Source organism: Ornithodoros turicata, chromosome 6 (assembly GCF_037126465.1).
Source record: "Ornithodoros turicata isolate Travis chromosome 6, ASM3712646v1, whole genome shotgun sequence".
NCBI classification, from domain to species: Eukaryota; Metazoa; Arthropoda; class Arachnida; order Ixodida; family Argasidae; genus Ornithodoros; species Ornithodoros turicata.
In genome coordinates, this window is record NC_088206.1 from 5211797 (window position 1) to 5283885 (window position 72089).

At 44.9% G+C, this 72089-nt stretch overlaps 1 protein-coding gene across 1 annotated transcript; it reads left to right on the forward strand.

Moving 5' to 3' along the window:
- The first annotated feature begins 41856 nt into the window (after positions 1 to 41856).
- Positions 41857 to 47597, forward strand: LOC135397584 (uncharacterized). Its single transcript, XM_064629190.1, has 4 exons — positions 41857 to 42024; positions 42148 to 42397; positions 43994 to 44151; positions 45371 to 47597. The coding sequence occupies exons 1-4, from the start codon at positions 41895 to 41897 to the stop codon at positions 47401 to 47403; spliced, it is 2571 nt and encodes an 856-aa protein (XP_064485260.1). The 5' UTR covers positions 41857 to 41894; the 3' UTR covers positions 47404 to 47597.
- Positions 47598 to 72089: the final 24492 nt, after the last annotated feature.

Sequence of the window (72089 nt, forward strand, 5' to 3'; positions counted from 1 at the left end):
TAACACCGTTGCTCTGTTCCTACTGAAGCGGAGGCTTGCCGAGTTTAATAGCGCACTTTCGGGCGTGAATATTCGATCGATTAATGATCCGCAAAAGATAGTGGAGCTTCAGAACCATTATTCGACTGGTAGGACGATAAGGTGGTTGAAAGTCGTTCGATTCATCTGTCAAATTTTACTTTTTCTCTTTATAGAAGTAAACTTGGAGTAACAAAAAGTCGCACCAGAGGCAGACAGAAAGACAACAGAAAGGACCAAAGAAAATGTACGTTTCCGCTACTGATTTCTTCTTGTGTGTGTGTGTGTCTGTGTGTGTCACAGTCACATTACGGTATATCTAAGACTGAATAATCGCATGACTTAATATCTTAATTTGCAAGCGAAAAGTAGACGTTTCCAGTATCACGCGGTGATGCGCCGAAGATAAGCATGAGGATATTGATTTCTTTATCTCAGAGGCCCGGTAATCCAGATCTCTTAAAATAATCGCAAATTCCTACGGTGTTCAGGAAAACGAGCAACGCTTTTAGGGCATAGCGTTGGTCGGCCGGACAGGACCACGGACCAAATAATTTCGTCCTAGTTAGAGTCACTAAATAGGGAGCAGAGTAGAGACACTGAGCCACGCCGGCCAGCGAGACCGCCATATTGGGTCCGGCGCGGCTGCGTCGCCTAGCAACGGGACGCCAATCTCCCCCTTCTCCGCCGGAGAACAGCGCGCAGTCGAGCCAGCTCGCAACCGGGGAAAACCGGTTTCGGATGGAGAGGACCCAATATGGACGGCGCGTTCTTGGAAGGAGAAACCACGTGACACGATCGGCCCAATCGCGGACACCGAACGGCGACTCCGGCGCGGAGAGGTTTGAGTTAGAGTGAGTCGTTTGAGTCAGAGCCGACGGCTCTGGTTTATGTTAAGGACACACACACAAAAAAAAAAGAAAAAGAAAAAAAAAGACAATAAAAGGAACGAGGGAGAAGAGAACAGGTCAGACAGGGTTAACTTCTTCCGGCTCAAACAAAACTTGAAACTAGAATGAGGTATCGGAGAATTATACATAATTTATACTTCTCGAACTCGTCCAATCTACTTGAAATATTGCCTCGAAAACGTTAAGAAACGTGGTGCGAATATGGTCATCGTCATCACATGAACTATGCAGGGCTGTACATCGCAAGGACGACATATCTCAGAAAGGGAGAGGCTCGAAAAAGAAATAGAAGAAGAAGAAGAAGAAGAAAAAAAAAAAACAGAAGCTTATAAGACATCGACACAAAGGGACGATCAATTCTCTTCATAGACGGATATCCCTGGGTCCGAGGGGCATCATCATTCAGACTCACAAAGGGGAGACAACAAAGGGGGTAGTCGATGAAAAAGGGATAGCCGTGGTGATCCTTTATTCTCTCTTTGAGAGGGGAGAGAGCAGAGAATGAGAGCGAAAGGACCCGCACCTATATTGTGGGGTTCCTTCGCCTTCTTAGCATGACTTGGATAAACTGTTGCCAGCGTTCACTATAACATCGTCTTGGTTCGATATGAGAGCAGTATATACATGACGGAATTCATCGGCGCCACGAAGTAATTAAATAAATGTTGCAATTACTACTGCATGTTACTTTTCAGCTCGTTCGTCGTAAGTCGAGACTGAATATTTTTTTTTCGTTCTCTGGTTGCATTCGAAGTGGGGAAAATCTGAAAAAAATTCCGGACAAAATTTCTTTGGCAGTATCATCTCGCTGTACAGTGGCAGTTTCGGTTTCGTTTTCAGAATGCAATAACGTTACACATTTCATACATGTAAATTACGTATTTAATTCAATGCTCCAAATGCAAGAACTCGTTACATCGAGACGAGAAGGAAAGAATATGTGCCGGACACATGGATTATGTTTGATTCCTTTACAGTCGTGCCTCGTTAATATGGGCACTTTCGTCCCCGACCAAAATAACAAATAAAATAACAAATAAAATGATGTTTGATTAAAAAAAAACTCCCGAATTAGTGCCTGCTTGCAGGTATACTTGGTTGCGCACCGATTTAAGTTGAACAAAATGTCGGCAACACATAGAGCCTGCTGCTCGCCACCATTGAAGAGCCGTTTCTAGGCCCGCTTGAGCCGTAGCAGATGTGAACGTTGGCTTGGCGTTGGTCAAGTCGTTGAGGCCAGAGCTTGACAACTTGCCTTGACATCTGTACCGCCTCTGTTCTTGCGAGCTGTCGAGCGACTGCACTATGTTCAACTAAAGGCACAACTCCTTGCACGAGCGACAATCGCCTGTGGACGTGTTTGGAACAGTGATGACGTCATACAGGATTTGCCAGGCCCTTCGTGTCCACAAATAACCCTCTTTCCTCTTATAGTTCCTGTGGACGGCTGTGAAGCAGAGGGCATAGCTCCCTTTGTGCGACGGAACGTCCTATCTTTAAAAAAGTTCTCCTGTAGAATGTGGGGACAGGCTTGCCCTCCATACTGATACCATACATAATAACGAGACGAAAATACATGGATCATATATGGTTTGTACACTGCTGGACCGTCCATTAAGACCGAAAAGTGGGTAAGACCGAAAAGTGAGTTTCCATGTTAAGGCGGACTCACTTCTTAAGAATATCTATGGAGGATTTTTGTTCGCAGGGTTCTCGCAAAGCTCGCTAAATTTCTACGCTGAACAGGCACAGGCGTGTTCCCCTCTAGTTTATCTAGGGAATGACATGTTTTTTGAAGGCCTGACGCGATCTGCTGATTTTTTGGTGAATGAAAGTTTGTCAAATTTTCAATACATGGGAGTCTGTGGGAGACGCAACAAAATCGCTTCTCTCGGCCCGCCCGCTCCCGATAGTGGGCCAAAATGATTTCATTCCCTACCGTAACAGTTTAGGAGATGATTGGAATCAACAAATTCGACAAGTTTGCTGCAGTTTTCCAGATCTCTGCGAATGAAAATAATGGCTTTGTTGTTTGTTAGCTCGCGCCGATTACATTACTTCCTTAAAGCAGGGTTCGGAAAAACCCGGGTTTTTTTAAAAAAGCCCGCCCCAGTGGGTTTTTTCGGGTTTTTCGGGTGCTGGGATTTTTTTTTCGGACTGCTGCATATGACACGCAACAGCCGTTCTCCACCTATTTTTCATGTTTCTGGGAGAAATAATTGTTTGCCGCTGTAGAATTTACGGTAAAGTAACCTCCGAAGCAGTCGTCCCCTCGACAACGATTAGAAAAAAAATACCATCAATGTAGGTTATGGAACGACTGCACGCGATAAAGCGCACGCTTGCATAGCAACGAAGAGGCAAATCCCGGAGACAGCGAGTTTCACCATATCACCTCACCACCTTCACCACCTTCACCACCTCATATTTCTCGATACGCGAAGGGAGATGAAACGTTTTCCTTCTTTTCTTTTTTTCCCTTCGTTTCTGTATTTCACCCGTGTGTGGGCTTTATTGGGTTTTTCAGCCCGGGTGGACCCAAAAAAACCCGGGTGGGTTTTTTTAAACTGGGTCCATTCGGCGAACCCTGCCTTAAAACACGAGCGGAAAGCAGAGTGAAAAAAAAAAAAATTGCTACAGTGCAGCCAACTCTCTCCGGAAGTGAGCGTTAACTAGATCACACGAGTCCGCCTTAACGAGACGAAAGTGCATTGAAAAAGTTTGGTCCTCACAAAAATCGCCCATAATTCGAGTTGTCCGTACTAACGGGGTCCATATTAACGAGGCAGGACTGTATTGGAAATACCATCTCTCCGCTCATCAGCCTCGGGGACGAGAAGAGCTTTCGCCACTCGAATCCACTCCCTTAAGCCTGTTTCCATAATTGGTTCGGCAAATACGCAATCCGACCTCAGATAATCTATGGTACACAGTGCATGGGGGCGGGTGGACGTGTCCATGTTCCTTCCGAGGGCCCTTAGTGCGACCCTATTGTAATCCGTTGGAAGAGCTCCACGTATCATTACTCTCTACAAAACGCTAAAAAAAAAAAAAAAGCAGTGCATTTTAACCCCCAGTTGATTTTAACTTTATTTCAGTGTAGGTATCATCAGATGAATGAAGAACTTGCGTCAAGGGGAAGGTTTTGACACAGTAAAGTGCGTTCGAGGAATGGGGTCGCAAGAGGTCGAAGGGAAATCAGCAGGTAACATCTCCTTACGGGCGAAGTCTCATTACGGCCGAAAATCCTTTAATCCCCAAGTGTGTCATTACGGCCAAGATCTCGTTACGGCCGAAGGTATAGTCTCATTTCGGCCGAAGATGTGACTGTAGGATGACTCCAAAAATGTCACAACAATGCAAATATTCATCTAGCTCTCCCCAAGTAGCTAACTCCACGTGGTAGCCTGCTTCACAGCGACATCACAACACTACCTTGTGTGTGTACACAATACACAATATGCTGTCATTGTGCTGTGGTATGATAACATACTGTTTGTCTCACAATATGTGTATATACATATATATGATAAGGGACCCTAAGGACACACTGCATGGCTTATACCCTGCTGAATGCTGGTATATCCATACCTGGCTGCAACATTGCATATCGATGCAGGTTAGTATACACATTTTGACTTTTGACCGTGATGAGACATCTTCGGCCGTAATGAGACTACCTTCGGCCGTATTGAGACTTTGGCCGTAATGAGACAGTCGGGGATTAAAGGATTATCGGCCGAAATGAGACATTCGGCCGTAATGAGACATCGGCCGTAATGAGACTTCGGCCGTAATGAGATACAATCAATCAGCATGGGAGTTGTGGAAGCGGCTAATTCATCTATCGATTTAATGTGACATATTATTACTTTTTAGTTATAGGTCAATGCTGATATCCTGGAATGCAAATCCAATCCTTATGGTGGGAATCACACTTTTTCGGAGCAGAATTCACCGGTGGGAGGGTGATGTTTTGAGAATGTGTGGTCAGCCTGTTCAGGGGAAAGGGGAGGAGTGGAAGAGGGATGGGAAAGGTGATGGTGGTATAGGAGACGGAGGGGTGTGAAGTCTCTCTTGCTCTGGGATTCGGGTAGTCCCGGAAAACTACACATCGCAAGAAACATCCCGCAGAGGTCTTCATTGGGATGCTCCCAGTGCCACGGTGACCGCCAACATGATTGGTGACGTCACCCAGAATTCCTCGCAAGATGAGTACAATTTGTCCTTTTTTTTATTCACTCGAATCATATCAAATGTTTCTGCTTCCCAGGTAATAATTGTCCATGCACCTTTAACCCAAGAAAAATGTCTATCTCGAACAGGACATTCACTTCTTTTTTTAGCACCGCGATGCAAACTGTGACTTTGAGCGATATACAGACGTCGACAGCAGAAAAGACTGGGATACAGAGTGTTTAGTAAGCGTCCCGGGCCGACTTCAGGCGAACAGTGGCGCCATCTGTAGAGATGCAAAATTTCCGGAAATTTTGAGTCGCTCGAAAAAAAAAAAAAAACCCGTTCCTTCTTCGTTTTTTTCCCGAAAAATTGGAGAAAATGGAAACAAACGTGGTTACAGCGTGGAGTCGTAGCATTGCCCGCCAAACAACAGCATATAATGAGCTAGAAGCTTTAGTAGTGTCCATCTTCTAGGCATAAATGCAGAGCAGAGCATCCCATGAGACTGCTGTCCACTCAGCGATAGGTAATTTGAACAACCTGTCCACTCTGACCAGAACTCCGACATTATGTGAACGCGATGGCGATCGCTTGAAGCGGTTAGACGGAGCTCTAAGTTGGTGGTTATTGGCGGACTAGAGGCATCTAAGGCACTGTTGGCGGGGTTGCAACGCATCAAAGGCACGAGACTTTCTATTTTTGATTTTTTCTCCTGAAAATTTTGGGCAATTTTTCCGGAGACGAAGAAAAAAACCAAAAGGAACTGTTTTCCCCCACAAAATTTCTGTTTTTTTTTAGGCCCATCAAAAACACAGTCAAGCCAGCAAGACCTTCGTGTGGAACTGAATAGATGCCCGCATTCGGGCATTTATTTTCGGGGCGGAATATAGCTGCCGAAAGAATCCAATTTTTTACTAAAGCATATAAATGCCGATAAACGCTCCCCGAATTAGCTTGAAAGAAAATGCCGAAAACCACAAACCCTAACTTATACGATACGGAGATTTTTGTCACACCAGGAAACCGGCAAAAAGACGAGTACACGGAAGAATATATCGCATTTTTTTTGGCTTCTCATCAGCAGCGCGAAGTCTGTTTCACGTAGTCTCTTACATAAATTGGAGCTCAACGGGGTGCTCCCTCGAGACTGTGCATCTGTCATGCTTCCTGCCCTGGAGGGATATCCCGTCTCCTCCCGCTGTACTGAAAATACGAAAAGACAGGGCTTGCCCTCACAATCACGTTTTTTTTTATTGTATTCTAAGTGCGCTATTTTCTGAAACACTAGAGCATGTTGAACGTGTAAGAACATCTCGGGTGCTCGCGAAACTATTTGTAAATAAAAGCAGGATAATTTACTGGAAAGTAACTAATTCCCAGGCGTACCTGGACCGGTAATCAAGAGGAGCGGGTTCCATTTCTGCCGCTCTTTGGCTTTTTCGAAGGCTGTCGTACAGAGTTGTACGTAACGCGTTACTAGTAATTGCGTTACTAGTAATCAATTACTTTTTTCAGTAATTTTTTAACGTAATCAATTAATTTTGTGAGTAAGTAATCTTCCAAGTAATCTGATTACAATTTTCGGTAATCAATTACTGAGTAATCGATTACTTTTTTTAACCTTCTGTCAACAATGGCGTCAACAATGTTGTGTACATATAGATGTAATTGTGTACATAAATCTGAAATATATGCGTGTATGTGTTTTGTATGTTGCTTTCAACGTATTTGTGAATTTCACTTATCATGTATGTTGGTGTCTCATATTAGAATTTGCAACAAGAGCTGCATGGTTGCATTCGCTGCAGGCTTGTTGGCTTTAGTATGGCCCACAATATAAAAGTAACGGGAAAAGTAACGCGTTACATTTTTAATCAGTAACGTATTACATTTTTTATGAAGTAATTTGTAACAGTAAAGAATTACTTTTCGCTCAGTAGTAACAGTAATTGTAATCAATTCCTTCTTTCGAGTAACGTGTACAACTCTGCTGAGTGTCATATTTCAATCTTTCATGTCTAACGTGTGTCTTTGTGCTCGTGTTTCGCATACAAATACAAACATCCCGCACATCCTCAGGTCTTCGACCTAGCGAATCATGTACTATGTCATTAAAAGTGAACGTCAAAGGTAATTTCGTAGCTAATTATTTTAAAACTAAACAGTAAAAACATCTACATCTGATTAATTATGCGTTAGAACAAAAGTATCGCGGAAAACTCGTTTAAGTTTCGAGTGGACTTATGCTTGCACTACGAAGAGAAAAAAAAAACGTTCAACGGTACAGCGTTTACTTTTGGTCGTAATCTTTAAGAGGACGAGCACAAAGGCATTTCTATTAATCTGACACAGCCAGAGCGTCGTTAGGCAACCCTTAATGAATAACCTTCTTGATGTAGTTTTTTTTTATTCGTATACGCAGAAAAAGAGAATAAGAAAATATTTGCTCGCACGCCCTGTATGCATAGTCGTAGGCAAGGAGCACGATCAATTACTCCAGTTGAGGTTCTTTTTTTTCTTCTTGAGATCTTTATACTGGAGCTGTACCAAGGTAACAGTGCATTTAGCTCGCGCTTCGTAGGTATCTTTAATTTTACGCAGTTTAGAAAAGACATTCATGAAGGAAAGCAAAAGCAAATTATATTCCCGAGAGGTCTTACGTTAAAGCTGATGATGATGTTATTAATGATGATGATAATGATGGTGGTGGCGACAGCGACACCTTTGTGGTGTAAGTTTCACACCATACAGAAGGGTGTTTTGTAAACCACCCTTCCAAATCGTGTGTCTTACAAAAGGCACCATTTTGAAGTGCATATTCTAGAGAAACCACCATTTTGAATGGGGGCGTACCCAATTGAAAACATATTTGGGAGCTTTACTAACACCATTCTCAACGTTATTGTTACACCTTCCAGAAGAGTCTGCGGGATAAACAACTGGTATTTATTTACAATAACACCCCTTTTACACGCTGAAAGGTGTAAAAGAGTTTACGATGTTTTGCAGCTAATTGTTTTACAACGCATTTTTTAAAAAAGATTTCGGGTCTTCCAACTAGATCTGTTTGTGGCTTGTATCTCATGGAACCAGCGACTCCAAGATCATGAATCTGCTGTCTGTATAGATATGTTCCTCTACTCTTACTTAATATAATAAACTACCATTGTACTATTACACTATCTATCGAGAGGTACGCGGTTATGGTTTCTACCCGTGAATACCGTTACTACTTCAAACATAGTTGTCTCTCGACGTAAAGGCACGGATTATCATTATCACTACTTCAAACAAGAAAAGAAACAAGCAGATATTCCTCATATCCTTTCCCATTCTTTCATAAATCCACGCACAGACTGATCCTGTCCCCTCCTATCTGTATGATTGCTCTCGGCATGTAACAGCTATATCCCCAGAATAGAAATGAAATCGTCTGCTTTCCGCAGGGCGAATAAATTCTTTTACATGCAGGATGTGTTCCGTATTTACCACGAATATTAGGATGGGTTCGCTGAAAATACGCTCATACCCAACGAAAGGATGTCTGTAATGGATGATGTAGAAATATTAGCATATCTGCTGGGTACTTCGATGCAATATGGAGGACACCGCGAAGTTGTACTCTTCCTGTTCAATAACTCATCGAGGTACCCGCAGTTGACCTTGCCGCAGCAGACTGAAAGGCACTAGCTCTACTAGATCTTTAATAATTCGTCGAGAGCAGAAATCACTCAACTTCCTATCACTAGATGCTCTCATCTTTCTTTCATATGGTCATCACAAATTCACTGCGACAGCCTCTCAAGGACTCGCCGCATGCCCTCTAGTGACGCTGTACGCAATAACGGGTCTGCTCTGGAAACGTCGCTTCCTATGGAAACGTCCTCTGCTCAGAACATAAACGAGGAATCACGTTTCTCCTACCATCATCACCATCATCATCAACAACATCATCATCAACATCACCATCATCCATCATCCATCATCATCGTTTATTTTCATCATCATACTATGGCGGGCTATAATCATACCACGTTTATCTTACCATTCGTGCAAGTTCTTTTTGTAGAGCGTTCAATTATTACCTAATTCGCGCGTCTTTGCTTGAACTGACTCGTTGAAAGTATGGTGAACTATATTGAAAGGGTCACAGTTTGATCGCTTCCTCGTTTCCATTTGACGCGCACCCTTTTGTAATGATAGCGTTTAGGCTGGAGGCATCCATTCGACCCCTAATCTTGGGCTATAACTAAAGGGCATTTCATGTAAAATGTGCGCAAAACATTCATGTCTTGACAACAGCGTGTCAAAAAAAGACATCGCTGCTCGAAATGAAATATTAATGTGCCGGGATTACACTCCATCTCAACTACACACAGACAAAATTGCTAAGGGGACACACACACACACACACACACACGCACACGCACGCACACACACACGCACGCGCGCACACACACACACACACACACACACACACACACACAAACAAACAAACAAACAAACAAAAAAAAAGCAATGCAAGTGCCAAGATTGATATTCGCCTAAACCATCGAATACGAACTTAAACTGCTTGAACAAAGCTTCATAAAATATGAATACATACGATATCCTAGGCTCCCGGGATTATGAAAGCGTACATTCACACAGCTGGAATACCCGTTCGGGACAGAATTGTAGCGAGCCTTCTCGCATAATATCCCGAAAGGGATTAAAGTCACTGAAAGCGACCCGGGAATTTCTAAATACCCCGAAGGGGGTAGGAATGCGGTTTAATAAAGATAAAAGAAAAAGAAACAAAGAGGAAATGTCAGCCAAGCTGATGCCGGCTTGCTATTCAAATAAAAAGAAAGCAACTCGAAATAAACATAAAAAGAAAGAAAAAAAAAAAGTCAGTGGCAACACAGGCACGACATGGAGCAAGCCCGAGGCTCATGAAACGTTCTATATATATGAGTAACATTCGCGCGCCATTTCGATAAACGGGCGAATGTGTAAACCCTTCGCTGCTCTGAATGCACTCCGCACAGCATTTGTCGACTTCAGCTGGAACTGTCGAATGATTGTCTGAAAGTTGCGCTGGAGTTCTGTCAGTGCCCATAGCCCAGAAACTTGAAAATGTCTTTTCAAGAGCCTTTGTTATGGTGATTGACGAAACCATGTATGCATGGAAAAAGGGAGCACCCTGAAAGCACTTGTAAATAGCGAAACTGTGGCGAAGTTTGGCGTAACGGCTGTGAATGGTAACTCTTGCAAAAGCTTCGCCGTTTTACAGACGTGCCTATCATTACATGGAACCTTGCTTCCAAAGGTTCAGCTTGGCCAGATGTAGCAAGAAAAATATGGAGATGTTTATGCTTAGTAAAAACATGCTGGCTGGAGAAGAGACTTTCTTCTTTTCTTCTTTTTTGGGAAGGGGAGACGACAAAATAAATATTTAAGCGGGAACAAAGTTATTTCACGCTTCGGAGCGAAATTCTAAGGGCAATGGTAAGTATAAGCAATGACCGAGACCAACGTGTCCACATACATGTAAGGATCCCAATAAATTACGTGAAACTTAAAAGCTGCTGTCGCGAAATTCCCGCGTCGTGATTGGATCTGCCGGTCAGTGTGACGTCATCGTTTGGTCACTCCGCGGGGGAGATGTTGGGAGCGTTCATATTGGCCTAAAATATAGTCGACTATGCTAGCGGAGAATATTTCAACGACACCTGATGAAGTGCAGGTTCTGCACGGAAGCTTGTGATTATTAAAGTTTAATTCCACACTTATTATGAAGTAAAGGAACTATGTAAAAAAAAGAAGACAGCATCGGCAAGAGATTAATTGATATTACTTTGCACTTTGTTCAAATCAATAAATCAAAGCAAGCCAATCAATCAATCTATTGCTCTCACCAGCGCTCATTCTGTAAGCGCCTTTTCCGGACTGGTGAAGGCAAAGCGTTGGCGGCAGCCATCCGCCAGAAAATATGGCGAATGTGACTGCTGATTTCTGACGTTTTAAGTTGTAGTACTTCTATATTTCATCAGTTTCCTTTACGTGAGTTATGTGTGACACATTAGACGGCTTTCTTAACGTTATCAGGAGGGAACGAATGGAGAAAACCCCCAGTCACGTTAGAATCCCGTGAGGACGGATTATATTTGAAGAACAAATCAGAAGTGGCACATGAGTGAGTGTTTCTAGCCCCTCTCTCTCTCTAACCTCTCCCCCTTCCCTTTCCCACTTGTTCCTTTATGCTATCTTGTGGTTGACCTAGAGTCACTAAATAAGCTACGCTTCAGAGTATCGACACTGAGTTCCAAGAGCGAGCATGCGCCATCTTGTTTCCGCGCCACGCTACCCACGCGCACTTTAGCACACGATGCCATCTATTGTGCGTGGGTGAGATGTTCCTTTCGTTTACAGGCAGCTCATCAAGGTTGACGGCCTTGAGCTCATCTTGACATCCTCGGGACGCTCTGGTTGGCAATACATGGATTATCGCGCAACAATAATACACGCTTCTCTATCCCACAGGAAGCATTATGTTAACCGTCTTTGATCCTCAACGTGGGCTGGTACCCGTGTGGTGCGGAAACAAGATGGCACTCCTGCTCTCCCTTGGACCTCAGTGTCGATACTCTGAAGCGAAGCTTATTTAATGACTCTAGCTTGACCCACTCTGCCTCTTTCCTGTTTGTTTGTTTGTTTTGAATACGTGAGCATCAGGAGTGTCAAAATGGAAGAAGCTGTATGTATGCATGTGTGTGTGTGTCCGCGTGTGTGTGTGTGTGTGTCCGTGTATGAGACGGTGAAGCCCCACCGAGAGAGCGGTATAACTGGACATGCAAAGGGGATATAAGAGGGTAAATATAAATGGAGGCAAATGATTTGAAATCGAAGTAGTCGAAGGTAATTAAGAGTAAGAGGTAAGAGTAATTGAAGGTAATTAAAGGCAATTAAAACAAGCAAGTTGAGTTTAAAGGTAATGAATGTAGGATATATATGTAATTAAGAGAAAGATTAAATGAAATTAAAGAATACCGAAGATAACCGCTGGTTATACCGGAGGTTATTAAATGTGTTTGTAGGTAATTAACGTCAATTAAAGGGGAATTGCGAGTAACTAAGGTAGGGTAAGTAAACGTAATTAAAGGTAATTAAGGGAGTTCAAGATTACCTCATGTAACCTACGGTTATACCTAAGGTAATTAAAGGGTAATCACAGGGTAATTGAAAGTAATTGAGGCTAATTAAATGCTAATTAAATGGACTTAGATACAGTAATTGAAAGTGTGAAACCGGAAATCAAGCATTGACTGAAGGTGGACAACCGGAAGTCAGGTTAGGCCAGAAGTGGAGAACCGGAAGTCGAGTTCGACCAGAAATGCATACCGGAAGTCAAGTACAAACGGGATGTGGACAATCGGAAGTCCGGTTTAGACTGGAAGTGGACAACCGGAAGTTGGCTTTAAACCGGAATTGGATACCCGACAGTGAAGTATAGACCGGAAAAGGCGGTTAATGCTAATGCATTTCTCTCGCATTTACCGCTATATCGCCGGTGAATTTTTTTATTTTTCCTGGCTGTATTTTTCCACCCACAAACGCGTTTTGGAGTAGCCAGTCCTGACTGGGTCGGCACTAACCTCTCCATATTTTTCTTTCTTATCCAATCCAATCCAATCCAATCCAATCCAGCTCGCGTACTATAGAAAGGGGATAGATATTTCTTTGAGCCTGAGGAACACACAAACAATGCAATGAGCGAAGTGGACGACACGACACATGACTCACGAGACCTCTCAGATTATTAGATCCGGCGTGAAATTGTTCGGACTTAATATTACAGGATGAGCCGGCGCCACACATAACGTCTTTTCATACACTTTGAGACCGATGACTTCGAGATAATCTGGAATTTCGCAACTGAGAATATCGAAGACTCTCCCCACGCTGGTGGGGTGTGGGCGAAAACACCCCCGATCTCCCAAGTAGACACTTCCACCGTCCACTCCAAAGCTCTCCTCAAGTATACCAGGATAGCAGAAAGGCAGACATCCTACTTCTTGGAGGTGATACTGAGACAAAACCGAGAAAGGAAAGTAAGTTGGGTATACATTTTTTTGGGTAAATCGCTTTGGGTAATATGATACTAAGAAATGGGTACCGCCCATAGTAACGGAGTATGCAGCAGTGGCCTCACCATAACGGTGTGTACATGCAGGCGTCTCCGCATGTACGAGTATGTTGCCTCCAGTTTGCAGCATAAAAATGGTTCCCCAAACTTCCCACTCATCATCATCATCATCAAATAAAGTTGTTACCGTGTACCCTTTTATTCGTCATTATATTGCAACGTGGCTCTCACGAAAGAGTACTTGTTATAGGCCTATAATTTGTTCACTGCAGTTCTATGTTTTTCGGTTTGCTTTGAAAAATAAGAAAAATACGGAGAGGTTGGCTCAATAACTCTACACTGAGCTGGCTACCGCTTATTTCTTTGGGAGGAGGGAGGAGGAGGAGTGTCGTTGGGAGGAACCCGAGAGGTCTGCCTGCCTGATTAGGCGGCATGTTTCTCGGGAAGGGAAAGATGGTGGAGAGGAGGAAAGGGTGGAGTGGAAGACCGAGCGGAATCCGCTCGGGGGGATGATAGCTGCGTGCATGGGCCGACTTCAGGGGAACTGTGCCGGCATACGCCTATTACACATCTGAGGGAAACCCAGGAAAAACCCCAGACGGCACAGCCGGCCCGCGGATTCGAACCGCGGACCTCCCAGTCTCCAAGCGCACGCGTTACCGCTGCGCCACCGGAGCTGGTCATTTCTTTTGGGGTCGCAGATAACCTATATTTCGCCCACAACGTTCGGCTTTCCCACTCTACATCTTTCTTTATTATTAAGGCTGTTGACTAGCGTGGAAATCCGGAAATGTCGATATCGCTGGGAGAAGACCTCCGTTTCAGTTTTTTCTTCGCATTGAACCAATATTTCGAATGATTTCTTTTCATGTCCATATAATCCGCCTTTGCCGAGCACACTGAATATGTTTACGCAGCCCCGTCCCTACGTATATTTGTGCACCATTCGATTGCTTGCCGTCTCTCTCACGTTGGTCTGTTAGAGACTCACGCGAAGACGGATGAAATTTCCCTGGTTCTGATTGCGTCATGTTTTACGTCACGGTAGAAATTAATTGAGAGGATGACGATGATTATTAATGATTATAGTGGATACCGTTATCCACTAGGACGGCTGACAGACCAAGGCGGAGAACGCAGCATGCAGCTCCGGGCAGGTTAGGACGTGGACATGCGAAGAGTTAGCAGGAGGTTCGACGAAGACAATGTTAATTTACAATATCCATAGATTCCGTGTTAGAATGCAGAATATTGAGTACAGGAACAACTAAACATATCGCGGTGTGACTTACTAGCTTGGACAGTGTTTCTAGGCAAATTGTTCCACACCACCGAGTTGATGGTCTTCATGCTATCGAGATTGTCTCATCCTATCTGCCGCCTGAATTCCAGATGGGTTTCAGACAGATTCAAAAAAGAAAAAAAAGAAAAAGAAAAAAAGATGTAGTGAAAGCAGTACACAGCTACACGGCCCCCAACGTCGAAGACGACAAACCAATTTCAAACCATACAAACACACGAATGCAGGGGAACGATACAGCAAACTGACACACGAACAGAGAATACGTACCCACTGATACGCAAGTGGCGCCGACTGTTTTTATCGTGTAATGCGTATTTCTCCTTTTCTTTTCCTTGTCTTTTTTCCCAACATGCATGCATGCATGAATGTCTAGCATCCCTTCTGCTATGCAACAGCTACGTGCGCTTTATTAGATCCGACACATTTCACGTTTTCTCTCCTGTTATTGACCGGCCGTCTATCTCCCTCTCTTGTTCGTGTTTTCCCCGTGTGTACCTAGTATGTTCAGTAAAATGGCGGTTTATTTTATTGTGCATTCCACACAGAAGATGCTGTATAAAAGAATTCCAGCGCCGTGATGTACACGATTCTCCTAGGCTTCCGGGAGCAGAACTCTCGTCTGCGTCTTCTTGAAAGCAGACGACACGTAATGGGAGAGCAAATATGGGATCATTGTTCGTAGCTCCAGAGCGCTTCTGCCAAACGCTCTCTTTTACAGACTCGTTCCAAAGGCGATAGACTGTCTTTTTCTGTGTCGCTATTTTATATTTTCGTTCGCTTTCTTCTTTTTTTTTTTTTTTTTTTACCACAGCACGTATGGCCGCTTTACGGTCGGTTTTGATCGTAATACGAGCATTTTCTACGTCGAGTGAAACATCACATAGCGAAATATGTATTTTTTTTTACTACTTTACCAGATACATTTAAAATTTGGCTTTATTCACCTCAGAAGCATGATCGGTGTCACATCGAAAACGTGATAAAAAAAATAAAAAAAGAGAGAGAAAGAGAGAGAGAAAAGGACACAGGCATAATGCAAGCAGAACAGGCTGTAGCTAAACAGACGCTTTCGGTCCCGTCGGCAAACATATTTATGGATGATGCAAACCTGTTACCCAAGGTTCCTAACCCTCTGCTTCAATTGTGGTCAACACTGTGATCGCGCTGGCGTCACCTATGTCTCCGTTTTTTCTTCTTCTACATCTATCGACGTTCGGTGCTCAAGGTAATACCCCTGTACCGCGAGCAATCTACAATTATCATTGATAACAATGGCCATTAAACATGCTTTAGCCCAGCAAGCCTGTTACGTGCCAGCCTCTCAAATAACGTCAAATGCTCGCTAGCAGGATGACATGTTACACGCTTGGTGGCGCCACACGCATGTTCAACCGCCGTTGTTTGGAACTTGCAATGATCATTGAGGGCTGCCCATGTGACCAGGGGTATAACTCTTACCGTCTTCCCACTGTACCAGATACAATAAGGTAAACACAATAAAGCAAACAATAAGGCACCACGAAAACCTGAGACTGAAGAAATGCAGCCTCTTGCACGCAAGTTCTTGTTCAAATAAACCTTAGTTGCTCCTAACTGTTTTCACGTTACGTTTGTGATTCACTGAAAGGATAGTTAAACTGTTGGAACGGTTCTCTGCCCTTCCAGCCCTGGATTGGATTGGATTGGATTGGAAAAGAAGGAAAAGAAGCCTTCCAGCCCTACTAAGTCTGTTGTCAATCGATAGTCTTAACTTTAAATTGGCTTCTGACTTGAGGCTTTGGCTTCAATCTATAAATGGAAAGACAGGGTGGTTGTTTGCTCTTTTCCTTTTCTTGGCTCTCCATTTGGGAACTCGTGCGGCTATTCAGTGTGTTCATTAAGACGTCTGTCTCTGCATTTTGTTGACACAGACTCTAAATTAGAAGCCATTCTGAAAGAAAGCTCATTTCGAACGTGAAGGAGCTAATAGAAATGAACTGTTGTCTATCTGCAATGTACTGTCGGGCTCCTAAATTGACACTGACAAGCCGCTAGCGATGACTGAAGACTAGCAAATAATGTAGTCGTCTAGGCTAATGAGCCAGAGAAAATAAAAGAAAGAGAAAAAAGAAAGCGATGTTTATATTCGAATTAGAGAAAGGCTGTTGACGATGATGATGTTTTTATGGACTATTTCTCGTGCGACTACTAGGTATGCTTCCGCATTAAGCAGGATCTACGCAAATGAGCCGACTGGAACTGATATTGACGGTTATGTTGACATTCAAATGACATGCGACATGACATGGCATGACATGACACAACATGACAAATTGTGCATTACTCGCACAACCCGCATACAGTCGAACCCGTTTCCTCAGACGGGACAATGAAGTTTGACACCAGAAATAAATGGGCACAACCGATAACATGATTGGTGCTTATAGGCTCTATGCACTCCTCTCGGATAATATTTCTACGTCGGTGTTCCGCCACTGAGTTTGTATAGACCTGCTAATTAATTGTACGTATAAAACATGCGCCAGTACGTCGAGGAAGCACATCACGTACATGCAAGCACATAGACGGTCTGCTGGGACGTCTGCAAAGAAACGTCTTGCGAGAAATCACGAAGCGATCAGCGATTACGTCAGCGAAACCTCCACACTATATACTAGTGTCTAATATCAAACTTGCTTTCAGTTTAATTTCTGCGCCGTTGATTTCTTACTCCTTAACGTATAAACCAAAACCGTCGAAGCGGGAAATATCGCAAAAACCCAGACGTCGCCTCTAAGCTAAAACTACGCAAGTACGCACCGTGAGCGTCACTAATGAAGGAATGCGAACTTCCATCGTCTTTCCCAAGCTATCCTTTTATCCCTGCGGCGATGTGCCCTGCAATTAAAAGAGTAATTAAGCTCCAAGTTCGTATCCAATCCACCCGAGTGATATTGAAAGTGGAAACTATTTTCTTGAGAGCAAGTATTTGTGTTTCGTAACTCTCAAGAACGCGGGGGATTTGCTATTAATACGGGTGTTTACGGCGTCTTTGTTTCGTGGTACGGAGAAAGGGAATAAAGGGAAAGAGAGTGTGTTGCTCGTGCATGGTATAGAACGGGTGGTATTTGAGCGGCAACAAAAACGTGCTGCAAGTGGCTGCGAATAAGTTCGACCGCCTATAGGGTTCTTTGACGTGCGACAAAATCTTCTAAACACGGTTCTGGAAGCAATGTTTATCTTCGCCTATAGAGCTGAAACCGGATGTTGAACGTGCATTTCGTTTTTCTGGTTTCTGTCCAAAAATCTCAACAGCATGGCTGCGTACACGTACATAACTTGCAGTAAAATATAACTCCCGCGTTGTCCCTTTAGCGTGTGCCGAACTATCATCATCATCATCACCACCACCACCACCATCATCATCGCTTTGCTACTAAATTAATGGCGTCTTAACCCGGGTTCCACCCGGCACTCCCTCCAGAAGTGAGTTGCACGTTACAAACAGATCCACCGCGCCCAGTGTGGCGCTCTCATGTTCGTTCTTTTCGCTTTCCTTTTCTTACAACGAGGAGGAGGAGGAGGAGGAGTGTCGTTGGGAGGAACCCGAGAGGTCTGCCTGCCTGATTAGGCGGCATGTTTCTTGGGAAGGGAGAGGTGGTGGAGAGGAGGAGAGGAAAGGGTGAAGTGGAAGACCGAGCGGAATCCGCTCGGGGGGAGGATAGCTGCGTCCATGGGCCGACTTCAGGGGAACTGTGCCGGCATACCAGACTTGTGCCCGTTACCGAAAAAAAGGAACTAAATACCGTTACCCGTTACTTCAGAAAAAAGTAACTAAATACGTTACTCGTTACCAACATACAAAAGTAACGAGTTCTCGTTACTCACAGGTAACGAGTTACTTTTACGTTACCGCAGCATATTTAAAGGAGCCAACAAACACGCCGTCACTTGCCTTCAACTCTTTCTTAATGAGGAATTGCACTTCAGGAGGAGCTGATACTCGAAATTTGTCGTCCGTCCTTCGTGTTCCGTGTCTCTCGGCCCCTTACCATGAATCTATATCAGTTTGCCTGGACCTTCTCCCTTGTTTCCGAAGTGGGGGTGATCGGAGATTACGAAAAAACAAGAAAAAAAAACACTGGTTTTCGTGCCACAGATCACCAACGGTTCCCCAAAACAGACGAGGGGCTGCGTCATAATTTAGAGCGCTCAGAAGCTTAGCAAAGATAAGAAAAGTCGAAACGCGTTTTTTGTAGCCATAGCACAATTGGTGGCCATTCTTGGGAATGAGTGATGGTCAGAGATTACGGAAACAAGAGAAAGGACAACAACACATCCAGTGAGGGACTGCAATAATACTTTGAGTCACACGTCACGCAGGTCAAATCTGCAGGCATTGCGCCACACGGAATGCCGAAATGTGCTCCCAGTGCTCAAGAAAAGGAACGAGTAACGTCAGTAACGAGTTACCAATTTTTGTAACTGATTCCGTTACTATTACAATTTTTTAAAAAGTAACTGAATCGTTACTTCGTTACCAAAAAAAGTAACCGTTACCAAGTAACGAGTTACTTGTAACGCGTTAGGCACAACTCTGCGGCATACGCCTATTACACATCTGAGGGAAACCCAGGAAAAACCCCAGACGGCACAGCCGGCCCGCGGATTCGAACCGCGGACCTCCCAGTCTCCAAGCGCACGCGTTACGCCATCCACCCTTCCGGCATTCTCCCGCTTTGCTGTCTGCATAGCGGCGATATCCAGTGTGACCGTGTCTTTTAATCATAGCTCACGAACAGCTAAAAGCACTCTTGTAAAACCACTTCATCCTTTTTCCTAAAGGCTACAGATACAAGAAGACCAAAAGTTTTCCCCGTACACTGTAAACTGGAAAACACCCTTATGGGTGTAAATGGCTTGTCCTATAACTGACACCTCTTTTTACACCGTACATGGTCTGGAATACCCTTTTTAGAGGGTGTATTCCGTGTAAATCACCCCTGGTTAAGGGCGCTTTTCTTTGAAAATGTCCTCTTTTGCACCCTTTAAACACCCTTTTAGGAGGGTGTAAGATCGTTAAACACCCTCCTAAAAAGGTGTATAAAGGGTGCAAAAGACGTCATATTCAAGGAAAAGCACCCTTTCAAAGGGCGTTTTACACGGGACACGCCCTCTAAAAAGGGTGTTCCAGACCATACGGTGTAAAAAGAGGAGTCAATTATAGGACAAGCGATTTACACCCATAAGGGTGTTTTTCAGTTTACAGTGTACCTGCTGCAATAACGGCGTCACCTTTCTGGTCACGGCGAGCTTTTCGCAACGGCTTTAGTTCAAAAGGCTCTTCCCTTTTGGGGAGGCTGGAACGGCCTATTGCACAATGGATCAACATGAGGGAGTAGAAGAGAGGAAACCACCAACAGGATCCCACAAGTACAACAAAACTTCCCTAAAACAGGATTCTTTCCTGCGTTTCGCTTTCACTGTATCCGTGACTCCAATGAACTACAGGTGGCGCGCCGAACTTCCAAGATGGCGGATGAAAACAGGTCCCACGAGCAAAGCGAGCGTAGGGACTGTACACTGTAAACTGAAAAACACCCTTATGGGTGTAAATCGCTTGTCCTATAATTGACTCCTCTTTTTACACCGTATGGTCTGGAACACACTTTTTAGAGGGTGTATCCCGTGTAAAACGCCCTTTGAAAGGGTGCTTTTTCTTGAAAATGCCGTCTTTTGCACCCTTTATACACCTTTTTAGGAGGGTGTTTAACGATCTTACACTCTCCTAAAAGGGTGTTTAAAGGGTGCAAAAGAGGGCATTTTCAAAGAAAAGCGCCCTTTCCAGGGGTGATTTACACGGAATACACCCTCTAAAAAGGGTGTTCCAGACTATGTACGGTGTAAAAATAGGTGTCAGTTATAGGACAAGCAATTTACACCCATAAGGGTGTTTTCCAGTTTACAGTGTAGTGTCGGCCACATTCTGTTCACTCTTGGGACTCTGTTTCAGTTTTTAATACGTACAAAGTGAGATGCTTCATAAAAGCGGAATTAATTTTATCTGCGGGCCATCTCATACTGTGCAGTTCAACTCAAAGAACTAATAACGATAAAAAAGATAGTTAAAGCAAGCGAGTTGGTAGCAGATATCCATAACGAAAAACCGAGACTAGCGGAAAATAAATAAAAAAGAACGCATTGTGTTTGTGTGCGTCATTTTTTTTATTTCTTTTCCCCTGGTCTCGGGTTTTCGTTACGGATGTCAGAGAAGTAGGCAGAAAGCTTCCGTCGTTGGAGTTTGTTCAGATACGTCGGGAGTGGAGTGAACAAAGGGGGGCATTGAGAACGAAAGCAAGGCTTAGCTGCTTGAGAAGTGTAACATTGGATATATAGGATTAAAAAAAAAATGCATTGCACTTGAATACTAAAATTTCGGCAGTAACCTTACATGGACAAAAATGAGAGTCATAAAGAACAGTTAGCACGCACCTCGCAATCGCAAATTAAATTAGCATTAACACAATTAGTGGTATAGGACAGATGCTTCTAAGTACTCCATCTTTCCAAGTATAATTTCGGATTGGAATGGCTTATCCTATATAATATGTACCTCCACCTCAATTGCAGACTTTATATAAAAAATGTGCATCCGTTTGAATGAAAAACTTGGAAACCCAGATAGCCTTGTGCGCTGTATGCCACGATATTGTTCAGCATCGTCTGTTTTTCTTTCCTTGCCCCTATACAACGTAGAGCTTCAGAAAGAGCCATTGGGAAATGAGTGAAATAAAACAAATAAAAAATAAAACATCATATAGCCTGCACGGAACGACTACGAAACGTGAAAGCGAGGAATCCCATCTCGATGAACGTCAGGAACAACGATCAGCGTCCTTGAAAGAAAAACTTCCAAAGAAGACAACAAAAAAGGCTGAGTTCTCGAGACGTGAAACATGGGATCCTTTTGTTGCGCAAATACCATTAAGACTTTTCTTTCTTCTATTCAAGGACCAAGCGTCGAACATCTGTTGAAGAAGTGCGCATTCATGCAGATGAATGGATAATGTGGAATCAGCTGTGCGCGTACGTGCTTTGAATGCACGTCGACAGCTTCTGTAACCGCAGGTACGAATCCGTTTTCTTTTTCTTTTCCTTTTTTTTTTTTGTCTCTCGTAATTCATTGTCCCTACCTTTCTATTTTTGCGGCTTTGCGGGGTTACGAGATTATGGCGATTTTTTCGCATCATGTACCCTGATAAAGACAGAGGAAAAGAGGGAAAAGAGATTCTGGTCACTTTTATGACGTGTTTTGCATGTCGAGTGCTTTTCTTGTTCGCCCCCCCCCCCTCCCTCTCTTTGTAATTAGGCATTCTTGCCGATATGCTTTCAGTACCGTAACAATAAAGTCGAATACGTCTCCTGCTGTCAACTTTACTCAGCGTAAAAACAGCCGCATCTTTAGCCATTATAATGCGTTTCAATGCGGCAGTTTTGTAGGACCTTCGCTGGAGGCTCTTAATTTTTTTAATCGAAAGGCTACCTAATTTTTTTATTGGAAACAACAACAACAACAACAGCTGAACAACAACGGTGAAGTGGAAAACTTTCAATGCACTCCTTGTGAAATCGTGTCTTTTCCTCGTTTTTACATGATCACGTGGCCCTATAACGCCACGAATGGATCTAACGTCGCTGACCCTATAGAACTATCGTTTAGAAACCGGTTTATAATAAAAAATTGCCTATTCCAAACTCCCGATCATGTTACTATTGCGCACCGAACCTCTCACCCACTTTACATGTGTGCGTTCTATGCCCATGCTGCCCACGGGTGATAGTGGGCCCTGCGCTGACTTGAAGTCTGAAGATCCGGAGCCGTCCGGATCTGTAGTTGCTCCCTCCATTTACCTTCTCCGAGATCGCAGAACAAATGGTGCATTTTTTAACGCCCGCTTTATTGTTGCGTTCATGCAGCCGCCGTGTTTACCCCAGTGAAGTAGTAGGTTCAATAACGTACCTATAAGTGCTTTATTCTGCTGATACATCAAGTCCGTAGCATGCGTGATGTGTTTTACTCTTTTATTCTTGAATGCATGTTTGCGCTGACTTCATGGCGTCGTACCAACCAGCCCCACACATTCTTCTATCATATTTGCGGAGACCAGATAATCCGTTCGCCATTTGATCTCCACCCCCATCATCCATTCGACACACGCCGGAATCAAGTCAACCTTAAACCCCTAACTTTCCCAAAGTTTGCGGACTACTTTTGTTTCTTTCCACCAGAGGCGGGTAGCAAAAAGCAACGAAAGAAATAAAACTGGAGACCTTCCTCACAAAACAGAGTCATTATTTATGACCTCACGACGAGGACATCAAAACATCGGGACTGATAAAGATGGGTCGCCTCCGCTGCAATACGAGGTGCGTCGACGAAAAATCGTTTTCAAACGATACCAAACGACCACTCGAGACATCATTTGATCCCCAACATCCCAGACGGACATTTAAAAACGGACACGAAACTTCCGGCGGCGTTCCGTTTTTTATTCGGAGATAAAAGAACGGAGGAAATGATTGATAAGCGAGACATCGCATCCAAGAACTAGTTTACGCTTACGTAGTCACACGTGCTTACGTAGTCACAGCGAAAAGCAAAGTGAATGAGGTAACGTATGGGAAACATCTTATCGTCATCACCAGAATGTAATTTAAAATGTGCTCTCATTGGATCCAACACCTAAAATTAGTCGGCTTCGCGCATTTAATTCTAGATCGGCAGTCAATTAGTAGAACCTGGCACACACATCTTGTGTCTGACTTCCTTGTGCGACGTTGTCTGTGTTTGTCGTTTTTTGTCCCCTAGTCTCGGGTTTTTAAGTTATGGATCTATACCACCAGCTCGCTTGCTACCTCTCTATCCTCTCGTTGTGGATGTATAGTCCGCGTTCAAATTTCCACGAAGAAAATCCAGTTTCATTTTCCAAACACCCACTAATGAATACATCTATCCATTTATTCAAGCTCGATTTTCTACCACCGCTTCTAAGGCACTATAAGACGCTGGAATCGTTTGTACATGTGCTTTCAAACCATTCAGTGGTGCGCGACTTATCTTGCTTATTGCCGAGACATTATCTGTATGGTAGACATTGAACCCGAGGAACAGACATCAGACTAGACACCCACCTCGCATGTCGAGAACAACCGTTACTCGTGGACAAAAACAGGAGGAGCGATGCAGAAAAGAAGAAAAAGGGAGTCTCGAATGAAGGATAAATGGATTGAGGTCGTCACTCGGGCGCCGGGCGGTCAGATCAAAAGAACAAAGGGAAGGGATACGCTATGGACGATATGCGAAACTTCGCTCGGAAGTCTCGTTTCAATGTGGATATTTCCTGTCGTCCGTGCACTAACGTTCAGAAGATTTCGACGGGACAATATTTGAAGAGGCAATGGATAAGCACACAACAGACCCGATGATACATGGAACAATATATCGGACAGAGTGTGCTAGAAAAGTGATGAAGATGATGATGATGATGATTGCAGGTTTTATGGCGCACGAGCAACTAAAGCTATGGAAAAGTGACGGAACACCTTTCCATCTTCATAAAAGACACGCGTCAATGTATTTTTGACTATTAATTACGGACTGCTACGTATGGAGGGTGAAGAAGCTTCATCACTTCGTAAGATGGTCGGAGTCCATGTCGAAAACGAGCACTCAAAATGAAGACGAAGTATAAGTAAGAAGAAAATGAAGTATAGAGTAACGGCCAATCTATCATTGTTATGCACGAAATATTGCTACATGTACACTCGAAGAGAGAGAGAGAGAGAGAGAGAGAAAAGAGTAAATCAGCAGTTACAGCTAGGCCCCTAGGCTAGGCAGTTATAGGCCCCTAGATTGAAATTACTCTCCATTATAGTACCCTGACCCTTAAATTTACGCCCCAGTGCTGCAAGTTATTAACTACGATTTTTGTTATAGATTTATTTTCTATATGTTTCTCTCTATTAAAATCGTACTTCCTTCTTGGATTGTTATTTTTCTACATGATACCTGAAGAATTTTGATTTTCTGTTTTTCCCACTCTCCCATGTAACGTCGGCAAGGACATTTGGGGTATCGTGAATAATAAATAAATATACCCTATACTTTGCGTAAACTTCCATCATTTATTCCCAAAAGGGACATATGATGATGATGATAATGATAATAATTCAGGGTTTAATCAGCGCAGCGGTAAAGGGACTAATGACTCTGGCAAGGCACCTGCTCCACAAAACAATCTGCTCCTTTTTTTTTTTCAGTGTGCACGACAAGTTATACTAAAGTTATGTTCTGTGCACAAGCACATATCAGACAAAGTTAAAATGTGATTCTCGCGATGCTGTAAACTGAAGCTCTTATTATTTTTTACACCATTTATGTGACAGGCAATAACTATGAGTCTGGGACAGCATAATTGCCACACGTGCATTGCCTAAGATCAAGTGAATGCACATGGTGACGGGAGATATTGAAAGAAGGAGGTCGGGACGTCCAGACACACCTCCCTAGAGCCGCCCATGGGCTGAACCACCGTCCGTGTAGATCTGCTTCAAACTCTTCGTACATCCTTACCCTCGTTATTACGCATCTCAACGATACAAGCGTGTTGCAATTCGCATTAAGGAAAGTTATAACTTGTCTTCCACGTACATTTATGCCGAGCTGTTCGTCACTATTGTCATCATCGTCATATTTCAATAAGCGGAGCAGCTGAGGGATTAGCGGTCCTTCCCCTCGAAACACAAACACGGTGTATAAACAGCTGGGGCGACAGGATTTACTAGCACCACGCGATTTCACAGGATTAGCTGGGTGAGCGCCTGACGATAAAATCCTTGCAAGAGGCGTGGTGGTTGGAGAAACCGGATAAAGTGTGTAATGTTAGTATGGGACTGTACACCAAGCCCCCCCCCCCCCCTCCTCAGTTTGTTAGACGATGTACCTATTTTTTATACTATCTTCTTTCTGCTCCTATATCTAAAATATATGTATTGTGTATGTGAGTTGCTCCAAATATTGAAGAAATTTCGTTCGTTCACCCGCTGCTATAGAGCGGTAGTTCAACTACACTCTTAAAAATGAACTTCACCGCACAGCACGCTCTTAGCCAACCATCATCCCGAATGACAACGTTCTCGGCCTAGATTTGTTGAAAACGGGAGGTGGAGCCTATTTTGTGGCCATCATGCACGGCACAGAATAGGCTCCACCTCCCGTTTTCAACAAATCAGGGACGAGAACGTTGTCATTCGGGATTATGGTTGGCTAGGAGCGTGCTATGTGGTGAAGTTCATTTCTAAGAGTGTACAGAAGAAAATCGAACTCCTGTTGGAATTGAGGTGGCACTAATGATCGCGGTGAAGGTACGAGGGATGTTCCTCTGGCGAAAGACCGGCGTTCTCTGGTTGCTTGTGTGTGTGTGTCACGCTAGCTTAAGAGGATGTAAGAGTAAGATACGTGTACGTATTCTTCGTATACGTATTTTCTTGGGAAATGAAAATTGTTTCGACGCATGGTGGAGAGTCACAGAATATGTGTAGTTAGAGGAAGAAAAGTGATCATTATTACGGTTAAGAAGAATATATTCTGCAACCGGACTCCTAATCACTTTGCTCAATCTTGCGGAAGAATAACAATAGTCGGTGGTATAGGAACCATGTCGGCATGGGGGCATACGGTTGACACTGAACCGAGACTCCACGTAATAATGCATCACTCAGTGTCACAGGAGAGTAGATTACAGGATCAATAAATGAGCCTTATCCGGGGTAATCTTCCATCTATCGGCATAATTAATGTCGTTTCGTGGGCGTTGCATTATCGACGCTACTGTCCAAGATGGTAGCATCTCTGACAGTCAGTGAAAGGGTTTGGGTTCAAATCCCACTGCGGGCGACTTATCAATCAATCAATCAATCAATCAATCAATCAATCAATCAATCAATCAATCAATCAATCAATCAATCAATCAATCAATCAATCAATCAATCAATCAATCAATCAATCAATCAATCAATCAATCAATCAATCAATCAATCAATCAATCAATCAATCAATCAATCAATCAATCAATCAATCAATCAATCAATCAATCAATCAATCAATCAATCAATCAATCAATCAATCAATCAATCAATTTCATATAATACATAAAATTAACATAGAACTGAACATTTAACTGCCATCATTCAGTTGAAGTATGCAAGTATGCAACGAAGGTGAGGGAAGCGAGACCTGCACGCGCGCCACGAAGCAGAGCACGGGCCTCCGACGTCCTCCAAGTGACGTTTCTGCCGTTGCGGGTGCCGTTACGGGTGCCCGCCCGGCACTGGCAACGCGTCCATACTCGACCATACTCGACGCCCGCCCGGCACGGCAACGCGTCCATACTCGACCTTGACACGCGTCGAACAGCTTGGCGGTACAACTACTATATCGCTGTTGGGGAAAAAAAGAAAGAGAAAAAGAAAAAAGTATCCCCGTGACGGGCACACGGGAAGATTAGCAAGCTGTCAAAGTAAGCTAACGAACCGCGCAATTCACGCTATTGGATTTACGCAAAGCTGACACGACAGGCTTCAGGTTCAATCGAGCGCGTTATAGAAAAACAGACTCAAAGTCCCTTGTTGTGGTGAATTTCTCTAAATCCTCGGACTCGGAGATTTTGAATAATGAGGTCGCCAATGTGGTTTTAGGAAGCGTGTCACACGCGGATTAGAGTGGTATTAGGCGCTACGTTGTTTGCGTATCGACCTGTCTTTTACAGGTATAACATTTATTTTTCTGATGGTGGTTGACATTTTGAACACTGACGGCTCGAAATGGGCTACAGGGGTGTGAGGGGTGTGGTGTGGTGGTGGGCTCATTAGCAGAGAGTAAGCTCATATACGTAGTGAAAAGAATATCTAAAATTTAGTTGTAAATTGTTATTAACGATCTAAAACATCCACGATGAAAAGCATAATTGTTCTGAGACTACGACAAACAACGGGACAAACACAACACAAGCTTCAAGTTGCCTGGAAACAAGAACAGAACTGTTCTTGTATCATCTATAGTGACCATGATGGAAAGTATGCCGCGACTCGTACTTGTGTCGTAAGTATGCATGTGTGCGTGCGAAAGGAGAGCTGTAGGGGAGGGTGTGAGAGTGAACGCGTGTCCCGTCAATCAACTGAGGCCCCTGGGCAAGTAATCGGAAAGCGGATGCCAGCGTGGTCGAATTGGTCAAGGCGCTCCACCGGTAACCGAGAGATGCGTTGTTCGAATCTCGCCTCGCGCTGTCTGGCTTTTTCGATGACTGCCGTATTCTAACTGCAAGATACACGTTTCGTGTGTACGGATAAGCATCGCTGATAATGGTAAGTAACTCCCTCATACGAATGAAGTATAACTCCCACTTATGTTGTGATAAACGAAAGCGATTACGAAAGCGCTCAGCTGGAACGTTTTTCCTCTTTCCCGTGCGTGTGTGTGGCGTAGTATAACGTTCAGATGCTGGTTCAGATCCATTATATCGCATTTTGTCTTTGCATGAAGAGCGTATATGCTATACCCTTGTATTTGGGATGCTCTGTTCGTTTATTTGTTTGGTTATTTATAGTTAGCTGTTTAGGACTCGTACAAAACGAGCGTGTAGATCGTAAAAATGTTCAGGAATAGACCTTTCTGCACTTCGGCACGGCTTTTCCTTTATGCTTTCTTCTGCTTCACCTACTCTGCCTCTTTTCTGCATTTTTTTCTTCTTCTTTTTTCTGGCTCTATTATTCCTGTCACAAACGCGTTTTGCAGTAGCCAGTCCTGATTGGGTCGGGACTAACCTCTCCATATTTTTCTTTCTTATCCAATCCAATCCAATCCAATCCAACTTGGTAACCTTTGGTTCCCCAGGCCAATCATGGACCGTTACCATGTCAGTCATATTTGTGGTGTCTTCGACTGGTCGTCCCGATACTCCGAGCTGGAGCGGGTCAGACCGCATCTCACTCCGGCTCAAAGTCTGAGGAATGTTCCATTCTTTTCCATTTTATCATCCTCTTCGCTTAGAAAGAAGCCCGAAGTAGTTGCTGCAGATGTCTTTGACAGTTGCAAAGTTAGCTGGGCTACATTGAAACAAGCCATTGACCTCCTATAACGTAACACAAGAAAAAAGAAAAGAAAAGAAAAGACACAGACAGACAGAAAGACAGAAGGCGTCTGTCTCTCCGTGCCCAGCACTCAGTGTGCATCCCTAGAGAGGCTCCACCTAATAAAGAGAGGTTTCGCCATCAATCTTTTTCATGACCTTCTGAGTGGCCATGGCTCTTGCTCTTGACACACGAAGCTCAGCCAATAGGATGTTAAGGCAGGTCTCGCTGAACAACAACAACAACAACAAAATGTATGTAATAAAGATGGGTAAAGAACTTGGGGGACCTCGACATACCCAGTCACGAAACTCTGCACCTCAGAGTCCCTGGTCTCAAAATAAATCAAAATGGCGATCCCTTCGAAAATTTATATTACTTAAGTTCTACCTATCAGCGAAGCCATTATACGCGCGGCACGTTCTGTACAACGTTAATTCTAAACAATTTCACGAAGAGAATTTAAATGAATTCTCACGTTTGTGCATACAACGTAGGGGGGATTTTCTTATTTCATTCCCTTCTAATAATATACAAATAGAGGTGTCCTACATGCCATGTAAAGGAAAATGTCGAAACATAAAAATGCTACAATTTAAAAGCAACAAAATACGCCACCGTCTTTGCTAGCGGATGACTGTTTTCAGGCCTTCTGAAGTGATGAAGGCTAGGGTCTCCCTGTTGCTTTGTTTCGTCAATAGGGGCGTTGTTCTCCCTGCACTCGTGACGCGCTTGGTTTCGGTTTCAGTTTCGGTTTCGGTTGATTTGCATGGGATAAAACAAAAAGTGACTTTAAATAATGACTGCGTATCTGATCCGGCAATCTCACGTTTGCCAGAAAGCTCTTAATGAAAAAGTTAATTAGTTCTAGGTAATTAGTCATCTAGTAGTTACACACGGTCTCTGACGGAATGTCCGCCTCGCAGTACAACCAGCCAGCAAAAGCGGCTTATCTGCTGCTCTTATGTCTTAATAAAAAAAAAAAAAAAAGAGAGAGAGAGAGAGAGAGAAAAAAGAAAAGGATAAAACCCATTTGCTCGTAAGAAAAAAGAAAACATAGGCAACTCGCAGTTTTTCTTTCTCTGCATAAATCAGAATGACCTTATTCAGAAAAGAACAGCGTGTAAAGCGCGGAAAAAAGATCGCGCACTTGCGCGAGACTCAAAATATATAACGAGACCTCAATAAGAAGACACCAAAATAATTAAAGGCTGAGCAATCTCGTTTTACATACCGGTATCACCACCGCCAATGAAAGTGCTGTATATATCCGCTAACATGGGATCTCTTGTCTTTCGGTTTAATCGAAGAAATATCCTTACATTTATGCATGAGCTGAAAGGTCTTGATGGATCGCTTAACTTCAACTCTGTCAGGCTGAGAGCAAATTTGAGAGATTGCTTGAGGGAGCAGGTTTATCGGAAGCCTTCCGGAGGGGGAAACTACTTTAGAATAATGAGGTTATGTGATCGACTGGCTGAAGCATCGTGATGGTGCTGCCGTGAAGCCAAGTGTGCGAAAATCACATAACTGATGACATAGCGTATAGATGGCAGCATATATATAGATTACATAGACGACACAGCTGTGTGTAGATAGTCGTATGTTAGGGGTCCACAAAGGTCAACATAATGTGACCTGAAATCATATCTAATAAGTCAATCGTGTCTCCGCGAAGCGGTGGTACCGAATATGTTGACCCGTAGTGAGAGGGGGGGCGTTCTTGTCGGCGATGATACAACCAATGGCGGCGCAACAATGTCGCCCGGACATTGGTTAGCTCGCCCTAGCGTCGTACGATGACGTGAAGGGCACCTTTGACTTCCTGCACTCTTAAAAAAAGGGTGTACTTTAACTCCTTTTTTGCCACATATATAGCACCCTTTTGGAGAGTACAATTATGCTCAAAAGGGTGTCTCCTCACTCCCTCAAGGGAGTAGCATAACACCTTTCTCCCTACTGGAGAGTAATATTACTCCTCGGCAGGGAGAAGGTGTTATGATACTCCCTTGAGGGAGTGAGGAGACACCCTTTTGAGCGTAATTGTACTCTCCAAAAGGGTGTTATATATGCGGCAAGGAAAGGAGTTAAAGTACACCCCTTTTTTTAAGAGTGATGCCTGAAACACAGACAGCACCATTAGGAAATGAGCAGTTAATTATTCTATTATTCCCTCATTTGATGCGTACAAAAAGAAAAAAAGAAGAAAAGAAAGAAGATCACTATGCACGCAGATGTTTTCTTCTCTTTTCGTAGACTTCCTTTCCAGGTAGGGAAAAACGCGACCTCCCTCTCTCTATTATGCTTTCCTTCTCTTGCTCCCGTCATCAGGAATTGTCCAGCCTTTTCTAGGCAACCTAGCTCCGTCCACCAAAAGACCGATACAGCTGAAAAGTAAACGGGGTAATATGCACCATAAGCCTGATGCATGATGATATGATGTGCAATTTCCCGACATAATATTACGACTCTATTTCTTCACAACAACAACAACAACAACAACAACATAGATGAATGGATGATGATGATGTGGGACGTTTCCCTGCGTTGAGTGCAGGACCCTACCCCATTTCACACAACCCTCCATTTCTTCACAACCAAGTAGCGGAACTGCCATAAAACGAAAGTTTCAGTTCTTCTTTCTTATTATCATCATAATATTTTTCCCGTTTCTCTCCGCAACGTGGAAGTCATTTTCTTTCTTCCATTCCTTCCTCCGCCATCATTCGCTCCACTGGGTTACGACAAAACGACTCACGCGCCACCAAACGCCATGCCACGGAAATACGTGACAGTTTAATTTGTCGCTCGTGAGGAATTCAGTTGAAGCGCAGGGAGGACTATCGTCGTATTGCAAGGTGGACGTGAATGCCAATTTTGCGAAATCGGTCGTCTCAAAGCTTTAAGAGCCAAGCGACTGTCCTTAGAACGGATCAGGATTGCTGCCGTGCTCACAGCTATACCTATTTCATAAACACGTCCTTCTTGTGTTTGTTCATTTGCACGTTCAACTTTAAGCCGTCTGCTTATTGAGGAAGACTGTGAAAAGCCTTTGTTTAAGCTTTGTCTTCTTATAGTTTGACAAGAAAAAAAAAAAAAAAGAAACGCATACGTCGAAAGACAGCATCGTTAGCAGTGCAGGGTATCATGCCCTGCCCGAATCGCATATATATATATATATATATATTTTTTTTTTTTTAGCAGGAGCGTCTCTATCCGCTGATCTCCGCCGATACCAGTGTGACATCCCGGTTTGGGGATCGATTTGAAGTCGATCTAATTGAACGATTTGAAGTCCGCGCGGGTAAGAGTGCGATACAGCCGCCTCTTTCCAACGACTGCATTAATAATTAAACAAATAATATTATCACATAATGCTACCCGTCAGGTAAATCGAATAAATAAGCTACGTCATCTTACAGTGCTCCTGTAAAGCGCTCACACCTCGGTGATTGTGCGCTTTGCAGACAAAGCACGCTTTACAGGCACGAAATACGCATCGTTCAATTATTGTCAGTGCAGCGTTAGTAAGACCTTTTCACCTCACCACCTCACCTCACGTCATCACCTTTTTTAGCAGCCACAGAGCTCCTGCATGAACTCTGAACATTCATCATCACTCACCATCTTCTCCTCCTCAAGCAATGGGACAGGGTGTCGCCTCAGCGGCGAAACATCCCACTACATCGTCATCACTTATTTGTTGTTGTTGTTGTTGTTAATAAGACCTTGTAATGGACGTTGTGCGTAGGTACTGAGTACGCAAGACAAGTTGTCGGTGGCATGTTCGACCAGATCATTATCGACAGGATGGTATGCTGCCGTTTTCGAGTGCGCCAAACCAAATATCCGAGCGATATATCCTACAACCTGTTCAAAATAATGCGTTGAGATCTTTACTGGTATAATTTCGGAGGCTGACGATTAAGACGTATCTGTCGCGCTAAAATAAATCGAAAACAAAGAAGCCATTTTATCAGCATTTATCACGTCAGCGCGAGGTTATCATGTTATAACCAGTGGTATATATGAACAGATGCAGCACCCCTTTTACCGTCTTTTCATTTCCTCCACCTGCAATTCCTGCGTCCCGTTGACAAAGACGTTTTTAGTGGAGTGCCTTCCAAAGTTACAGTGAAATTGAACTCAATCAGCACCGTTCGAAAACACGAACTTCTCTTACTCTCGTCACCAAGAATTGTGCAGCATTTTCTAGGCAACCAAGCTCCGTCCTCCCAAAAGAGCTATGCAGCTGAGAAATAAAGGGAGCTATATATGCACTACACGTCTGCGTGATATGGTATGCAGTTTCCCGACATAATATTACGACTCTGTATTTGCACAACAGAATAGCGGAACTCCCATAAAACGAAAACGTTTCTTTTTCTTTTTCAGTTATTCTTTCTTATTATGATGATATGTTTTTTGCTGTCGTTGTTGTTGTTGTTGTTTCAGTTTCTTTCTGAAACCGCGGAAGTAATTTTCTTTCTTCCATACCTTCCGCTGTCATTCGCTCCACTGGGTTACGACCAAAGCAAAAAAAAAAAAAAAAAAGAAAGAAATCTTGCGCGCCACCAAACGCCGTGTCACGAAAATATGTGACAGTTTCATTTGTCGTCCACGAAGAAGTCAGTTCAAGCGCAGGGGGGACTATCATAGTATATTGCGAGGGGGCCTGAATGCCAATTTTGCGAAATAGGCTGACTCAAAGCCTTAAGAGTCGAGTTATTGTCCTTGGAACCTTGGTACGTCCTGTGGATTCCTGTCGTGCTCACAGCTATGCATATTTCTTAAATATGTCCTTCTTCTATTGTTCATGCGTATGTTCAGCTATAAGCCGTCTGCTTAAAGATCGAGAAAGGCCTTCGTTTTGTCTTATTATAGTTTGACGAAGAAAAAAGCGCGTACGTCGAAGGATAGCCTCTGGTAGCAGCGCGGGGCATCATACCCCGCACGAATCGGCATTTTTTTTTTCTATACCGATTACGAGATACGCAGATGCAGTTCTATCCAGGCTCCAACAGCTCTTCATAGAGCTGTGACCAATGAAATTGCGACATTTGACACATTATGCATTATGTGTCGGCCAACCAGTAGCCTTCTTGAGTGGCTCGCCATCCAGCGGTCCCTGCTCTCAATTGATTTTACGCCTGCCGCCGGTATTCATTATTGAAAGTAGCTAGACCGAGTGTTGGCTAAAAGATACATTTATTTGACACACAGCGCTGATTCAAAGTTGTGATACATGCATAGCCCACTGCGTTGTGCTTGCCGACACACGGTAAGCAAGTTCGAATTTGAAGCAAAACGAACACGCTGTTCAATTCCTACTAACAATCCAGTCTTATGTGTGGTCGTACCATTTCATGATGAGCATCTTCTTTCACTGCTTGCAGTACATAATATATATTACAGTGAAACGGAATGGCGCATGTGTCGTAATCCTGTCTTTGTTGTCAGTCTTCGAAATGCGACGGCGCTCGAACGTATTCTTCACGCTTCAACTCATGACAGCACTCCAGCTCCGCACTTGATGTACTCTTCGTAGGATAATAGTTGTGTCGAGAAACAGCACAGCACGCGTACAACCACTTTAACGCGCGAATAAAACCGCGAACATCTGTCTGCAAACAGTACTGTCAAGCCACCAGAACACGGAACACCCCACTATTTCGAAACTATGCCGAAACGGCGGCAACGGCGCAGATGCGCGCGTAAAAAAATGCCGTTTCAAAACATTGTCGACCAATCGGAGGGCGCACACCCTCTCGGCCAATGGGCTTGCGACGTGGTGACTGGGCGCAGTGGTACATATTCTAGTGTCGCGACGGCGGATACCTGAAGAGGCTTGGTTCTATCCGCTTATCTGCGCCGATACCGAGCGACATCCCGGTTTGGGGATTCACATCGAACGATTTGAAGTCCGCACGGGTAAGAGTCTGATGCAACCGCCTCTTTCCGATGGGTGCATTAATATAAGCCAATAATAATATCGGATAATGCTACCCGTCAGGTAAATCGAGTAAATATGTAACGTCATCGTATAGAACTTCTGTAAAGCGCACATCACCTCGATACCTGTGTGCTTTGCAGTCAAAGCACGCTCTACAGGCACGCCTGTCCATTGATGTAGGACTCCTGCCCTGCAGCTCGTAGCCGGAGCTCCGTCACTTTGTTCTTTTGTTCGTCGTTGTTCAATGCAATGCTTCATTATCAGTACATGGTTTGTAAGACCTTGCAGAGGGCGTTGTGCGTTGGTATGGAGTGCGCGAGACGAGTTCGCACTCAAGACTCAACGCACGCAGACGAGTCGGTGGCATATTGGACAAGATCACTACCGACTGGACGGTATGCCGCCGTTTTCAAGTGCGCCAAACCAAACAGGCGACTAGAAACAGAAAGAGGAACTACAGAAATAACGGTGGTCATAACAGCAAATCAACAAGGAACAATACCATTTATTCGTTAGATCATCACGGCGAATTTGGTGTTGGAAGTTCCTCAAAGTTTTCTTGTTGTACGTAGGCGTCCTCTCTGTCGTGCCGTAGGATTTGATTCGCAAAGAACAGCCTCTCCGCAGCTGCCAATGAACGAAGGCTCGTTTTAAATCTGACGAAGATGTTACGCTCGACCGGTTAAACAGGGTAGTCGTGTAATACTGCCACATCTGTTCGGAGGTCTTCTAAAAACTTGAGCACTGTTGTCGTTTCCACTTCGCTTTGAAAGCATGTCTTCGAACTTGTAGAAATCACCGCCGACTGCAGTGAATTCCTCCATACTTTGGCGCCTGTCCATTGATGTAGGCCTCCTGGCCTGCAGCTCGTAGCAGGAGCTCCGTCACTTTCTTCTTTTCTCCAGCCAGCTCTTTGGACACCCACCGAATCTAAAAAAGAAAGAAAAAGTGGGATGCTGATGCAAGAACGGCCTGTCTTCAACATTCAGGTACATGTGAAATCTATCTTGAAGAGCCTTCAGAAGTGCCGCACACGACTCGTGGCACCAGGGTTCTTCGCGACGTAGCTTTCACGCAGGGACATAATGATGAAATGTCTGTCACAAGTTCACTTGTGCAGATGCACTCATCCTGGACAAAACTCACGTAGCCAGTGAAATTAACGATGAAATGACTTTGAAATGAATGAAATGAATTTATCTCATGTTCACGTAGCCAGGTCGTGTCCAGAAAGACGGAACCGCGGAACCCATTGAACACACCAGTATCTTGTGTGTTTAGGAGCATTTCCAGAGTGTTTACAAAAAATAAATGCCCGAAACTTGGCATTTAAATATAATTATAAATGCGTTTTCAAACTCTGTATTTAAATAAAAAATGCAAATACGTGTATTTATATTTTATACAGTATTTTAAATATAGAATAGAATAGAAATATAAAGAAAAAATGGAAACGTAGGTCTCACTGTTGCGACCAGCTGTTCCAGGATGCTTGACGTATTATTTAAATACCGTCCATCCCTGCTCCGTACTAATGAAAGGTGGAAATGAATTATTTTCTGGTGCAAGAAAGAAGCTGTAAACAAAGAAATGTACGAGCAATGCTTTACTCGAGCTGCAATGGTCGTGGTGTCGTCCCCAAAGAAAATAATATCGATAACGTGTTATTACTCGCATGCCCCAAATACTACAACCGAAATGCGAATTCCAATGATCGACAGCGAAAGACAGCTCATATCAGGCTAGTTCCGCGATTAAATTACATATTTCATCAGGCGCAGCGAGATAAAATAAATAAACAATCATCATAAAGATAAAGCTAATGTTGTCGATAGATAAACATGAACAGAGACAGTGCACACACCATCGGGAACCCATTGCTCTACCGCGTAGGTGGTGGTGGTGGTGGTGGTGATAGGGCTTGCCGTTGTCGGCCTCACGTATGTGGGCAACGTCACGACTGACGCCCTGGGGGAATGTGCGTCCTGGGCCGACTTCTAAGGGAACTGTGCCGACATATGTCTGAAAAGCGTCTGAGGAAAACCCAGGAAAAACCCCAGACAGCACAGCCGGCACCGGGATTCGAACCCGGGTACCTCCGTAGAGCAATGGGTGCTAAGAGCGTCCCTCGAATAACACCTCCTCCAACTGCTGGGCCGACATATTCCCACTATCCGAGAACGAAAAAAAAAAAAAAAGGGACGATTTCCCCACGGCACATTGATTTGTGTAGAGCAACGAATTCTTTATCCGATATATTTACCCCAGGTATTCGCATCGGTAGACGAGGACGGCCGCCTGCCTCGATGCCCCCTTCACGGTACAACGGACTCATATCCCGCTCTCGATGTACGAATATACATACAGCGTAGTATTAGGGGGAGGGGGGAATGACCGTTTCTTTCAAGACCTGTTGGTACGGCAGTAATCTTTCCCCAACACAGGAATGACAGTATAGATATTGCCAGATTAATGAACACCAAAAGTTGGGGGACGGAGTTTATATTAAAGGACGAATTATTATATTATATTCCTTCCCGGGAACGCCCGGGAAGGAAGGGGTATATTGAAGACGGGACTACAGCGACGCCTCGACTCAGGTCCCCCAAGGTCGCCATCTTCCCATGCATTTGTTCCTATCCCGATGCGTGCAATGCCGGAGGCCGCCCTTAGATACCCCATTGTTACCAGACGTTGGCTTGCGTGGATTGTAGCGCGCTAAAGATCCAGTTGAAGCACAATCCAAGCCAGGCCAAGTCACCGAAGTAGAAATGGACGACTGCAGCGCCTGCGGCGCCTGGTACGACACGTACGCTATGTGATGCACGCAGCCGTGCACTAGATCCTTCCGATCGCTCAACACGTTTAAAAACGGGACCAGAAAGTGAAACACGAGAGAGAAAGTTGTTATACGCGTTTTATTTGGACATATAAAGACTAGATTCATTCGCAGAAACAACGAAAACATTTTGCCGCTAAACTTAGCGCGCTGAAGTGATCCGGAACGGCAACAGTGGGGTATCTAGTGGCGGCCTTCTTCGCTGCACGCTTTTCCGAGGTGAGTTTGGGGGACCTACCTCGACTGATATCTCGATCAGTGGTCGACACACGTGACTCCTACTCACTCACGCTAAACTCACTCTCCGCCATCTTCGCCAGCTCATTCGCCACATTAAATATGGGTGAGCATGCTCTTGAGTGTAAGTTCCCCCTCGCCATGCCTTCAAAGTAAAGCCATATGAGACTGTCCTTTGCCCATGTTCTTATGCTTCGATTGCAACTGTTCAGGGCATCGATAAGGACACTAATGGTCAATAACTATTGTGGTGGTGAAGATGGTAGCGGAAGTGGGATCCACCGAGTTTTTTTTAAATTCCCTATTAACGCCGCGAAGCGACTGTGGCTATGAGTGACGTACATATGTGGACTGATAGAGGGAGCACAGCATTGTCGACACAGCACAGTACGACATTGTCAGCAGAGCACGACATTGTTTCTTACCTTTTACCTTTACCTTACCCGAACCTTTAATGCTTCGAAATAAATGTCGTTTGCGAACCATCGCGAATTGATCAATGATCGCCTTATATTTACTTTCTCGTATTTACGTGAAAAGCACTATCAAAATTTGGAGAGAAAAAAAAGTTCTCATTTGACACATTTCAGTTTCACTTTTCGTTTCGTTTCAGAGCTTCTTCGAACACGCACTGGAGTTCGATTATTCCAGTTGGAAGACCAGCTGCTGACCGGGAAGATAAAAGATGTCGAAGGAGAAATTGTACGTCGCCGAGATATAGAAGTAGAATGGAGACTTTACGCAGCAGGAAGTTTGAGTGGATATGGAGAGAATGGGTCTTTACTTTTTACTGTACTGTGTTTTTTTGAAACGATAAAAACTATGAATAATGAAGCATTTCAAAATAATTTTTAATGAGCAACGAGCTTTTATGCAGAGTTTGCACTTCATCGGATGAAGTACTGCGCTGCACGATTGTTTTGAGATGCTTCAATCTTCGCACTTTTCGTTGTTTTAATACTTCCTACTGCTGGATATTCTTCTTTCACACTTGAGTGCGATCTGTTGATTCCTAGAAATGAAGTTCCTCGCTCAGAGGTACTAAATAGAGGAGCTACATTGTGTGGGTGTACCGCCAGGAGAAGCGTTTCGGATTAATTTATTTCCAATGTTACGTTTATTTGCCTGACCCATATGTCTCGAATCCTGCTTGAGTCGTAAAAATTATTATTGGGTCGATACCGTTAACCGGCTGAAAGTTATTTGACGATATTCTTCCTATTCAGCTATATTGTCAGTCGAATAGTTATGCGCGTGCATTTCGCTGCATTCAATAATGTGTGCAAGTTAAAACACCATTTCCGTTATTCCTAAATTGTACTATACCAATGCTGAAGATCATACGGCGCCAGACTGCGCTTACCCATTACAGTTCATTTATTTATTTATTTATTTATTTATTCAAGATACTCCAAAGGTCAAGAGTTAGCTCTTCTCCTTCCTCTTCAGCCTACTGATCTCGTTTTACTAACCATGGCCAGGTTCAGGGGTAAGTTCTATATTTCAGCGATCCTCTTTTCATCCCGATTCACTTTCACCAGAACGAGACGTATTCCCGTAATTGAATAACTGAACAACTCGAGCGATTTCTTTTTCTCCCTTCCTCTCTTTTTTTTTCCTTAATGCGCTTAATTTTCACTTTGATCTCATTCATAACTGAATTTCCAGCGTCATCAGAAAGCTGCTCAAATGAAAAGGAGGCTGGGAGTGATCAATAATTCACATAATAAATATAAATCACATCTATAACGTTACACGCGCTGTAGCGCAGAACAAGGAAAGTGCTGACATCTCCTATTAAGTATGCTGGAGGTGACCAAATACAGGCTGATACAGCACACACGGAAGTTGCGCTACCGTTAATCAGGGATCAGCTGACGTAGGCCATACAGCATCTGCATCTCTGTGATTCCCTTATTCGTTCATGTACGGCAATTACTTATGATCATCTCATTACTATATTCCCCGGCGACCTAAGCAAGGCAACGGAGCCAAGGGTATGTATAACTAATTGTATTAATCTGCTGCATTCTGCAGATCTGCGTGCATTTGAATGTGTTAGCATCACGACTCTCAAAATGGAATCAATTAGGTGAGTTACAGAATTAGTGAACCCATCTTCCCCTTATCGTTTTACAACACTATTCCCTATATCCTTAATTTACTGATTCGCTTTATTTTCCCCAACAAAGTCAACAACTGAGACCAGTTCTAAAACTCTGCCCCATTGCTTTTGCTCTTGAGTGTAACGCTGTATCGTGTGCTTCAGAAGAGCGCCAACACTCCTGTGCTTTACAATTCACTCACCCCAAATTTCCGATAGATCCCTTCCCTGTGTTGCGGCTTTAGCATATTCCAAATTCGTTTAATTAATCCGGTAATTTAAAGTTAATAATACCCTCCACTACCCTTTACACTGCCACTGTTTTCCGAAGTTTTTTGCTCCTAATCTTAGCCGCTCCCTCCCAAGCCAAGTTCGTACATAGCAGCTGTTTATATTTCTCGTTCGTTCTTTGGCCCAGCAGTCACCACCATGCACCACCCTACACCTATTTACCCAAACTTGATATGCGATTTCTACTGCTACTAGCATATAAAATCTCTGTTGTCTTTTGATCACTTTCCCAACATGTATTCCCACTGCTTCTTGTATTGTTGACTGATTAGATGAGTCACAGAGTCAGTGAGCCCATCTTCCTTAACGTTTTGGCCTACTATTCCCCATATCGTTAATTTACTGAGATTGAGTCGTATTACCAACAGTATGATGGGACCGAGTTTGAGTTTTGAAGGTGTATCGTCATCAAGCAGGAGAGCCACCTATGGAGGTAGTCCACTTTGGACAGTTTCGGGTATGTGTGTATTGTCATCAAGCAAGAGAACTACATATGGAGGTAGTCCCCTTTGGACAGTTTCGAGTCTGTCCCTTTGGACAGACACTAACAGTTTTGAAGGTGTATCGTCATCAAGCAGGAGAGCTATCCATGGAGGTAGTCCACTTTGGACAGTTTCGGGTATGTGTGTATTGTCATCAAGCAAGAGAACTACCTATGGAGGTAGTCCCCTTTGGACAGTTTCGAGTCTGTCCCTTTGAACAGACACTAACAGTTTCGAGTGTGTACTGTCATCAAGCAGGAGAGCTACCCATGGAGGTAGTCCCCTTTGGACAGTTTCGAGTCTGTCCCTTTGGACAGACACTAACAGTTTCGAGTGTGTACTGTCATCAAGCAGGAGAGCTACCCATGGAGGTAGCCCCCTTTGGACAGTTTCGAGTATGTGTGTATTGTCATCAAGCAAGAGAACTACCTATGGAGGTAGTCCCCTTTGGACAGTTTCGAGTCTGTCCCTTTGAACAGACACTAACAGTTTCGAGTGTGTACTGTCATCAAGCAAGAGAACTACCTATGGAGGTAGCCCCCTTTGGACAGTTTCGAGTATGTGTGTATTTTCATCAAGCAAGAGAACTACCTATGGAGGTAGTCCCCTTTGGACAGTTTCGAGTCTGTCCCTTTGAACAGACACTAACAGTTTCGAGTGTGTACTGTCATCAAGCAGGAGAGCTACCCATGGAGGTAGTCCCCTTTGGACAGTTTCGAGTATGTGTGTATTGTCATCAAGCAAGAGGTAGCCGCGAAGTATTTATAGTGTGTGTGATGCCGCAGTGTATGATCGCCGTCTCCAGAAACAGTCGTTATTAACACTACAGTTTCCGCGGTGTCTCTCTCACGGTGGTGGTGGTGGTGATTGTGAAGGGGCTCGCCGTTGTCGGCCTCACAGAGGTGGACAACGTCACCACTGCACCTTGGGGGAATGTGCGTCCTGGGCCGACTTCTAAGGGAACTGTGCCGACATATGTCTGAAAGCGTCTGAGGAAAACCCAGGAAAAACCCGAGACAGCACTGCCGGCACCGGGATTCGAACCCGGGTACCTCCCAGTCTCGACGTGACATGGCTAGCGTGCCTCTCACAGTTTATTACGTCTGTCTGTTTTCATTCAGGCAGTGCAGAGCCTGTAACGAGCTGCATGTCCTGCTCCTGGTACACATTGAGCCATGCATACTTTTGTCTGCTCCTCTGCACACGCGTTACCCTTATGCATGATCACAAAGAAAAAGTCGAAGGCATGCGCCCCACGTTCTTGTTCGTGCAACGTTACAGTGATGGATGAACCGAAGAATCTGAATGACCCTCCGAATGCCGTGAAACCCCTTAAGCATAAGAAACGCAGAAAGAAGACGCCTCAGGAACAGGAAAAAGTTCCAGAGCCCACCGGCGAGCCAACAGCAGCAGGTACGTCAGGCAGCAACCAGAAATAGCCAACTCGGAATAGTGTCGCTACATTACTGGAATAGGATCATATTCGTATATACACGTTGAAAATCGTTGTGAGTATCAAAAACATTAATCATGCAGCAACTGTGAGCATCAAGAGTCCCCGCAGTACCACCGCGAAAGAAGCTAGCCTCAACGCCCGTGATGGCGATGACGTCCCTTCGCCTCACCTTCCCATACCCTCCCCTTCGCAAGAGGAGGGTAAACCTACACCGCAACAACAGGAACCATCTCCTCACCATACCGCAGTAGCAGAATCTTCGGCAGCACCCAATATGCCATCCGAGAAGCCGGCTAAGTCGTCCCTACGGGGCAGCGTCGGGAATGCCAGGTAGGCATGGATGGGACGCAGAAAGTAGTGTTTTAGTGCATCGTCCGCTATCGCCTTTGCGCACGCGCAGAACAAAGAGAGGGTGCATTGCGCAGAACCACCACGCCATGTCTTACGTACGCAACGGCGATAGCGTACGATGTACTAAAACTTTCCAGTATGTCCCCGGGATGACGCAACGGTATGCGATCCAACTCTATACAAATAAAGCTCGACTTATCCCGTTAAGTGCCTTTCCCACACTCAGGGGTGTTATTTATATTTGAAGTTATCGGTGCTACAGGGCTTCTATGGGCAACATGGTGACTACGAGAAAACAATGTATAGTTCTCCGACGCATCCGTTGCAGAATCCGCTTTTTTTAATATTTAATGCAAAAAAGCGCCAACTCAAACAGAGGTTCCTTAAGTATTTTATTCACTTAGAAGCGATGCCGATGTTTGTCTTCAGCAATAATTATACAAAATTACACGATCATACTCGAATATTACAAAAAAAAAAAAAAAAGCAATGCAGTGAGGCGACATTTATCGTCGCTCGAAACTCTGTATCAGCCGTGAAGCAGTTCATGCAAAATTTTTTTCGCTCTGCGATGTGTTATGACTGCGCAATCAAAAACAGCCGCAGAAAGCAGTCAATGACGGCCGACACGATCCTCCCGTGAAAAAATCTCCATGTCCTGTTTCCTTTGTTTCTTTCTTCCAGCTCACGCGCCGCCGGATAGCTCGGCAAAATAACTAATGAGCGCGATAATTCACGATACGTGCACTCACTATCGCTGATGGCATGCGATTTCGTTCATCCGCGTAACGTACGTTGCGCGACATCAACGCAAGTCTGATACGACGTCGGGAATGATCGCGATTATTCCGATCGCACTCGTGCTGTCCTCATATTTCGTTAGTACGGGAGCGCGATCATACTGCGACGGTAAATTTCCGCATTTAAGTATCCTTGGTCCACTCTTCTTCATCTTACATATTGATGATGTAATAACTTTTGATAATGACGTACGCTTTTTTATGTAGTCACTAAATAGCGGTAGAGAGCATCGTATTCCTTTTCCGCGCCGGAGCCGCCGTTCGGTGTCGGCGATTGGGCCGCACGTGTCACGTGGTTTCGCCTTCCAAGAAGTCGCCGTCCCTGTTGAGTCTGCTCAATGCGAAACCGTTTTCCTGGTTTTCTGAGTTGCGAGCTGGCTGGACTGCGCGTTGTTCTCCACCGGAGAAGGGGGAGATTGATGTCCCGTTGCTAGGCGACGCAGCAGCGCCTGACTCAAGATGGCGGGCTCGCTCGCCGGCTTCTCTCAGTGTCGCTACTCTGCTGCCTATTTAGTGACTCTAGTATCCACCAAGTGTTTCTTCAGACCTCGACATTTTAGAGACAACGGGCTCTCTACTAGAATTGCTGTTGAGCTCGAATAGCACCAAGAGCCGAGGATGCTTTTACCAGAATTTAACACCAACCCATGGACATATCCTGGTCTAACACTGCGGCTTGTCCTGTCTACGGTGCGATTGTGGGAATGTACTGTGTACGTACCATTTGGGAACAGTTGTACTAAAAGTTTAACGTATCTTACGAATCTCCGTACAGAACCGCCATCCATGCAAAGAAGGGAGCGGATGTTAGAGTAAACGTGGCAGAGCAACCATTGCTCGACGTCTTACGCTCTGAGAGAATGACCGAAGGCACCTCGAGGATCATCCGGGATCCTTCCGGACCTCAAGAAAGGAGAAAGTCCAGCGTCCGTTGTAAGTCTCATTTTTGGGAACCGCGCCCTTCTGCGAATCCTAGAAATGACTGACGCTTTCCCGAGGGTGTATATAGTGCGCATAGTTACTTTATAGTACGCAGTGTTTATAGTGCATTCGTATGAGAGCGAAACGACTTTGCACTTCTATGGCTGTCAATTTAGCACACTAACAGAGCAGATCGGCTCTACGAAATTTATTTATGGAGAAGAATAGGATTTCACCAGAAACCGCTGGTAACCAACCTTCCATTTCAATTGCAATCTGAATCTTAAATATGATCTAACTGGAATGCCCGTGTCGGCATATAACACAAAGCAGATGGCAGCTAATGCGGTTGAGCGGCAGTTGCAAAAGTGGAAAGTCCTGCATTCCCGTTAAGGTTAGACCGAAGTAGAAGCTTTCAGTGTCCGAAATATATTGCGCGTATCCGAAAAAAAAAAAAAAATTGCGGCAGATACCACTGATGTACCCTCACTCTGTTATTCTCACGTATACCAGAGGAATCTGTCGCGTGGACAACATGCAAACCAGCCATTTATATTAAATGTCATGCACGATGCGTCAGAGTTCCGGCGAAAAACGTGCTCACTGCAACGTACATATTCACGTAACACGATAGAAGGTAATTGTTCTCAAGTTGAAGCACAAACAGACGAACACAAGCTTCGGTGTGCCTGAGAACATGAACAATTGCAATATGGTAGACGCCGAAAAAGCCAGAGAGCGGCGGGATTCGAACCACGCTCCTCTCGGTTGCCGGTAGAGTGCGGTAACCAATTACGCTATACGCCTGCATCTGCTTTCCGACCAAGGGGCCTCACACAACTAATCTCTTAAGAGGTGCACAAACTATTCGCGGCGAGACCCTCACTAGGAACGCCACTGTGCCGCCTCTTGGTGGGGATCTTCGTTTCGGTTTCGTTTTTGTTACTTACAGTAAAAACTGTCATATTGGAATGAAAATGCGATTTACTTGGAACACATATGTCGTTTTCGTCATGAATCACCAGGAAATATCAATGCTGGACAGCCTCTTACACGTGCAATGCCTTCTATACGCAATGCAATGTGCGAATACTGCCCGGGAATATCCCCACGACACGGTTCGTTCAGTGAACACCAGGGGGCGACTCCCAAACTATACGGCGCGAATAGGCACGCACGTTCTACCACGTTGAAACACATAATATAATAACCCACTCTACTTCTCTTCCAGTCGGTGAAACAACCTATCGTGAGATCGAGGTCACAGCCGAGGAAAAGCTTCCCCACGTGCCCAGCAGGTTCGCAGTTTTCTTTTCCGTCCTCCTAATTACCTGCATAGGCCTACTTCTCTACATCCTCTACGTTCTGCCGCCACCTACCAAGAGGAAAATGGCCGTCAGCAGCGTCACTGGGGCCTATCACGATGCTGCGGCCTACCTCGATAACATCACCGACAACCGCATCGACCCCTGCCTAGACTTCTTCGGCCATGTCTGCAGTTCCTGGACCAGCGAAGAGCGCGACATCAACGACGGGTTCCTACAGGACGCGCGCTCGGCACTGCTGAAGAAAATGAACCAGACTCTTATCGAAACTAACACCGTTTCACCGGATCGGTATGGTACGCACGTATTCTATGGGTTTTACAAATCCTGCTACGACTTTATGATGTCTCCTTCGAAACTGTCAGAGCCGCCTTACACGACTTTTGCGCGGCACTTCGGGAAGCTAGAAGACTTCTTGAGCACTCCTTATTCTTCAGTACTATCAGCTTTAATCCGCGTGTCCCTCGAACGAGGCGTTGACTCCGTGTTTGGAGTTCGACTGGTCACACATGGAGCGCATTCCAATTTGTTAATAACACGAACGCGTTCGATCCAGGAAAAGTTGAGTGGCCACAAAAGCGACCGCAACGTGGACAACTATGTCATGTCGGTCTTGCACGATGCGTCAGCCGATAAATTTTCTGCCACGGAGTATCGGCAGAAGGCGATGTCCCTGGACGACGAAGTTCGAGTGCTCTTCGAAAGTGACGAAGCAGTGATAGAGATTGATTTCGCGGACGTGAAAGAACTGACGAATGAAATCACGGAGGAGACGTGGATGAAGACAGTGAACGATGTTCTTCCTGCACGACATAAAGTAGCACCGCAGGCCAAGATAATCACGCGAGGGTTCAACGCTACACGCGGAGTTTTTAAGCTCCTAGAAGATATGAGCATGAAGCCTGATAGCAAGCTGAAAACTATTTACCTCTACCTTCAGTTGCTTGCTGAGGTTCTTTACCTCGACTACCGTCGCCGCTTCTCGAGGTTGGACACCATCCACACCTGTATGGAGGCCAGTCAAAAAGTGCTGGTTCACAGCTGGCCCTACCTATTCTCCACAATGTCGACAGCGCATAACAGCAGTGCGACCATCAACAACATCTACGAGGACGTGTCTGATGTAGTGGCCAGTCCTCGCTACTTGAGCTGGATGAACAGGACAACACAACTAACTGCCTTGAGTAAAGTGAAGAACGTCACGTTAACTCCCTTGCCTACTGCACCCAGCATCGACGTTGACTCTAACTACACCACAGTGTTATTAGGAGAGTTCTTCGTAAATGGCTACATCACTCTGTTAGCTGAAGAGCATACGATGCTGCTCAAATTTCCTCCAGACGCTGAACACATCCTCTTAGACAATCTCCTACTGGATGGCCCGCTGTCATATTACGAGCCGCTATCGTCTGTCATCGTCCCTACGGTCTACAGAGTACCTCCCGTACTCTACTCTCGCGTAGGGGTCCCGGAGTACTTCGACGCCTCGACCGTCGGAATCTTGATGGCCGTAGAACTGTCGAGAGTCATCGGCCCTTCCGCAGGAGCGTCTTGGTGGTCGTCGGACACGAAGGAGAACTTCGACCAATCTTTCCAATGCCTGATGAACATGTACGAAAGAATGGCTCCAGAAAGTAGTACCGATAAAATGCGGGTGGCTGAAGCAATCTTTGCCTGGACCAGGGCTGTGAGAGTGGTGTACGATATGCTCCGCACTCGCAGAAGAGGGTCAAAGTCTTCTCCGCTGATGACAACGGAAGCTCACCGTGTCTTCTTCAAGCGTTTCTGCCTTCTGAGTTGCCGATCGGACGCTAACCCCCGACCTCTAACACCTCGCCAACAATGCACGCTGCCTCTGCTCAACATGCCAGAGTTTTCCGAAGTATTTCAATGCGCTCAAGGCCTGGGCGCAAGTGCCCATGTGTGCAAGATTCTATGATACCCCCACTTCTTTGTTTGATTCATGAGGCTGCAGCGTATGTTAGTGCTAACGTAAAGGTAGCGGTATCGTAATTCTACGTAGTGCTATCATAATTCAACGGGGTCAATTATTTGATAATTCTGAAAATTGTATTGCAGACCTTGCTCGCTGAAAAGCAATAGCAGCCCGCCTAGAGGCAAACGGACTACTGCGTGCAATGTAGTTGTCTATCTACGACTATTGCTTGCTGTCAATGAAAGACAAGTCTCACGAGTGCATCGTGTCATTACTGGTTGATTACGGGACATTGTTTTGTTAGATTCTCAATAGCTAATGAAGGATAAATAGCCTCAGCCAGGGCCGTGTCGAAGTGCAGACTCTCTTCATACTGCGATTTTCGCCATTCTAAACGGTTTGGTAGATAATTTCCCGCGGGTTGCCTGCCGCTCTTTACATGCTATACAGCAATATTCTTTTTTTTAAAGTGTAGTGCGTGGCATGTAGCTTTTGCCTAATTTGGCCTACATACGATTTGAGTGGCCCCCAAAACTGTAAATCTCATCTATGCCAGTATGCAGCGAGTACAGAGAAAACTATTTTGACAATAACATGACTGAAAAAAAGGTCAATTAAAATTCCGTATTCGTTAAAATCTCTGTGAAGGCCGCGACGAAAAATTGCGTGGAGCAGCTAAAGACGGACAAGAACTACTTCACCATACTTCTATATGGACACAACGGCTCTTTAGAACAGACTTGCGTGGAGCAAAAGAAAGGAAAGTAGTGTAAACAACAGCATACTTACACGCATAGGTAAGAAAAACAAAGAATAAAAAGTCCAGCAATTTGTTGAGAAGTTACAGCTAGTCACCTAGATTGCAGTTACGCCCCATTTTACTCCCCTGACCCTGAAGTTTACTACCCAGCACTGCAAATAGTCCCTACGCTCCGCGTAAACCGCGCGGGATGTTCCACAATGCGTCCAGCCCCCAAACGGGCTACCATTACTCTATTTTTTGCTCCTTAGAGAGTACAGCCTAATGTTCATGAACCCTGATTAATAGGGCCCTGGACTTTATGCACAAAAGTCTTCGAAAATATGCATGCGAATACGCGGCACGAAATCTGTAAATGTGCACAATCAGCGCCTCCTCTATAAGTGGTCCACTATAAGTCCACTTATAGAGGAGGCGCTGGCACAATATATGCAGAAATATTATGAGGGAATGTTGTTGTTATGAGGGAATGTTGCTGCGGAAGCAATCGCGTATCTTGGAACTGTATAGATAACCAAACTGCCTGAACCAAAAAAAAAAAAAGAAAAAAAAAGAAAAATGCTCTACAAATGACAATTCACGTTCCTTATTTGCAGTTGGATTGTACGTTCACGCATGCTCACTCGGGTATTTCGCATGGGTCATTGCAGTATGCCACCATAGTTTACCTTTTGTTTGTGTGTGTGTGTTTCCTTTTCTTTCTTTCTTGAGGGAATAGCAAGTCGGCCTACACATGACTCACCTTTCCTCCCTTTTTTCCCCCATAAACATATTCCTCCCCCACCCCCACACACCACCATAGTTGTATTCAGGTTTTTAAAAAGTGCACACATATGCATTTTTACATGGGACTATTAAAGACTTCATCTTTTGCCAGTTAAGAAAACCATGTGCTGGTGGTGGTGGTGCTTCTGAAAGAGATCGCCGTGGTCGGCCTCATGGAGGTGGGTAACGTCACGACTGACGCTCTGGGGGAATGTGCATCCTGGGCCGACTTCTAAGGGAGCGAAAATGTGCGCTATCTCGTTGGCTGCTCGTCCGGCGAATTAGGTAGCTACCTAGCTCACCTTACGCCATGTGCAGACAGCTCTTCGTTGTGCTATTCATTGACCTCCAGAACGGCACCCACACGACCCAAGCACGACTTGAACTCGCTGACTACTTATCGCGCGTTCTGTTTTAAGTAGTCTGTTTTTAACTTTTTAAGTAGTCTGTTTTTCAAAAGTTGGTTCCGAGTGCTAGTGGTACAAAGCCGAATCAACTGAATGCGTAGTACGAAGCAGCTTCAAAGCAGGGTAGTAGCTTTGGTGTGTAGCTGGAACACGGGCAAAACCCGTGTACCTATGGGCCCCCACTTGAAACTGCGTGAGCAGTGGCAAAAACAAAGAGGACGGCAGACGTTAAAAAAATGGTTCAAAGGGGAACCGAAATATGACTTAATATGTAACCGTTATATCATATTACGATCACGAAGAAATATGCCGAAATATACAATTATATGACACACGAAACATTACAGATTTGTGTCGTCTTGATTGGTAATGTATGGAGAAACGTTAGAATATTGGTTAGAAAGCATTAAAAAAAATCATTTTGCATGAACTTCCGGGCGCTAGCTGAGTAAGTAGCACACGAGCACTTGGAGCAGCGCACAGTTTACCAGCATCTCAAAACTGTCGCAACACGCGCGGGTGACAAGCCTCGCAGTTTGACAGCCACTGTCGTGAAACGTGAGTCCTAAAGTATTGCGCAACATACGGCGGTTATATTGCAGTAGGTGTATTCGGCTGCAGACAGCTCAATGTCAACGCCAGATGCTGCTCCAGGAGCGTATTGACGAATCAGTCATTATTGTCACCGCTGTTGCGTAACGACTCGATATGCGACCAGTTATAAAAGCACCCACGTGACCAAACACAACGAGCTTATATTTCCTTTGGCGAACAGCCAATCCAAAAAGTCGATCAAGGCGTGGCAGTCGTCGAAAAAGATAGAGAGCCGACGGGAATCGAACCCCCTCTTCTCGATTACCGAGTGTTGCAGAGTTGACACTCCGGAGTTGGAATGATTCCGGAATCACCCCAGATTTATTGGAATGGAATGGGGACGGAATTATAGGCATGTACCTTTTTCACCATGACCTATGCGCATGCGTATGACCTTGAGGCGCCGGAGAGGGTTATCTCCGTCTTCACTAGATGGCGCACTATGGAGACGGCAGAAGTGGGGAGCAGTGGGGAGACCGCACGAAAGGCGCGAGCTCGTCGGTCCCACTCCGGCCGGGCCGGTTTTTCGGCCCCTTGTGCTACCCACGTGGGTTTATTTTGACCCGCGCCGAGCGTGTTTCGCTGGAGAGACGCTAGGGTACGACGCGTATGTAGAAAAGGTCCATTGGAATGGAATGGTCTGGGTGCCCCGGTAGTAGTTTTGGTTTAAAGTAGCACAGAAGTAATTTTTAACACCCAGTTTTCTTCCTATAAGACTGTTAAGTAGGCCAGTGAGATGTACCATGCGAAGTAATTTACACCACAGAGTCATAATTATCGCGGAAATTGAATTTAAAATACGCCGCAAAAAGCGACCGTACGCAACGGTGGTGAAGAGCAGTACCAGCCTGTGATCTGCCTGGAACCTCGCGCTGACGCTATAAGGAGAACGCTCGCTGATTGGCCTAGAGAAATGTTGTCTGCTACTCCGCTGTCGTCTGCTACTCGGCTGTTCGGGGTTCTGATAAAGCCTTTCTCCTTGCTCGGTAATGCTTCGGCCGCTCCTTCTTTCCCGAATTCTCCGGGAAAACTGGCAAAACAGGTTTACGGCGGCAAAGGGACAAGGCGCTGACGAAGATGACTGGCCGGGAAGGACTGACCGGCAAACCGGAACGAGTCTCCTTATGCCGTCATCGGTGACGTGCCGTCATACCTCCTCATCCTCGTTATAGCTGCACTCTTAAAAATGAACTTCACCGCATAGCACGCTCCTAGCCAACCATTATCTCGAATGATATCGTTATCTGCCCTGATTTGTTGAAAACACGGGGCGTACGCCTTTTCTGTGACAATTATGAACAGCATAAGTGTCACAGAAATGGCGTACGCCCCCCGTTTTCAACAAATCAGGGCAGATAACGATATCATTCGAGATAATGGTTGGCTAGAAGCGTGCTATGAGGTGAAGTTCATTTTTAAGAGTGTGGAGTGGCGAGTTAAGGGTGCACGCGCGGAGCTATGTTCATGTGAGTTTTTTTCTGGGAAACAAATTGCACGCATCAAAACCTTTCGCGCTATTCGGTATAATGACACACACACTTTCATCAGATGTCTTAATCTGAAATTTTTTTGAATGGCCCTCTGTACTCCTTTAAACCCCATGGTTTCTGCCCTCGCGCACTTGGCACCACGCACCGCACTTGCACACGGTCAAGAGCGAAATAACCTTGTCTTTGTTGTTTTTCCGCGCTTGGTAATGCCAATCTCCTTTAGCACTGCTGGGTTAGCCACTACGGTTGCCGGTTCCTTGCCTTTTATGGTGGAAATAAATGAACGGAATGGGGTTGCCATGCCTTCCAGGAGTAGGAATTGACCATACATTTTCATTCCGAGGAATTGAAAGGAATGCAATTATCACAAATCTTCATTCCTTGGCATGGAATTGGGATGGTATGGGTGACTCCATTCCACAATCCTGTATGTCGACTACAGAGATGCTATGTTCGCCGATCGTCGAGAAGAGGAAGCGGAAGGCGCTTATTGGGCTGCGGAAAGCAAGGTGGTTCCCGCTGTCCAATAGTCGCACTTATTTTGCTTGACGCATCAAGTTATCTCGATAATCAGCGAGCATAATATCCCAGGTGCGCTAGCCGATTGTTCACCACGTTTTAGACGGAGCTGAATGAGTCAATTAGTCGATCTGCACAAATTGCACAACCCGCATCTTAACAAGTACATTCCGAAAGTAGTGTGCTGAACACACCAGATAGCCGGTTTCTAAGCGAAGGTCAACCTTCATCTAATGCATCTCGCGAAACAAGTTAGCACTCGTTCAAGCAACTAACAAAACCAGTAACAAAAAAAAAAAAAAATCGTTTCACACATTTCCTTACCTTTCCTACAGCGAACAAAAAAAAAAAAAAAAACAAGTTAAGTGCCCAAACACTACTTAAGAACGCTGACCCCGAAAACGAATGTTTAACACAGAAACGAGGAGATAATCCGGCACCTCTGACCGGCGCCTAATTACTATAAGGTCCCTCGGTGCTTAACCGAGCGACAGATCGGAAGGAGTGGCTTCGGAAAACCGGCTTCTCACCTCTCTCTCAGCGATCAATAAACAACGCCTCCATCCCCCTTCTACGTCCTAGTCGACTAAAATGCCACCGTATCCCCGAACAGTTCGGTACACAGTAGATATTTTTACACTTTACTTTTCGGAGACGTCTTTGTGCTGTGGTTTCACACCATAGATAATGATGTTTTGTAAATATCACTCCACTGAAGGATGTGTTCGAAAAATAACACCATTCCAAATGGCAATGGTAATCCGGCCTGACCGACTAAGGCACCGACCAAGGTGCCTACACTCTTAAAAATGAACTTCACCACATAGCATGCTCCTAGCCAACCGTCATTCCGAATGATACCATTCTGTGCATTGATTTGTTGAAAATGAGAGGAGGCGCCTATCTGGGACAGATTATCTTGTCCCAGATAGGCGCCTCCCCCCTGTTTTGAACAAATCATGACACAGAATGATATCATTCGGTATGATGGTTGGTTAGGAGCATGCTATATGGTGAAGTTCTGTTTTAACAGTGTGTAGCAGAGATGTTTAGTTTTTTTCTTTTTGTTCCAACAGCAACTTTCCAGACATCAAACTGTTGTCGAGCAACTGTGATGAAACCGTCTTGACTGCTAGTGAGACGGTGTTCCACGGAGGCCGCGCTTAATTTAATTTACCGTTTTGCCGTAGACATAATTGGTAATATAGGTTCTTTCAATTTCGTGCTTGCTTGGTTTCTATGGCGGCAAAGAGCTACCGTATTCATGGCTGTATATGTGTGCTCCTTCCTTTTAGCTATTAAAGGAAAAAGGGGATGAATAGGAGCCGTAACCCCTTAAACGTTCCCTCTTATTCTATGCGCCGCGAAAAGCCACGGCGTGAGCCCGCAAGGATGGTGACGTTTAAAATAGCTCCCCCATTAAGCGCTCGAGTTATGCAGAAAAGCGTACTCTACAGGAAACGCGACAGGGAAATGACGGCGAAGGCAGAGAAGCAGGGAGGAGATGGATGTTTGTGGAGCAATCTTTGTGACTCTCTGCGAAGATCCCATAATGCAGTGCCACACGTGCACTCTTCAATGATCATTGAAACCAATCCTCATTGAACACGCGCGTTGCGTCATCTAGGGTGTAACGTGCCAACCTTTCAGGGAGCAATGGATCCAATGCTTTTTGCGAAGTTGACACGTTACCATTACGATACCATTGAATTCAATGATCATTGAAAACTGCCCGTGTGGCAGGGGTAGTCAGTGTCAGTCAGGGGCAGTCAGTGTGTGTAGTCAGGGTAGTCAGCCCGCGTGGCAGGGGTAGTGCAGGGGCGTGGACAGACGGAGAGAGGACCACAGGAAGGAGAGGGAGACAGGAGGGTTAGTATGCGTCCTGGGCCGACTTCAAGGGAAACTGCGACGACAGCCCGTGGTGTGCCCACTGTGCTGCTGCTTTACTGCTGGCGTGCAAACATGTGCGTTCAGCGCGTGACGTAGAAGTGACGTAGAAGCGGCGCCATTTGCTTTTGATTACCAAATAAGGCAATGCGAATACTCAGATTTTTCACATACCGAAGCGAATAATTGTATATTGAATTCGAATGCGGAACCGAATGTGGAGTTTGCTATTCGACTGTGCTTTATACAGCCTTCCGATCATCCTGTAATCCTGCACAGGATTTCCACAATATCATTGAATACCCTTCGGACCCTGTTTGCTCGAAGCCATCGTCGCTGCCTTGGAGTTCCAAGGATGGCTGAAACACGGCAAGTCCTGGCTGGAAGCTGGTGACCTCCCGGTTGAGGTTCTACGTGAACGTGAAACGGCTCGGCACTTCCTCCGTTTGCGTGCGCGTGTTGTTGTTCCCCTAAATCCTAGAAAAAAAAAAAGAAAAAGAAAGCCCTGAACCATCAATTAGTCGCCGCTTTGTTCTGTCCTTTTACCACAGTATCTCGCATGTTTTGAGAAAATTGGCAACCTCTCAAGTAATCAGAGTAGACTACTAGTGCTTCTGAACTTTTTAAACATCTGGAGGCCTGTCTATAGTTTGTTCGGCAGACAATCCCAGAACCAACTGTTTAATCTCCTGCAATGACAAACTGTCCCGCACTCTACTAGGATCCTCCCTAATAGCAACCAGAAAAGGATGTGTGAGCCAACCTAGCTTTGTCCTCTCAGAAGGTTTGGTCACTCTCCTTTACCACGTTACGCCCGGATAAGATATCTTATCCTGGCTAATTTGACACAGCAGGCTCGACCACCCTTTTGCTACACTTCCTTAACCTGTTATACCTTGTAATTTCTTCTAAGTTTTTGTATTGCATTTTGTTATTTTTATTTTTATTTACTCTTTTATTATTGGTGTTTTTTATTATCGCTTTTTAATGTTTTATCATCCTTTCGCATGTTAGGTTTGTTGCTTCAGAATACATTTTTATTCTTTCCACACCACGCACGCTTCCTCATGCAGTTTTCAACACTCCTATATTGACCGTTAAGAGGTTCGTGTGAATTCGCATCATATTCACTTTCGACGAGGCGCCGAAGTGAACTCTTTCTTTTTACCCTGTCTCCCTTCCACCCTGTGTATTACAGCTTCATTGGTGAGTCTGTCGTGTGTTTTACCTCAAACTCGAGGCAATGTTGACCTCATCGAGCCAACACCAGCAAGCTTGCCGACTCCTGTTATGTTTATGTTCCTGTTATGTTCCAATAGTTCCGAAACTACTCTCCCAATGGAAAACAAAACAAACACCCTCCCACCCACCCAGACACCCTCCCACATACATACATATACATACATACACATATATAGATATATACATATGGTTTATCATGCATGTATGCACTCTCCCTCCATAGTTCTTCTCCCGTGGTTATATAGCTACCGATTTTTCGGTATCCATTTTTGGCGCAAACGTTTTAAAATGCCGAAATACCAGAGTTTGACAAAACATATAAAGAGCGTTCCTCGGAAATAAATGCCGAAAATACGGAACCCTACATAAGTGTTTTACTTCTGTTACATAACCATTTGGTTCATATTCGCTTCCATTTCGTACTATTCGCTTTGCTGTTAAAATTACCCTTCGCACAGCCCTGCAGGAAGTTCTACATAACCAAAAGTTAACTTCGCACAGCCCTATATAGTAGCACGTTCTGCACAACCAAAAGTTAAATAAACGAGCGAAAGTAAAATACATATCCAACTCTCCTTTATGAAGACGAAGATATGTCGCTACATCACACTTGTCTGAAATGTAACCATTCGAAAGCTAGAGAATTGATTGATTGATTGATTGATTGATTGATTATGTGTTTAATGGCACAAAGGCAACAAAGGCCAGAGAGCGCCAAAACCATGGTGAGTGTGTCGGAGATGATTATGGGAAAGATGATGGGAGAGAGAGTGTGTGGTAGTTAAAACCTATCTACAGGTATGAGGTATGAGCGATGAGATTGACCAGGATAAGAGAGAGAGGGGGATGACGATAACAAGCGAGCATGGCAGTTAAAAGCTATCTACGAGTGTGACAATGAGATATTTACATGAGGAGTTCGGTGATATTGGATAAAAGCGGAGCAATGCTTATCATCTACATCTGACTAAGAAACCCACACGTGGTCAAAAATTTGATTACGTTATCAAACGGCACAAGAGGGGTGTCACCCAGTAGAAGGGCTGGGTGGAGTGGGACATGGTATCTGTAGAATGCGGTGAAATACTGTTGGCGTTGGTGTTCGAAGTGAGGGCAGGATGCCAGTACGTGCAAGACAGTCAAGCTGTCACCGCAGTGCGCACAAGCTGGCGGATCCTGACCTCTGAGTAGGTGGTGATGCGTGAGCCATGTGTGTCCAATCCTCAATCTCGCGTAAAGAACTTCGGATGATCTAGAGAATACATATAGTAGACTGTATATAGAAAGGAATATCCGGAATGTGCCAGAAGGAGTCTCTCTTATATATTGCACTCATTCAACCGGGTAATAACAACCCGAATGCGCCTCAATACAGAGCCTGTACCGACGAAAAAAAAACAGACAATCTTCCGCCTCAGTTTACGATACAGCGATGCTACATTCGTCGGAACAGGCAGACACATTCCAGTGCTTTTTCTTCCTTTATTTCTTCTTCTTGAACGCGCGTTGAGTTTTCAGCAGCGTTCCATTTCAGTTTTATGTACTAGCCGACTTCTTACGACCGCCCGACATTTTTTTTTAAAGTCCAGTCCAGGTTAGCACAAGCGGTAATAATCATTGTAAGTTTATTCGACAGAATACGGCGCATATACGAACACAAAAAGGAACGGATGGAGGTAACCTCTCAAAATAAAGTTGTTGTTGAGGTAACGGATGGAGGGGTCACAACTGCCGAAAGCAAGTAGTTTCAACGATGAAAGATGAAAGTCACTGAAAAGGTTAGCCAGCTGTAGGGATCGAACCCACACCTTCTGGATTGCCGGTCCAGGGCTCTACCAATTGAGCTAAGCTAACACGCCTTTCCAGCGACTTTCGGGGTGCGTCATCTGAAGGGACGACAAACCAGCCACTCACTCTCACTCACCCTCCTTTCACTCTTACATTTTTGCTCACTCATACACACATTCATACGACGGACATTTCAGTGACTTTCATCTTTCATCGTTGATTTCTTAGGCAATTTGAGGCTTTGTGTGTATCTGTCCCCTCTATGTTGTTCCAGCCTCAGAACATCAGTTTATCTCTTGTTCAAGTAGTTTCTTCTTTTTTAAAATAATAATAATAATCACTTCAATTTTATTGCAAGTTAAACAAACAACAAGATAAAAAACGGGTCGTTAGGACAGCTGATTGTGCCACCAATACCACCACCACAACGACAACGACAACGACGACGACAATAGTTTTATCGATAATTCCGACCTCTCTCTGAAGCTCTATTTCTGAACATGTCCGTCGAGGCAATCAATCCAACCGCTTATTCAGCGTTGCATTTCTTCCCCAGCACATTCCTCATTGGTACATTCACTCTCGCTACATTTTTTTTTTAAGCTAGCACTGAAAATATGCACAGAACGTTATCCCAATTAGGCTTCTCGCCGATATCCTAACGAGGCCAACCCCACCGACCCCGTTTTCAGTCTGCTGAATCTCCTCCTGAATTACAGAACGATGCCCCATAGCGCTTCCTTTCCATATTCAGAGTGGGGGTACAAGGCGAAACCGAGAAGAAATGAAGAAACAGAGAGAGAGAGAGAGAGAGAGAAAAAAAGGTATCTGTTTCCTTTCAGCGAAGTACGCGTTCCTGTTCTCTATTGAGTAACAGCGTGGTTTCGGTGCCTTCTATTGATCTTGTCGTTCAGAAGCGCCGACAAAGCAACCCTCTCAGCACATTGTTACGTCGATTCGTTTCCTCTGCCTATACAGAGCATAGTATATTCTCCGCACACTGACTGCTTGAAGACTGCTTGAATACCAGTATGTGAAAGCACCGCAGGACACGTGAAACGCGGAGTGCTTTCTCGCAGTGTGACAATAGACCATTTTAGAAAAGCAAGCGCCACCTGTGGTACGCAAGGGCCCATGGGAACTTAGAGCGCCTTCAAGCATTACGACACGGCCGGAGCCGGAGGTAGAAGAAGAACAACAACAACATTCCCGGTGTGCGCAGCATCAGCGTCAGCCGATATAAACCATATCCGAAGCAGACGACGGAGCAGTGTCCCTCAAAGTTCCCATGCTGCCTTGCGCCACGCGCTTGGTGGCGCGCGCAACTTTGTAAAATCGTCTATTAGCCAGCTCGTACGTTAGGGATAGCGTTGGTGGTACTGCGCACGTGCAAAAAAAAAAAAAAAAAAAAAAAGAGCTTCGCGCGTTCCGCAGAACCAGCACGCCTGTCCTTATACGTACGCAAAGGCGATAGCGTACAACACCTCTTCGTATTTTAAGGAAGGCTTGCAAAGCAAGAGAAGATCGCTATAATAAGACCGTTGCAGGCTTTCGCAGGTGGATGCGTGATACATATGCATTCGGATATGGATCTTCGTATGAGGCAGAGCTCACTTTGCCGTTTGCCTTCTCTCGAGCCGTTTTAGGATTTACGCTTGTAGATGCGGAATTACTCAAACATATTCGGTTTGACAGAGACATTCCTTGGAATCGGAACTCGAATATAGAAATTCATATTCGTTTGGGTAAGTTCGAAAACATCCAGCTTCTTCTTTTTTTTTTTCCCTTTTGTTTTGAGGAATAGCAAGTCGGCCCGTGCCTGACTAACCTTTCCTCCTCCATCTTTTTTTCAATAAACATATCCCCCACCTCCACCCGCCTCGCATTCTTTCCATCCGATGCTCGCAAGACTTGCCTACGGGACTCAAAAATCGCATTAAATGCGATTGCATTTTTTTTTACAGTTTTTGAAATATATGAATCAAACAGGATCATAGGTTTTTTTACACCTCTGTTTGTATTCCCAGCAGATACCCGTCTCCCCTCGCTCAATTTGCAAATCCAAGAACTGTACAATCCCATCGACCGACTCATCTCAAGTAAATTGCAATCCTTTCCCCCTTTCTTCGAAAAGCCTCTTGACTTCTACAGCAAGGACCTCATGTTTTGCATAAATCAAGTCATCACCTACATATCTGACAACGCCCAATACTTCCATCCTCCCAATTTTTAGATAATTATTAATGTCCCGGTCAATTTCCACTAAAAACACAGCTCTCATATCCCATGCCCCACAGCTCCCCCATGTCGCGACATACGAGCAAGCCTAGATTTCGTACAGTTCGCCAAAGATTTGATTTCATTTCATTTCATTTATTAAACCTTAAGGACCCTTCCAAAGGGCAAGACACGGATGACAACAGCATATGGATCCTCTTTTGATAATGCATCATGTTTTCCCTATCAACATAGCTTGGAGGGACAGTTGTTACTCCGACACAAGTAGAAGCTAAAAGAAAACCTGCCGAAAAAAATAGCGAAAGAAAATAACAGAGAAAAATAAAGTGGTGCAGAAACCATCAAGACTGGAGGTCTTGAAAGGCTTGCACATGTGATTATTTGTTGGATTTAAGAGTGGGTTCACGGTGCGAAAGCTTTCCGGGTCTGCTGATGGCTTCTCCACGATACAGTGTCGCAACGTAGGGAAGCCAACTTTAGGTGTGCCTTAGGTAGATAGATACGCCTCTTAAGTGCCCTTCTTCCAAACATTTCCAGGAAGAGCCTGTCATTTCGGCTTCTTTGGACGTTTGCAGAAAAGAAAAGAGAGAAAAATAAGATTGATAGCATAATGAAATCGAAATATTATATTAAACATAGTAGTAAATTTCAACAGGCCTTTCATTTGTTGAATATTGTTATAGGAACATTTTTGCACCTTAACAATGGCAACTGCACCGTAAGACCTATTGATTTTTTAGTTTAGCTATCAAGTTATGTTTGTTATATGCCTTCGGTTGTAGGAACAATGAATAATAAAAAAACCGTTAATATAATCGTAGATGACATTTCCTATATCCCATTACTACATAATTGTTTCATTACAAATCACGAATAGCCTTTTTAGTTACGAGCCGGAAGCAGAGAATAACAATATTGGACAGCATGGAGACGTCTCCAATGAAACTTATATTTCTAATATTAATGTATCATGCTAATTCAGTACGTATTACTCTAAAACAGAGTAAGGGGCAAAAATAGAGAGCAACGAGAGCATGAGTGGAGAAATAAAAACGTATCGTTATGTTTCTCAAACGACACATAAAATGACTCCGACACTGGTACACAACAATCTCTCCGCGGTCTATTATTTCTCGCAGACGACAATGCGCGTGGGAGTAGGAGCGCGAGCAGTTGTCCGCACCAATGCGAAACAAGAGCGGGACAAAGACTGAGTACATACGTACCCTCTCTGTGTGTGGAACGAACGAGCCCACTTCCTGCGGTAAAAGAAAAGGAAAGCCTAGCAGACGAGACAGAAGGACCGAAAGCGACAACCAGATGGAGACACTGTCTTGCGTTGCGCCACGGTAGAAGTGCTCCTCCGGGAACCGCTCGCCAGTAGTTCTTTGCCTAGTGAGTGAGTGGTTCGTTCTCCCACTGTGGAAGAGCTAAGGATGCAGTCCGTAATGCTACTCTGGATACTTTTTGCATCAGGTAAGAGCACTGAGAGGCTCTTGCCGGAGCGTTATTTATATCGCGCATGTTGTCGTCTGCTACACCGTCGCCGCCGCTGTCGTCTGCTTTTGGAGAAATGCGCTGCGCCGGGTCAAAATAGATAAGCATGTGCGCGTGCTGGTTGTTTCTTACAAGAGGAACCCTCGGAATATATGGGCATAAAACCACGTTGGGCATAAAATCACAATTATAAGTTCGTTGCATTACACATTACTGCTCCACGTGACATTTCAGTTAGCAGATTCCCGTTACTGAATTATAATCCCTAAAGGCCTTGATTAGTCTTTCGGGATTCGTGCCTTTACCTCTAATATTCACTCTTGTATTTTTGGAGAAAAAAACCTAAGTGTTCGACTTTGTTCTTTTTACTTCCAGGGGCACACACTTCTTGACATGGAAAGCACCACACTTTATAATCAAATCCAACCGGTTTCGATAAGCACGACTTCTGAGGGCTGTCGCTGTCAAAATAACCTAACACAACACATTTAGTGGCTCTAGATAAATCTGATGAGAATGACCGACTGACGTCGTGGATGATGCTTTTCGCCGCGCATTCACCGCAATAAAAAAATAAAAATATATTTAATACTACTTAGTAATAAGTATCAAAGACAAGATGCTACAATATGACCAATATGACAACAATAAAATACATGGTGTTTTTATATTTTTTAAGAATGTTTATAAAAAAAAAGATATGAGAGCAACATAGGTGCCGTTTTTGCAGTTGAGTTCTATACGGCGACCACAATAGGATTAATTACCTAAACAAATTAGAGAATTTCGGGGAAAACCGAGAGACACTGTCCTAGTTGAAAGCCATTCCACATTTTTAAAAAAATCAAGAAACACACACGTGCGTTAAGACTTCCATCCGCGAATTTTGATACGCAAATGAGTCAATACCGAAACCTCTCGGCGACCAGGAACGCCAAGAAGCACAGCTCTCGTTTCACGTCAGAGGGGGTCTCTCTCTCTCTCTCTTAAAGGAGCTAGGAAAGCACTTTAATCACTAGCATTTTTTTGAACCAAGTGGTTAATAAGCATATTAAAATGCACCATGCGAAGTAATACTATCAACAGGTGCATAAATATCGCAGAATCCGATTTTGAAAATCGCGACCGTGCGCAACGGTGGCAATACCCGGAACGAGCCGTCGAGCCGCTTGCGTCATTTTGACGTCAGAAAGGTGGATCCCCTGATTGGTTTCGAAGAACGTCGTCTGCTATTTTTCACTCGGAACCCCGCTGCAACGGTGGAAGAAGTTTCTTTTGCTTTTTCTTTGGTTTATCAGATACAGTAAACGAAGACTGGTCTACAGACACAGTTCAAGGTTAGACCGTGAGATTGTAGAGGCCTCCTCATTGAACTCCCCGAGCGAAGTCAACCAAAAATCGGTCAACCTCTCCCCGCTTGACCTTGCTTTCCCTGAAGCGACCTTCCGGAGTAGGTGGATTATGAAAATAAACTTCAGGTGCCAGTTGAACGCTGTTCTGTCCGTGTCTGTGTTTTGTATGCTGTTCGTTATCGTGGTGACTGTTTCTTGTTGTGTTGTTGGTGGCAATACGTATAAACACAGTGCGGCGCTAAGCGCTGCTTCACTTCACGCCTCGAAATGATCGCTGCATGACTATGACCACTAATTCCGTCCGCTATGTCATTATATCAATATACGCTATATCACTAATTCGCTATGATCACTAGTGCCCGTCACTTTGACTACCAACTTTGTTAGCCATTCAGTTAATTCCTTATTCAGCTGGAGGAGTGTTCTTGTCCATACGTTGTCAGATACAATCCAGTGAAATCTATCGCAATATGCCGTCGCCGGCACATCGTGGCATCAGGAGTTGAACATTCATTGCCTGAGTTACACACCAACATAGCCAAGCAGTGTCATAAGACCACCACAATTTATGGTCAACTTACCAACCATCGAGCTAAACTAGAATTGGCCGATGCAGACTACAAATGTGGACGACGCAGACACGCAAGTTTGAGTTCATCCGTGCTCGGCGCCATTTGTTTTGTCACCATATAGTGCATCAGTTTTATCCACCATATAGTGACAGACAACGCCGGTTAAGTTTGCGTCCGACGACATATATCAGCGTGCACTGAAACAACACGTGACTAGCGTAAATTTTAGCTGACTATAAAATGCACATGTTGCGCGCGGAAAACTGCCAACGGCAAACTGTGACTAACCCACCCATAATATTGCAAGCACACAACTAACCAACCAACATGCCGCCCTGCTAAGCCAAATGGCTTCTAAATGTGTCTTTCGTTCGCTAAGGCGACTTGAACACATATAGAAAATTCCTGAATTTGAGTGGTTAAATAGTGATGTTATGTTCCTAATCGCGGCATAACATCTTACGAAGCAGCATTTCCCCTTTTCCTTGTTTCCAGAACAGGAGGAGGAGGAGGAGGAGTGTCGTTGGGAGGAACCCGAGAGGTCTGCCTGCCTGATTAGGCGGCATGTTTCTCGGGAAGGGAAAGATGGTGGAGAGGAGGAAAGGGTGAAGTGGAAGACCGAGCGGAATCCGCTCGGGGGGAGGATAGCTGCGTCCATGGGCCGACTTCAGGGGAACTGTGCCGGCATACGCCTATTACACATCTGAGGGAAACCCAGGAAAAACCCCAGACGGCACAGCCGGCCCGCGGATTCGAACCGCGGACCTCCCAGTCTCCAAGCACACGCGTTACCGCTGCGCCACCGGAGCTGGTTTTCCAGAACATGAATTTCGAGAACGGGGGTTTCACGACCATGAATATCGAGGTCCTCCCTTATTCATCCCTTGACAGAGAGAAAGCAGGGTGAAAGAAAACGGAAAGAAAGAAAAGAAAACCAGTCAGCACTGACCCGGATAGAAGCGCGGTCGCCGCTTTCAACTTTTATTACGTCACCAATGACGTTTTTTTCTTTCTCCTCCTCGTTTGACCCGGAGGAGCGAGTCGAGTGGGAACACGCGCGGCGATGTTCAAGCGTCTTTTTTTCTACGAAAAACATCGCGCACAGAGAAAATTTTCGTGTTAATCATCAAGTTAAGTTACCTGCTTCCACAACGCGTTCGGAACGGAAAATTTTTGAGATGGCTTTCAGAGCTCCTTTAAGCTGTTGAGAGGAAACGAACTGAGGAAAAAAAGAGAAAAAGTGAGTATGACAAAAAGGAGAGAGAGAACTACGTCAAGATTATCAGTGCTCTCGCGCGCGCAGGTGGTTGGTCGCCTAGGAAAATTGGAATCTTTTCCGAATTTCACATCGAGATGCAACCAGTGGTTGAGCTGAAATCGATTTTGCTGCTCTTCTGGAGGAAAACCATTGAATGTTTTCAGTGTTCGAACGTTGTACAAGAACCTCCGGTTAACTTAAAGGAGTACAGAGGGCCATCAAAAAAAAAAATTCAGATTAAGACATCTGATGAAAGTGTGTGTGTCATTATACCGAATAGTGTGAAAGGTTTTTTTTTTCAGAAAAAAACTCACATAAACATAGCTTGGCGCGTTCACCCTTAACTCGCCACTCCAGCTATAACGAGGATGAGGAGGTATGATGCCACGTCACCCATGACGGTATAAGGAGAACTCGTTCTGGTTCGCCGCTCAGTGGGGGTCAGCGCCTTCTCCCTTTGCCGCCGTAAACCTGTTTTGCCAGTTCTCCCGGAGAATTGGGGATAGAAGGAGCGGCCGAAGCATTACCGAGCAAGGAGAAAGGCTTTATTAACCGAACAGCCGAATAGCAGACGACAGCGGAATAGCAGACAACATTTCTCTAGGCCAATCAGCGAGCGTTCTCCTTATAGCGTCAGCGCGAGGTTCCATGCATATCACAGGCTGGTACTGCTCTTCACCACCGTTGCGCACGGTCGCTTTTCGCGGCGTATTTTAAATTCAATTTCTGCGATATTTATGACTCTGTGGTGTAAACTACTTCGCATGGTGCATCTTACTGGCCTACTTAACAGCTTTATAGGAAGAAAACTGGGTGTTAAAAATGACTTCTGTGCTACTTTAAAAGGAGCAGGCAGCAAGAGTATATGGGCTTCAGGATGGTCTTTCACGCTTTGGGAACATTGTATTCTAGCGGTTGAGATTTTTCGTGGTCGATTTGCGACCTTCGTGACTTTTCTTTGATTAGTATTACTCATTATTTGCCGTCAGAGTCTCGCTCGCTTCGTATAGCTAAGGACGTAACGCCGCCGGAAGCCCTCTGGTCTCTGCCGGTGCCACCCACCGTCGTAACTCTTCCGGTCTATACGGAAAGAAACGACCAGGTTGCCCCTGAAGTCTTTCGAGATCATTTTTATGCTCTGGTAGACGAGAAGTTTACCACGTCTGCAGATGGCGCATTCAGGAACAGCAAGTCCGCCTCGGCATTTCGTTTCATATCATTTCATTTCATTTCATTTCCATTCCATTTATTTTCCTTTTGCGCTACAGCACAATTGGAGGAGGTACGCCAAAAAGCAGCAAACGCTGCTTGACTAGGGCAGTACCCCCTTGCATTCGTTATACTATCCGAAGGCGTAGTGCAAGGACAACGCCTTTCGCATCCAACCTCATCAATAGCTGCGGAACTCTATGATACTTTTTTTTCTTTTCTGCAGCACATCGTTGATTTTACACCGCGGGAACGGGCGGCCTTCCCTGACTCAAAATCTGCACTGCAAGCAATTGAAACTTCTGGCATACGAGGCTCATCCACACCCCTATAGTGACTTGTGTACGAAACAGGGCCCAGGCTGGTTCTCCAGTGCGTTCCAGCCCATTCTGGTGTCGTGGGCAATTGAACAGGCCGACAGCGCCGCAGAAGCAGCGCTCTCTTCTCGGAGACGGACGAGTATTGCGCTGCTGAGAGGAGACCGTCGTTCCATTCTTCGACGTCTCGTGACACCCCTGGCATCCCGCCAATGGACAACTAACATTCTTCCGCCATCTATGCTGAGAAGAGTTGATCCAACGCTCGCTTTCCGCGTGCCATGAAACACCTCTCTTCAAGATGCTGCATTAATTCATCGAATGCGACTCGATGTGGCCTTTACAGCTCAGTGGCGTTACCGCTTGAGACAAGTTATCGAGACAGCGTTATTAATCGTAATTTTCCGTTTTCTGTTCATTTGTTACGACCGAAATTGAGGTCGACCAGAGAGAGAGAGAGAGAGATTTAGGGAACTTTAATCTTAGGAGGGTCAATAATGTTTATGGTCGTAGGTCTGTGGCATTTCCAGGAGTTAAGGTGTGGAACTCTCTTCCCATAGACACAAAAAGAGCGCGTAACTTTAAACCCGCTCTCACAAGATTCTGTTTTGAATGTCTACAATAGCTGTGTCCTAATCAGGTTATGTACTCTTCATAAGAGTGTACAAATGTGTGGTCCGTATCGATGTACGTTTTTTCATGCTGTTGCCCGTGACATTGCTTATGTACAATCATTGTAGCAGACCCACTACCAGCAGAATGCTATGGGTCTGCAAGTGTTCGGTTTTTACACCATTGCTCAGTATCGAAATAAACAGCCAATTCAATAATAAAAAAAGTTCACTTTCCCAGATGCTGTCACTGCGACGCTCTAGAAGATATAGAGCACATTCTTCTTCAATGCCCACACTACCAACTTTCCTCAACCGCACTCTCCGGGTCCCTTAATCAGCTGTACTCTTACCCCCCCCCCCCCTCTCAAAATTGCTTGGTCCCTGGCCAAAATCCAGCCCACCAACGCTGTACCCTCAAAGCTATTTTGACCTTTTTGGACACTATAGGACTTCGACCCTTATTGTGAAGGGACTCATCATTTCATTCCCCGCAGTATCGCCCATGGCGATGAAACTCCCCCTTCGTCGTCTCGAATAAAGCTGTGGTTGTTGTTCGACGCTTTATTTTGTCCTTGTGGTGCTGAGTATACTATATTTAAAACTCCTTCACCCTTCGATTTTTTAATATCTGTCTTGCGGAGATTATTATTGTTGTTTTTTTTGCCGGGGTGGGGTGGGGAGGGGGGGTTGCAAGAGATATTTGGGGGCTATTAGGTGGGTGCGAGTGCTGGAAAAATTCCTGCACAGTTGTTGGCCGTATAGAGCTATGGCGTTAAAGCTAGAGGTACACCGTGATACTCGTTTAAGACTTTCGAGGTTGTAGCCGTATTAGCCATCGTCCAAGGCCCGACCCGGGTATCATGATTGATAGAGAGAAACAAGGAGCGGAAGGTTCCTAAAAGAAGAGAAAAAAAATTGGAGTGACTATCCCTGGTTCTTGGCTGCCAGAATCATGGCGCAGACACATCATCTTCAGGTAGCCTATTCGCTGCGAGATCGACCTATAGGGGGCGACGCCGTCACCTTTCTAGTGTGGACAACACGCCGGCGATATTCGGAGTTGATGGTTCTTTACCGTAATTGTTGCGTATATTCACCGGAAGGTCACTTGTGCCGTGATGGTACGATACTGTTCGGTTCCCCAATGCTCCACCTACTGCACTGAACGCGGAATAAACGTGTACAAGCAGACGACGCGAGGAAGCTATCCACACTGCGTTAGTTCATCGTTTCTCCGCAGCGCGCCGACACCGTTCGATCTCGGGGCGAATAGCTCAAATTAGACATCCACCCTTCAGTTGAAATTTACCAACAAAACGCTTGCGTCGGGTTCACTGACGTCTGCCACCCAAATGCGCAACCCCAGTTTGTTTTTTCGTGCACACACACTTTCGACGCTTCTATTTAGAAACAGCTCCGCGTGCGAGTAACAGCCCTAATTCGACTCCATAAATCAACTGTCAGAGCATCAAAGAATAAGAAACAAAGTCATCCCATGTCCACAACGATAACTGTAAAAAATGAGGATACGGTCAATAAGCCGCCTGTCTTGACACAGCCGTCGATAGCCAATATGACGACCTTACTCTGGGAACGGGTAGGGTGATAGATGTAGCGGAATTGTAGCCACTGGTCTGGCAAACATGGTGGCTGCATGCTATATGTATAGCGTTTGTGTGTGTGTGTGTGTGTGTGTGTGTGTATGGTTTCTATGTTCTCTTGGAGGCGAAATGGAAGAAGCAGAAAGGCTATTTGAGAATGTCAGTGTGCGTTCATCGTATCACGGCGGATCGCTGTGGAGCGTGTGCGTGTTTTTATATCTCGGCAAGTACGACTCGTACGAAAATATTGTTTTCTTCTTCTTCAATAACCGTAACATGCAGTGCAACGTGTGCGTGACGTAATGAGGAGCGACACATATGAAACTGTCACGACCCCTTTAATGGTTTGCTTGCTGATATTTTTGTGACAGTATTTCGGCGATTCTTATTATCTTGATGACTTCTAACGCACCGGCTGTAGAAAAACATGAATGGCACAAACTTGAACGCACGTTGACGTTCAGTCTTGCTGAGCATATTCCGAAAGCCAAAAGGAAAAAAAAAAAAAAGAGGAAATAACTCCTTTTCCCTTTCATGTGGAACGTTACAGGTATCTTCAAAGAGATTACGTACTTTCAGGTTCATGGCTCTCATGTGGCGAATTCCACTGAGAGAGGAAATTTTGCCCCACGTAAGGGAAAGGGGGTCAAGTGCATCCACCACGCGTTGTCGCGTACAGTTTTCTTTCCCAAATTAGGGATTTTTAGGGAAAGAGCCTCAGGAGAAGAGCCGCCCATATTTCGAACAGAGACTGTTCTTCTTCTGGGTATAATGTACCGTCTCCCATGCCATGCCATGACTTGGCATGACATCTAAAATGTTAAGGATAAGTTTTCATGGGTATTGGAGGTCACCAGCATGGCGTAGACGGGAATCTTTCAACTAGAACACGCGGCACGTGCCGCTTGGAGCAAATGTTCTGCCCCTTCTCTGCCAACGGAACGTTTGCCGGCAAGCATGCATGCAAGCAAGCATGCCGCCCAGCCTCCAGGTGGCTACACGACACGACTCGTGCTGAATGAGCGGCATGTGTGACACACTTTAACTGAAGAAAATAAAGAAAAAGCCTACCGTTTCAGCCTTTCGGGATGATAATGAATGAGGCGGGCTTCTTCCCGTTTGCGTGCGGAAGCAGAAAAAACAAAACAACAACAACAACAACAACAACAACAAAAAACAGAGCGATGAACGACCATGTGCAGGTTATCAATGGTGTGATTGGGACTGGAAAATAAAAGAACGTGTAGCCAACCTTGTGGCTGGGCGGCATGCTTCCCACTCTTGCCCTCTGTGATTCATTTTTACTCTGCTCCGACGTGCTGCAACGACTTCCTTCTGAAGAGAGCAAGTGCTCGAAACGTCAACCACTACTTTTATTCATTTTTTTTCTTCTTTCTTCCCTCCTATTCTCCCTCCTTGGCACCCAAATTCCTTCCTTGTGCTCCTGTTGTTTCGTGTGCTCGGCAGCCCGTCCACTCCGCCATAGATACTAGTCAACAATGACAACAACAACAACAACTTTATTTTTGGCCTTGGACAGTGGGGAGCTTCATCGCCACAGGCGATAGTCTACCCCATTGCTGGTGGGAATGTGGGGAATAAAATAACGAGCCCCTTCACAATAACAATGACAACACTGCTCTCGAAGACTCTCGAAGGCCGAAAGGAATAAGAAGGGTATGTAGTTGGCCCATCTCTTTATTAGAGAAACCTCTCGAGGGATCGACACACAAAGCTCTCTTAACGCACGGGAAGGAAGACCCGTATTTACTGCCACATCGTTTTTCTTTCGGATGTCATTGGCTTCCTTCAGTACAGAGCCAGTGGTGCAACCAACTTTGCGACTGTCACAGTGAAGTGCTCAGAATGCTTTAGGGATAGCATTGACCCTATAGGACAGAACGAAAAAGGAATGAAGGAAGGACTGGTTCTCGGCAAGCGACGCGCTTCGGTTTGGCTTTGATTTTACGGTTGTTGCTACGCCTTCGTACACTCTAAGAAAAAAAGGAGTAAAATGGGGAGTAATTGCAGCGTCTACTCCCCTAGTCTGCAATTACTCCCCATTTTAGTCCCCTAACCCGACATTTAGTCCCGACATTTACTCCCCAGGACTGCAAATTGTCACTAAACTTCGCGAATGGTCTCCTGAATGCAACAGGCTAGGTAAATATGTGCCCAATTTGAACGACATAAGGCTGTATAACTCAGACAATGTAGCCATTTTCCAGCTACACAGAGTAAGAAACAGTTAGCGCATCTTTCTTCGCAAATTGTGCCCTAGTATGGCGCAAGATTTTATATCACTCGATATATCACGGTTGATGGTTTGCTTCGAAGTATTTTCATGCATGCTAACCAATTATGTACCTGGGACTCTTACAACAGCGCGTGAAATGCAGTCTCCACCCTGTGAGATTCATTTACTCCCGTGCATTTACTCCCGAAAGGGACTATTTTTTGTGGCAATGCATTTAGTCCCCAAAAGGAGTAAAAGTACTCCCTTTTTTCTTAGAGTGTATATGTGATACATGCAGGGCGCTCCCCTATTTTCAACTTCTCGATGTTCCGCATAGGCCCGAATCAGAAAGGCGTAAATGCTATACGTCAAAATGACGATAAAGGCTGGTTCACACTGCCGCGTTTTACGCTGGCGTCTCGTTGCCGCTCTCGTAGCCCCTGTTCACACCATTGCGTTACGTTCCTCCAATGAACGAACGCGGCTCACAGCGCACACGCTAAGGAGAAAAGGGAAACGGAGCAGCTGCCGTGTGCCCCCAGCACATACAGTGCGCATGCGCATTATCCTCTCCTCCTATTGGGCACTTGGCTTGCGGTTGCGGTGCTTGCGTCGAGAAAAGGTTGGTCCTCATTGGTGCGTTTCGACGCACAGGCATCCCTTCCGTTGGCACGCATCCTCAGCGCTGTTGTTCATGTTCTCACTGCCACGGACCAACGTCCGTCGGTTGACACATGTGGTCGACGAAGCGCACCAACCAAGGGTTCAGTGCATGCCCATACAACAGAGACGAAACCACAGCGAAGGCACTACGATTGAACATCAGCGACGCTTTCGCTGGACTTCTTGTGGCCCAGTATTCCTCGCCGTCGGAGCTACTCTTGCAGCAGAAATTGAAGGAGACAAGAACACACGTTTTCACGCTGCACTGCCTTTTTGCAACGCCCATGGCAGCACCAGATACACGAAACCACACAACGCTGCACCGTTGGCCGCCATTGGTGTTTACCTACCACGTATAAACTGCGCATGCGTCAGGTTCGCCGCTCTGATAGGTCTCCTTAATTGCTGCGTCGAACGCGGAAAAGTTGAGCCGTTGCGAAGTCTTGTACGTCCGCGCGTGGGAGCTCTCCGTTAGCTCGTTCTCGTGGTAACTGACGTATACACGTGGCCTCAATACCGCAGGTGTCCTTTAGATCGCTTCGTAAAGCCTTGATCGTTTGGTGTTCGGCGCATTCGGCACCTTCATCGTGCTGGTATACACTGCACCGGGATCCTCTAAAGGCGAGGCCAGGCCAAGAGGATCCTTCTGGCCAAACTCTTCAATTACTGAATTACAAGCAACACCTTCGCAGAAAACTTGGAAGAACACAACATGCCCACGATTGTCACGGGAGACTTCAATACGGACATTAAGAAGCCCCAGAACAATTGATTCGCGGACTTTATAAAGGAAGGCTTCCATTTGCATCTAGCCAGTGACGATAAAATTACCACAACCCGCGCGGAAAGTGTTATAGATTGTGCCTTCGTCAGGAGCATATAGACAAGCTAGTGGAGGCCAAGTAGGTCAGCTACTTCAGTCTTCACGGGTCTCTATACTGTCCATCATAGGAGTACGCCCGCAATGAGCTCTTAGATGCTATCGCATTTCAATGACAATCTGCACAGCGATTTCTGCCGTAATTTTCTTTAAAAAAAATATTATTTGCGTTAAACCTAAATCATCCTTCTTTTACCTTTTGTCAGTTTATCCTTTGTTTCCTCATTATTTTATTTTTATTTTATTTCTGGCTGAATAGCAAGCCGACGTACCGTTTGGCTGACCTTTCTTTCTTTTATTTATTGGTTCTAATAAAGATACCCCCCCCCCTCATAAGTCACAGATTCCGTTACAGGTCTTTCAACGCTTCTTAGAGACAAACATAAAACTAAAAAGAAATAATTAATATGATTGGGTTCCCATCGCGACAGGCGAAGAAATATGCTCAATCACAGTTGTCTCGCGACGTGAAGCTTCAAATTAAAGATGCTAAGCGATATTGTAGCTCTCTTCCGCAAGCTATTTCTCGGACTCCGTCTGCCATACATTGTACACTTAAGACGGAGCGCTGACACAACAACAACAACTACATGAATAATTATGGGATGAGGTGATTCAGCGCTGACATATTTAGCACTAAAGTCATGGCTTAGCTACTGAAAGTTCCACGAAACCACTTTACCATTTTTGTGATGGCTAACTTCCACTGAGAGACAACTAGAGGAAGTGTCATAATTGAAGGAAAGGAAAGGAAGGGAACATCCCGAAAGTACAACAAGCGCCAGCTACGCATACCTGTA

Bases quoted from the DNA above. Each gene is read 5' to 3' on its own strand.
- LOC135397584 (XM_064629190.1), top strand. From the start codon at position 41,895: ATGGATGAACCGAAGAATCTGAATGACCCTCCGAATGCCGTGAAACCC. The intron at 42,025-42,147 runs GTACGTCAGGCA...TTAATCATGCAG, and splicing joins CGGCGAGCCAACAGCAGCAG to CAACTGTGAGCATCAAGAGT. The intron at 42,398-43,993 runs GTAGGCATGGAT...ATCTCCGTACAG, and splicing joins GGCAGCGTCGGGAATGCCAG to AACCGCCATCCATGCAAAGA.